General features: G+C 34.9%; 4 protein-coding genes across 5 annotated transcripts; 1 reads left to right on the top strand and 3 right to left on the bottom strand.

Moving 5' to 3' along the window:
• Positions 1-13,674: 13,674 nt before the first annotated feature.
• On the bottom strand, positions 13,675-14,601 carry LOC119825428 (olfactory receptor 5K3-like). The gene has a single exon (XM_038346279.1). It carries the CDS (start codon positions 14,599-14,601, stop codon positions 13,675-13,677), a length of 927 nt encoding a protein of 308 aa, XP_038202207.1.
• Positions 14,602-22,258: 7,657 nt separating this feature from the next.
• On the bottom strand, positions 22,259-23,185 carry LOC119825426 (olfactory receptor 5K3-like). The gene has a single exon (XM_038346275.1). The coding sequence runs from the start codon at positions 23,183-23,185 to the stop codon at positions 22,259-22,261; it is 927 nt and encodes a 308-aa protein (XP_038202203.1).
• A 12,087-nt stretch (positions 23,186-35,272) lies between these two features.
• On the bottom strand, positions 35,273-41,035 carry LOC119825192 (olfactory receptor 187-like). Of its 2 annotated transcripts, XM_038345910.1 has the most exons (2): positions 41,018-41,035; positions 35,273-36,190 (listed from the first exon to the last, which is right to left on the bottom strand). In XM_038345910.1, exons 1-2 carry the CDS (start codon positions 41,033-41,035, stop codon positions 35,273-35,275), a joined length of 936 nt encoding a protein of 311 aa, XP_038201838.1. The 2 variants fall into 2 exon arrangements, with proteins under 2 accessions (XP_038201838.1, XP_038201839.1); XM_038345911.1 differs by lacking the exon at positions 41,018-41,035 and having other exon boundaries at positions 35,273-36,202.
• Positions 41,036-58,681: 17,646 nt separating this feature from the next.
• On the top strand, positions 58,682-59,608 carry LOC119825359 (olfactory receptor 5K3-like). Its single transcript, XM_038346194.1, has one exon. It carries the CDS (start codon positions 58,682-58,684, stop codon positions 59,606-59,608), a length of 927 nt encoding a protein of 308 aa, XP_038202122.1.
• Positions 59,609-72,089: the final 12,481 nt, after the last annotated feature.

Here is a 72,089-nt window from a genome sequence, read left to right on the forward strand (position 1 = left end):
TGTCCCTTGAAGTGCAAATTAAAAGTTTCTGTCAAACCCTGAGAGGATTTCCCACTCTGACCTCAATATTTTTTCTGTGGAGAATTTAAGTCCTAACAAATTACTAATTTTGGGGATCCTAGTCTATTTGGATGCATACTTTCCTAAGCCTGGATGGAGGGGCAAGAGCCTTGGACTTCCCACAGAGCAGGGTGCCCTGCCCTCTCTTAGGAATGGAGGGGGAGGGGGTAGGGTCAGTGGGGGAGAAGGAAGGGAGTGTGAGAAGGGGAGGACGTGGAAATTTTGATTCCTATTATTTATAAAGTAATAAAAATATCAGAGAAAAAAATAAAAAACTATGCAACTATGAAGAAAACAAATATGAACTATTTAAAACTAATTAAAACTTCACACTGAAAACATGGTCTTTACTAAATTAAGCCTGAAGATTTTCTTGCTAGTTTGAGTTTAGCTGACCTAACCCTTCACTTTTGTGCATGCATTCTAAAACAAATAGAAAATAGTTCTGAGTGACTTAGATACTTTAATGGAGGATGTTAAATTAAAACGAGTTATGAGAATAATTAGCACTTCACAGATTAGATGGCTCTCTATCTTCATCAGCATCAGGATCTGAGTTCAAATCTCCACAGTTCACATTAAAAGGGTGGGTATGCTGTCATGCACTTGTAATCCTAGTGTTCAGGTGAGCCTTGGAGACAACAGGATTGCTAGAGCTTGCTGTCCATCAGCATAGTTACAGATTTACTGAAAGACTTTTTCTAAAGCATAGAAGATGGATAGTTATAGAACAGAACATCCAATGTCCTTCTCTGTCATCTGCCGTATGTGTGCTTACATACTCCCATATACTTATGTATATAAACTCAAAACACATATACTACATACATACAATCATGCTACTCTTTTATTTTAAGATACAATAAAAAAAATTGCCTGAGTATTTGAATTTTTTACTTTTCCTATGTATGTGTGCAGTGACATTTAATTGCCTCAAAAATACAGTTTCTGATTATTAAGGTATGATATATGATGTTTTTCTCTCTATATCTCTCTACCTATCCATCTATCCATCTATCAGTCTATCTACCTATCTATCATCTATCATCTATCTATCTATCTATCTATCTATCTATCTATCTATCTATCTATCTATCATCTATCTATCATCTATCTATCATCTATCTATCATCTATCTATCTATCTATCTATCTATCTATCTATCTATCTATCTATCTATCTATCATCTATCATCTATCTATCTATCTATCATCTATCTATCTATCTATCTATCATCTATCTATCTATCTATCATCTATCTATCTATCATCTATCTATATATCTATATGACAGCATGACTGAAGTTTCCCCTCCACCCTCTCCTCCCAGGGTATATCCTCTACCACCTGTCAGCCTCCTTTCCTATGTCCTCTCCTCTTTCCTTTGTAATCAGCAAAGGGCAGGCTTCACATAAATATTGGCAAACTTGGCTTTTGTGTTTCTCATCACTGCAATTCTCTATAAAATAGTTGTAAGTCAGGAGTGAGTCATTTGCTATTTGGTGGCTCTTTGCAGGAAAGTGAGCAAAGTCCTTGAAATATATGCACTGACTCTATAACTGAAGTAGAATCAGGGTACTGGGAAGTGTAGGGCCCGGGTCTGCCCTTATTCCTGGGGCTCATCTTGAGGACAGTTTTTGGTCAGATGACTAAGCATTCTGTTTGTTCCTGTGCTCCCTCTGCCCTGCCTGGTGATTTGCTGTAGGGCATTGTTGACTCTATTGTTGGCATGGTAATTTCCCACCTGCCTAGGTGGAAGTCCTTGTGCAGCAGTTAGATATGGTAATTTCCCACCTGCCTGGGTGGAATTCCTTGGGCAGGAGTGGGGTATATAAGATTTTCCCCAAGGCTAAATAAACGGCATTCGGCTGATCTCCTTCCGAATGACCCAGGTCTCTTTGTGTGTTCTTTCAATCTCCTGGCCCTTGTCCGACTTGTGTAAGGTACAGGCACGCGAACTGTACCGAGGGGGTAACACAGAATCGGGTGTTACAATTGGAGGCACCGCTGGGATCATCAACTACAGTCGGAAACCCATCTGCAAGATTGGGAAGTAGGGATTCCTGAGAGGTCGCCCTCGGAAGTCTGGCCAGCATGTAAGAAATTGAGTGTTGAGAGTGTATTGGTTATGGGTGCAAGTAATTCTGTTTCAGTGTTAAGGGGCTGGTTAACAGGCCAGTTGTTAAGTCTTTTGGAGAAACAAGACACCGGTATTTAAGTTGAGACAGCACAAGAGATCGTTAAGACGGTTTTAGAGTTTAGTCCCTGGTTTCTACATGCAGGGGGTTTTAATATTACTGATTGGGAGCAGGTAAAGGCTGACCTTCAAAATGCTCTAAAAGAGCGAGGGCCAGAAGAATTCCCCATAGAAATATTTTCGCTATGGCGCTTAGTCAGAGATGCTCTTCTCAGTGATGATGTTAAAGTAAAAGAGCAATTAGAGAATTTGAACAAAACCCTTGAGGAGATTCAGGAAGAAGAATCTGTGAGTTCTATTAAGAGTTTTGAGGAACAGGAAGTTAAGAGTATTAGAAGGGATATAGAACAGGAAGAAGAAATTTTAGAAAAGGAGATCTCACTGATAAAAAAGAAGTTAGAAAAAGAGGAAAGAAAGGAAGCAAATAGAGATGTCTCCATGAGACCTCCGCCGCAAAATACATTTCTTGACACTTCAAATCCTTATACCAATGCTTCCGCCCCTATAGACTTAGAGGCAGATATCCGAGAGATCCAAAACAGATTAAATAATCTAAGTAGAGAGAGGCAGATTTATCCTGTTGTGGAAATTATTGATCCGCAAGGACAGAAGGTCAGGCAGCATAACCCCCTGGCCTTTAAGGATATTAAGCAGTTAAAAGAAGCAGTTATGGACTATGGAGCTCATGCTCCTTTCACTATAGCTTTTTTGGAATCCTTTGCAGAACTCAACCTTATACCCAATGACTGGATGCAGCTTTGCAGGGCTTGTCTTTCAGGGGGAGATTATTTGTTATGGAGAGGTGAAATGCAGGAAAATTGCAAAAAGACAGCACGGAAAAATGCCAAGGCGGGTTTCCCCCAGCATAACCTTGACAAGTTAACTGGTGAAGGACAGTATGCTGGTTTAGCAGCACAGATTGCATATGATCCTTGTCTTATGATTTTTGTCAAGAGGTTTTACACCTCCATAGAAATGGAAATTTAAATGTCTTTATCTGGTTATGCAGGGACATTTATGGCACTCAAGTGATGGGTAGGGTAATTGTTTCTGCCCTTAAGGAAGGTCAAGGTGGAGCCAGGTTAAGGAATTGTTATCAATATGGAAGGTCAGGACACAGCAAAAGGAACTGCCCTGCTGGTAAAGGGATGGTTAATCAGCCCAGGAAAAAAGCCAGGTGTAATGGCATGAGCCTTTAATCCCAGCAACTAGACCCAGCAACTAGAGACAGAGACCGGTGGAACTCTATGAGTTTAAGACCAGCCTGGTCTACAGAGTGAGTTCCTAGAACAGCTAGAGGCAGGATGCATAGTGACATCCACTTCTCCCTGGAATACTCTTATCTTTGTTAGTAAGAAAAAGTCTAGTAAATGGAGGTTTCTGTAAGATCTTAGAGCAAGAAATGATTATGGACATTCTGCAGGGAAATCCAGACTCAACCTCCTTTCGTGAGTTAACACCTCAGGCAAGGAAATGTATTACTTTAATTGAGAAAAAGCTTGCCTCTGCTCATACTCATTATATTGACTATAGTCAGCCGTTGCTATTGATAATTTTTCCCTCTCAGCATAGTCCTACTGGAGTTTTTTGGCAGCGAGGACCCATCCTATGGGTACATGAATGCGTGTCACCTGTAAAAATTGTTATCTCGTACCCATCAGCTGTGCTACGTGTTATTCAGAAAGGGTATAAACTTAGTTTGCAAACCTTTGGAATGTTACCTGATAAGGCTATTACGCCTGAGATGTAGACACATAACAGTTCTGCTTATTCTGCTCATGTTGATCTCTGCCAGAGTCCACACTAATAACCAGATAAAGTTGTTTTACTACTCCTTTTAGAAACATTGACCATCAATCCCAAGCAGGTATAACTACCATTTCCTTTTGTTACATATTAGACTCTCAGCATGTGTGTCTGTGTCCTTGAGTCTGAATTCAAGCCTCAGTTTTCTGACTCCACAGGGACCATTGCTTAGCCAGTAATGAGGCTAAACACTTGTTTAGAATTACCTCACGATTATTTACATTATTTGAGGCTATTATGGTGTTATTTACCTAATTTATTTCTTAGTCCATTTTTCTTCTGTTTATAAGAGGGATTCTGATTTTATATGCAGTGAATCTTTTATCTAGTCATTTTCCTAAAAGTGTTGATAAGCTATAGGTTTTCCCTAGTGGATTTTTAGGATCTCTCTCTCTCTCTCTCTCTCTCTCTCTCTCTCTCTCTCTCTCTCTCTCTCTCTCTCACACACACACACACACACACACACACACAAAATCTTATCATCCATAGCTATCAATAACTTTATTTTTTTTCCATTTTGAATCCCCTTATTCTCCTGTAATTGTCTTATTGTTCTATCTGGAATGTCAAGGACTATATTGAATATATACAATCTTGTCTTGCTCCTAATTTTAGGAGAATTGCTTTGAGTTTCACACAATTTAATTTGAATTAGACTGTTGACTTGCTGTAAATTTATTATGCTCAGGTATGTCCCTTGTATCCCTAATAGTTCCAGAAAAATTATCATGGAGGTATCTGGATTTTGTCAAAAATGTTTTTGTTATTAATTATTTTTGACATCTGATGAAATAATCATGTAGTTTGTTTCTTTCAGTTTAATTTTATGGCTATTACATTTGCTGATTTTTCATATGTTAAACATCCTGTTGCATCTCTGGAATGAAGACTACAGGATCATGGTGGATGAACATTTTTATGCGTTCTCAGTTTCGGTTTGCAAGTAATTTGCATATATGTTCATAAGGGAATTATATTTTAATGATCTTTCTTTGTTGAGTCTTTATGTTGTTTTGGCATCAGGGTAATTGTGGCCTTAAAAATAAATTTTGAAATGTTTTCTTTGTTTTTATTTTGTGGAATAATTTGAAAAATATTGGTGTTAACAGTTCTTTGAAAGACTTGTAGAATTCTTCACTAAAACCAATTGACCCTTGGACTTTTTTGTTTTTGAGACTTTTAATGACTGTTTCAATTTCACAATAGGTAGGTGATAGGTCTATTTATATTTTTATCTGTTCTTGATTTAACTAGCAAGTGGTACCTATGGAGAAAATTAAGGGTTTTTTTGGATTTTCCAGTTTTATGGGAGTACAGGCTTTCAAAGTATGTCCTTATGATTCAGTGGACTTTTTGCATGTTTGTTTTTAGTCTCCCTTTATGTTTCTGATTTATTTGTCCATCTTATTATTTTTCAAAGAACCGACTCCTTGTTTCACTTATTCCTTATATCATTTTCTTTGTTCCTATTTTATTAATTTCAACTCCAAGATTTATTATTTGTTACCATTTACTCTTCTTAGGTGTGTTTTTTTTTCACTAGAAATTTCAGGTGTACTGCTAATCTGCTAGTACAGGATTTCACCATTTTATATGTAGGCACATAGTACTGTGAACTTTCCTCTTAGAGCCTCTTTCATTGAATCTTATAAGTGTATGATATGCACTTATTTTCATTTTATTCTAGAATGCTTTAATTTTTATTTCTGTATTGACATATTTTTATTCAGTAGAAGATTGTTCAGTTCCATGAGCTTTTAAGAATTCTGTTGTATCTGCTGTTCAAATCCAGGCTCAGTTCATGGTGGTCTGATAAGATGCAGGAAATTATTTCAATTTCCTTGTATCTATTGAGACTTTCTTTGTGTCCTAGTATGTGGTCAGTTATGGAGGAATTTATGTGTGGTGCTAAAAATAACATACATTTTTCTGTGTTTGGGCGAAGTGTTCTGCTGATATTTGTTAGGTTCACATTTGGTTTGTAATGTCAATTAACTCCGTGATTTTTCTGTTCAGTTTTTGTTTGAATGACCCATTCATTGGTGAGAGTAGAGTATTGGAGTTTCCCACTATCAGTGCGTGAGGATCAACATGTGATTCAAGCTGTAGTAGTGTTTCTTTTACAAAAATGGGTGTCTTTGCATTTGGGGTGTAGATGTTAAGAATTGAAATGTCATCCTTGTGGATTTTTCCTCTGATAAAAATGTAGTGTTCTTCCCCATCTCTTTTGATTAATTTTTATTTTAAGTCTCTTATTTGGATATTTACCATGGAAATTTCTTCAGCCAAAGTCTTTAATACCAACCTACTTGGGCATGATCCCTTGTACTATAAATACGGACAAAAATATTGCATGGTCTCTCTCTCTCTCTTGACTGCTGGATTCGGTTCTTGTTCCCCACTTCTACAGAGGACTGTGATATGTGAATCTATCCTTAAATGAAAAACCCTTTACTATACTCAATTCTGAGTTATGTGGGACTACTTTATAACATCCATATACATATATTAAATTGACTAAATCAGCTTGCTTCTTATGTAAATTTTTGTCAAATATCTTTTAACAACCCTTTTCACTGAGGTAATATCTATTCTTAATATTGAGACATTTTGTTGTTGTTGAGGTGTCTTTCTTGTATGTTGTAGAAAGATGGACCCATTTTTTTTTACATCTCTTTATTGAGGAGTTGAGACCATTGATATTAAGAGATATCAATGACCAGTGATTGCTAATTCCTACAATTTTGAGGGTTTTTTTGTTACTGTGTTGGGATGTGTATGTGATTGTGTCTCCCTTATTTCAGTTTTGCTTGTGTGAGATTTTTCATTTTCTGTTTTCATGGGTTAGTTAAGCTCCTGTGCTGGAGTTTTTCTTCAAGCTCCTTTCTGACTGGAGCTGTCACTGGGTATTGTTTAAATTTGCCTTCAGGATAAAATATCTCATTTCTCAGTCAGTGGTGGTTGAAAACTTTGCTAGGTATCATAATATGGGCTGGCATCTCTTGTCACGTGAAGTTTACAGTACAACTTTCTATCTCTTCTGACTTTTAGTCTCCATTTAGAAATCCATTGTAATTCTTTTTTTTTTTTTTTTTTTTTTTTTTTTTTTTTTTTTTGGTTTTTTCGAGACAGGGTTTCTCTGTAGCTTTGGAGCCTTTCCTGGAACTAGCTCTTGTAGACCAGGCTGGTCTCGAACTCACAGAGATCCGCCTGCCTCTGCCTCCCGAGTGCTGGGATTAAAGGCGTGCCCCACCACCGCCCGGCCCCCATTGTAATTCTAATAGGTCTGACTTTATATGTTACTTGCTCGTTTTCCCTTACAGCTTTTAATATTCTTTATTTCTTCTGAATGTTTAGTGTTTTGATTATTATGTTTTGAGAGGACTTGATTTTTCTACTCCAATCTATTTGGAGGTATCTCTGTCTTCAGGTTATGAAAATTTCTTCCTATGATTTTGTTTAAAATATTTTCAGGGATGTTATTCTGGGATTCATCTCTAGTCTCTATTTGTTTTTTCTTAGGTTTGATATTCTCAGAGTGTCCCAGATTTTGTATTTGTTTTTGTGCCAGAAACTTTAGATTTAACATTTTCTCTGACTGATATATCCATATCTTCTATCATATCCTGAATGCCTGAGATTCTTTCTACCATCTCTTGCATTCTGTTCTTGAAACTTTCCTCTGTAGTTCCTGTTTGCATACAGAAATTTATTTTTTATTTCTAGAAGTCAGTATTAGGGCTTGAACAGTTTTATTTCCTTCAACTCTTTATTTTCTTGTTGACCTTCTTTTTAGGGATATATTCATTTCCTCTAACTGTTGTGTCTTCCAGGCTTTCTTTGAGGGATTTACTAATTTCTTTCAGTTTATTTCCCTCTTTCTGGATTTCACTAAGAGACTTATCAATTTCCTCTTTAAGGACCTCTATCATCTTCATATAGTTTGTTTGAAGGTCTTTTTCTTGTGTTTCAGCTGAGTTGTGGTATTCAGAGCTGGTATTGGAAGTATTGCTCTACTCTGATGGAGATATACTGCCCTGACTCTTATTGATATGTTTTTTGATGGTATCCAGGCATCAGGCTTTGGGGTGATTGGAGATTTAGCTGTTGATTTCTTGGATTTTCTTTGGCAGGTGGGAGTTTGCTTCATGATTTGTGTTTCCTCTGAAGATTTTCAGAGAGTGGGTTGGTTGTGAGTTTCCTGTTTTAGTGGCCTGTGTGTATCTGTGAGGAAAGTTTGCTGGTGTTGGAGGCCAGGGAGAGGGCAGGCCAGCAGAAGATGTTCTGATGTAGAGCCATGAGTGACTCTGACATTTAGGACTGGGACAACAAAGAGAGGGAAGAATGTCCTTGGTCAACTTACCTGGTCATCTAGTACACATGTCCTGTGGTTACGCAAGGCATGTCTGCCTGAGTAAGAGTTGGGACACAGTGGCAAGTGGGACAGGGGAGGCTGGGAGGGTAATCTGTGTTGTCTACAAGAGGTAAGGGCAGGGAGAAGTGAGGATGCAGCTAGTGTTCTGTTGCAGCACTAGGGGTTCTGGGAGGGAACAGAACGTGTCAAGAAGGACACTCTACCTTGTATTTTGACTAGTGTGACCTAAATATACAATCAATTTCATGCATTATTTTTGATGGCCTCAACAATGTTATCATATTTCCCTCTTCCAAAACATTAAAACATTGTTTATTGTTCTTAGATCATACCTAAACATGCATATTCTTTTTTGACCCACAATTCTTTTACTTTATAAAGTCCAAGTATGCTTTCTGTCCCTTGCAATGTACAGTTCACTGGTTTTTATACAGATTATCTCAAACAAGTATTCATAAATTTCACCTGAATTTTCTAACAAAAGTATACACAATACTACCAGGATTCTTTTCCTTTTCCTTAGGCAGTGAATTGAGAGAGACCATGTAGGTAGGAATGAATGGTTTCTCACTTTAAATATTTTTGAAAGCAATCAAAGCATCATACACACAAATTCATATTTTCTTTATTAATCTATTTTTTGTATATTGACTGTGACCAAATATCAGACAGGCTACTTATTTGTTAATATCAAAGGATAATGTGCACATGTTTAAACAAATGTTGTTGTTGTTTGAATTTGGAGAGCAATGTTCATAGGATTAAAGAAGAAACTAAAATTCTTAAGAGACACCCTCATAACCACAAGAAAGGAATGAATGAATCTTCTGGCATATGTCGCTAGTTTGCTGATTTTCACTGTTCCATTTTCTGCCTTTTGAGCAAGTGATTTCTTTTTTTCTTTTTTTTATTTTTTCTTTCCATCTTTTTTTTAATTCTTTATTTTTTTATTAAAAATTTCCATCTCCTCCACTCCTCCTCCCCCTTCCCTCCCCTCCCTTCCACCCATACCCCCACTCCCTCCCTCTCCAAGCCAAAGAGCAATCAGGGTTCCCTTCACTATGTTAAGTCCAAGGTCCTCCCAGCTCCCCCTAAGTCCAGGAAGGTGAGCAACCAAACTGACAAGGCATATCACCATAGAACCTTCACCTGGCCTTGGATGGAGAAAATGACAGAGCCCCACATAGGAGCACCAGACTGAGCTCCCAAGGTCCTGATGAGGAGCAAAAGGAGGGAGATCATGAGCAAGGAAGTCAGGACCATGAGAAGTGCGTTTACCCATTGAGACGGTGGGACAGATCTAACGGGAGACCACCAAGTCCAGTTGGAATGGGACTGATGGAACAGGGGACCAAACCGGACTCTCTGAATGTAGCAAGTGATTTCTTGACAACTGTTGAGACATTTGACTTATTCATTTATTGTTATGACTTTAATCATTGGTCCTATAAATAAAGATAAGGAGTATATTTCTGTCACAGAAAGGCTTATTGCCTATCTCTATTTTTGAATTAATAAATTAGATACAAATGCTATTCATAAAGGATTCTTTATGATACTCTGGTTGATACGGTATGGAAACATTAACCTAGTTGAAATTTTCCATGTGCAAAATTAAAGCACCACATAAGAATATTTTTTAAAAACTGAAAATAGTATTTACTATTGAGGTATATAAGTTATTAGCATGGATATATATATATATATATATATATATATATATAATTGATAATTGCTCTTTGTATGAGTATGCAAATAAATAATTCATTGTTAGACTCAAAAAAGTTATAAGCTGCATTGATAATATTTACTGTTGATATATAGGGAACAATTGTAATTTACTCCTTGGTGTTCCAACACCCAAGCTTTCATGTAATAATTAGAAAAATATACTTTACAAATATATGTCCATTTCTTAGAGAAATTTACAATACCACCAAAATATTTTCATGGTGTGAATGTTTACTCACCCTCAAAAGTCCACCTGTTGAAGACTTGGTTATAATTTTGGTGATGTGGTTCCACTACTGAACATTTTTTGAGGTCCAGTGGGAGGAAGTAACATCATTGCATGTGGCCTTGAAAAGGATACTGAGATTCCTGGCCTCCTCTGCTCTCTCTCTCTCTGTTCCCTGGCTTCCATATAAGATGCTTTCTTAAATTATATATTTTATCCATGATGCATTGAATCATTACTACACTAAAGAAAATGGGTTAGCTGGCTATGGATGGGAAACAAAATAACTTTGTTTTTCTTTGGTGTGCTTGTCATTTTTAAAATTTATTTTTAATTGTGTGGACATGTGTGTTTTTCTGTAGGTATGTACACATGTGGGTATGTACATCCCAGGGGGGGGGAAAGAAGGTTTGAGAAACCATGAAACCAAATTTATAGATAGTCTTCTAACATGTGTGTAGGGAATTTAACTCAAGTCCTTTGGAGGAGCCATAGGGGTTCTTAACCACTGAGCAATCTCTTAAGCCTCGTTGTGACTTGTCTGTTTTAGGGTATTTGTCTGAGTTATAGAAACATAACTATCTTGGTAAGAGATATCTGATAACTAATTTCTCTCAAGAGGAACCAAAATGAAAAGCACTGGGAACCACAGAAATCACAGTTTCAAGGCATCACCTTGTAGACTAGATTTTTGTCAGAAATATGAATATCCAATGAACAGAGTTTTAAAAAAAGATTTTAAAATAACCAAGCATTTCCTCTAACAAAATGAAAAGAACTTATGAGTTGTTAGATAAACAAATGGAACAAAGCATTCCTAGCATTATAGAAAAATTAACTTTATCAAACCATGAGGAAATGATGTGGGATGTCCTTCTGTATATGTGTTGATTTGTTGGTTGATAAATAAAGTTTTTGATCCAATGGCTTAGAAGAGTAAAGTCAGGTGAGAAATCAGAACATAGGTTGAGAGAAAGAAAATTGGTGGAGTCAATGAGACACCATGTAGCTGCCAAAGAGACAGACACTGTAAACTTTACCCTGTAAGCCACAGCCTTGTGGAAATATATGTTAATAGAAATGGGTTAATTTCAGATGTAAGCGTAAGTTAATAAGAAGCCTAAGCCACTGACCAAGTAGTATTTTAATTAGTATAGTTTCTGTGTTGTTATTTGGGTCTGGGCAGCTGGGAAATTAATGGACAGTTCCTGCCTATACTAGAAGCTCTACCAAATTGCACATGTTATGGCTGTTGCCCTTGATTGTTCTCCAGAACTTCATAGTTGCTGAATAGAGGAAAACCACACTGGAAGTTTTTTTTTCCCCAGCTGTCTAACTTTGATAGTGCCAGATTTTGATATACACACAGCTGGTAATTAAAAATTAGCAAAAATAGTCTTTCTGAGCTTTGAACATTTCATGGTCATAATACCAAATTGACAAACAAGATATATTACTGGTACAATAGTGGCAGGGCTATGATTAGAGCAGCTAACGGGTTTTGATTGGGTCTGAGACTTGCTTTGTTAGAAGGAATCATGCCTAATACTGTGGATCTGATCAAAGACCCATGGGTGTTCACAGACACTATGGATGGACCCATTATTTTTGTTTTGATAAAAGGTTATGCCGTCAAACTGCATACTGAATACTTAATTAAATTTTATATCCATTTAATTTAGGTCCTCAGCATTTGTCAAAGAATTTTCTCTTTTTAATATTTGATGCACTCAGACTCACTATTTATCATTGTTCAGTGAGATTACTCTCCTCAAATGGAAGGAAATATCAAAAATATGAGTGATATTCAGGTGTTTGACTTAAGAGTCATGCAAACAAACACTTCTCCTTATTACCCAAACAAGCAAAACATGAGGTGTCATTTACCTTTAACTAAAACAAAAACATATACAGGGAGGGAGTATACCTTAATATATAATATAACCTGCTTAGTCAATTTATTGTTATATATAAGAACTTGTACTAATATATAAAACAATGTGCATGCACATACACACACACACACACACACACACACACACACACAAACGCACATATATACATATGATTCATTGCTAACCATTTAGTGCTGGATAACCAACTGGTGTCTTCTTCCTTGGAAGAGACTATTTCTCCTATACTCAGTATTCCTTATTTGCCTGTAGTTTTTTCAGAATGGTTGAATCATTTAAAGATAATCTCCATTTTAACAGGTTTCAAGGATTTAAAGAATAGGCAATATTATTTCAAACTCTTTTCAGAATCACACTGTGAATGGGAAAAGTACTGAATAAATATTTAAGATATTTTTATTCAATGAAAAGATAAAATGTCTGATTAATCGCTAGGAGATAAATATTAAAAGTTTCAGACAATAAATAGTATATTTTTGGACAATTCTTTTTTATAGTGAATAGCTATTTCTTTTAAGATATTTAGAGTTTCCAATAGTTTTCTGCTGTTAGACTTGAGTGACTTCTCATTATTTTAAAATTAATGAAAATATTGATGGTTTTCATTTGAATTGGTGAATTGTTGCTACTCCTAACAACCAACAAACAATGATAATGCCATTGAGCAGAATAAATTTCATCTACATCTAATAGATCCATTTTGGAACTGCATTGTCATATATTATGGGCAAATAATCAAATTAATTTAAAAATTAAAACACATCTGAATTTCATTGTAAAAAATGGTATCATTTTGAAGCACAGATTGATAAGTCTTAGATACATTTTGTAGTTCACAAAATGTGAAAAATAAATTACTAATAAAATAAGAATATACTTTTGTTAGAAAATAAATATTTTGGATGAGTACACATTAAAATAGAATCACTTGAATGAAAAAGTACCAAGTTGAAAAGCATTGATCAAAAGTAAATTTGCACCATTGATGGAATTGCTTATGATAAGATGATAAATAAAGCTTATAATTTGGTAATTTGAAATTGATAACTTTCCTAATAATATTAATAAATGTTACCATTAAGCTACTAACCTTTACTCCTAAAACTGATTATATGTGTTGAAAATTGAGAATAGACACATCCAATACTTTACCAGATCTTTAATTATTTCCTGAGAATTTTAAATATATTTTAAAAAATTTCATTATTATGAACTAATTTTTTTCAAATATTCTTATGCTTTCACAAAGTAATAAAATTAATTTTTTCATATTATCACTTTCTTTTATATGTAGATTTAGATAAGGGCATTTTCATCTTTAGATAGTGATCCAATGGATCTTGTATTTATTGACAAATGTTGCAGAATCATCTCTTCTTCATGGTTCTTTTCATCACATTTATTACTTCTTTATTTCTCAGACTGTAAATGAAAGGGTTTAATAAAGGAATTACTAGGGTATAGAAAATAGCTACAGGTATATCATTATCTCCTTCATTGACTGAATGTGGATGGGCATACATGTAGAGAAGAGAACCATAGAATATGGATACAGACAGAAAGTGGGAAGCACAAGTTGATAAGGCTTTCCCTCTACCCTCATTAGATTTCATTGTGAATAAAGTAAAAAGGATATAGAAATATGATATCAGGACTACAGTAATGCTAAAAGTTTGAATTGAACTAGACAAGATGAGCATCACCAGTTCATTGATATAAGGGTCAGCACATGAGAGTCTATATAATGGAAAGACATCACAATAAAAATGTTTGATTACATTAGACTTACAGAAAGTTAACCTAAACAACAACCCCACATGAATGATTGAATGCAGGTTTCCTGCTATGTAGGTTCCTGTGATCATCTGAAGGCATATTTTCTTGGACATCATAGTATGGTACTGTAGTGGATTGCATATGGCCACATAGCGGTCATAGGCCATTGTTGCCAGAAAAAAGCAATCTGCAGTTTCAGCAAGACTAAAAAAATAGAACTGTACCATGCATTCATAAAGAGAGATCTTTCTGTCCACAGAAAAGAAGTTCTGTAGCATCTTGGGCGTGATGGCACAGGAGCAGCAGGAATCCATGAGAGCCAGGTTGCCCAAAAAGATGTACATGGGTGTGTGAAGACGGCGTTCTATATAGATCAAGACCACCAGCCCAAGATTCCCCACCATGGTGATCAAATAGATGGCAAAGAACACCAGGAACAAGAGGGTCTTCAGGATTTGTTGATCTGTGAATCCCACCAGGATGAACTCTATTATTAAAGAATTGTTGTTTTCCCTCATCTCAACTTGATTATTTCCACTGTAATTACAAAGACATAAAATTAAAATGGTGAGAATATAATCTTCTCCTTATGTTTTCTTTGTTTAAGAAGGAATTTTTTTCTTTATGCACCTGCTATTGTCTCTGGAATGTAGCTAACTATGATTCTTGAGAGTATGTTATCCTATGTAATGTTGGCATGTATGATCTCCAAATTTAACTCACAATTTACAGGGATACTTTTATTATTACAAGAAACAGATATTTTATTTTAACTATAAAACATTTTCTTTATGTATTTATGTAATTATAGCATGAAAATTTAGGGCACACCTATTTGAATTACTATTCCAAAAATAATTTTGATGCCAGGTTTCTTAATGATCATCAAAATAAATTTAAAATAAAGTTTTGTATATAAATGTGTTTTTATTTAACTGAAATGTTTTAATGTATATATCAGGAAGAGAAAATTATTTTTTTATAAATACATTGTCAATATATTAAATTTACTTTTGTGAATTGCAGAAAGATTATAAAGGACTAATCTATAATTAGAATTACCCAGAAAATTAAAGAAATAATGGTCTTCACGTCCTTCATCCCCATTCATACACATTTTCATAAAATCTCTGTGTGTGTCATTATTCCCAATGAGTTTTTCAAATACTTAAACCCCTGCTCAGCTTTGTAAGCCTAGTTTACACAGAATGATAATTACAGTTTTGTATATTTTGTTACCACTGATCTTTGCTTCTAGTCCTTCATTTTGAAGAAATAACTTTAAATTGTGAGACCATCCATTGTTATACATTCTTTACCTAAAAACTCTCCGAAGCACAGAAAAACTTTCAATTTTTAATGCTCATGCCTTAGTCTACCAAATAACATGTCACTGACCTGTACTTCATTGCCTACCTAAAATATACAGGGTTTTGTATATATTTAATGGATTTTTCTATATGTATTTGAACACTTTTGCTATATGTAAAGCTTTTTGAGATGAGATAGGATTATTTATACTCTCGGCTTCATCCTGATGACCCAGGGTGGGTGACTTTCCACTTAATATCCTGATGAACTTTTTAAGTTTTTTGTTTCTGAATATTTTTAATGTGAGGACATATCTACAAAACATTTCCTAATACCATTATCTTTTAAAAAGTTATCTTATAAAACATTTTAACTTGTCTTTTCTAATTTTCTGTTTCCTTGGAAATTTATGCTCTCTAAACTATGTTTTTGCACATTATAGTCTTAAAATAAAATCTCATATTATAGAATTTATTTTTAAGATATGTAAAAAAAATTAAAAACAGCAAAAGCAGAATATAGGGGACAAACACAGAAAATTTATTATGTCTATTCAGGTTAAAAAGGGAGTGAAGTAACTGTATCTTTCTTTTCTTTTGGGCTTTCTTTATTTTTTTTTTTTGTTTGGCTGGTTGTTTTAGATAGAGATTTGAGATGGCACTCTGTTCTACTAAAAATTTAGATTTATAGTGGAACCAGAAATTAATAAGCCCATGCCACTCTTTTCCCAACACTTTGAAAGTTGTGTCTCTGATGACAAAAGGCAGGACAACTGACAACCAGGGAATGCTACAGCCCAGGACCACTACCAACAGCAAACATCGGTTGTGTTTGCTACTAGGATAACTGGCAGGCACTGGGCTTGGCAGCCAGAGAACCAAAATGGTAGTTTAGTTTTTGCCCATGCTAGCAAGCATAGGTCGCTTCCCATTCCTTGCTGTGGTGAGCTAATTCCCATCCTTCAAATTCAGTCCAGAGTTTGGGGCTCAGGAGCCAAGTGTGAGAACCTACCCTGTTCTCAACATTTTGCCCCATCCCCCAGTCTTATGCTGGTACTACCCAAGAAATTCATCCACTTTATAGCTGGGTCAACAATTGGATTGGAAAGAGGATCTAATAGGAGGGTGTAACTGTGATACAAAATGTCTTGGTTGTACCTCTTTAGAGCTTAGCTTTGTATTTAAAAAGGAAACAAACAGGAAAGAAGTTTGAAACCTATTTTTCATAATTAAAATAAAGAATTGATATATTAAAAATTATCTAGATTTTTTTTATAAAGATTTATTTATTATTCATACAATGTTCTGTTAACATATATACACCAGAAGAGGTACCAGATCTCATTATAGATGGTTGTGAGCCACCATGTGGTTGCTGGGAATTGAACTCAGGATCACTGGAAGAGCAGCTAGTGCTCTTAACCTCTGAGCCATCTCTCCAGCCCCTTATCTTGATTTTTTTGAATTTTGGTTTTCTTAGAAAATTATGCTCTACGAGATATGCCATGGTGGGATAGAGACATATGAAGATGGATTAAGTGTTTTATTTCAAAACCCTAGAGATAAATGCATAAATTTTGGAATGCTGAATCCAAATTTTATTTTACTTTGGAATGGTATTATCTCTCAATACATACTGATTCATTGAGACACATTGACTTACATATTTTATTATATTACCTTATGGCCAAAATGCTTTTGTTTTCCAGTAATCGAAACATTGAGAGGAAGTAATAGAAATTCATTTGTTAAAAAATTAATTATATGACACGTGTGAATCATTTTTGGAAATTACTTTAATGTATGTCTGAAGTACTTAAGTGGTTCATTTGCCATCTTACCTTTATATATGTGGATTCTACAGTCATAAATTACAACCATAAAGATAGATTGATTACACTAATGTACTTCAAACTTGTTCCACATATCTTTGAATTTTGAAATGGGCTACATAGTCAAGAGAGGAGTCAATATTTAGGAGAAATTAACATTTATTTAATAGTTAAAAAAGCAAACATTGTTTGTTTTTTTAAGGTAAAAATACAGAATGGTTCTCTTACCTGGATTGCGCTGAGAAGCACTTTCTGAATGTGTGTATTTGCTTTATAGTCAAGGTCTCAGAAGTTAAAAATGCCTATGTACCTTGATTTCACAACCATGGAGATGGAAAAATGAAGATCACAGGCTACCCACAGGCAGTGACAGCTATGGACCTTGTGCGGGAAATTCAAAGCCTCTGACAAATCCTGAGAGGATTTCTCAAAACTGACATCATTGCTTTCCTGTAGAGGAATTAAGTCCGAACAAATATGAACCCTTGGAAATTAATTAAGACTTCCCAATGAGATTATGTTCTTCACTACAGTAAGTCTGAAAAATTATCTTACTACTTTTAGTGTCTAACCCAACTTTAAATTCTCCTTAGCAATCTAAAACATATAGAACATAGTCTTAAGTAAGTTTGATACTTTAATTGAGGAGGCAAAATTAACATGAGTTATGAAAATAATTAGAACTGGGCCATATAGATGACTTAGCATCAAATGTTCTGCCCAAGTATGAGGATCTGTTTTAATATTCCCACAATCCTCATTAAAAATGTGGATGTGCCCTCATGCACTTGTTTTTCTAGTAATTATGAGAGGAGTGAAGACAGGAGGATTGCTAGAGCTCGCTGCCCATCAGCATAGCTCTAGGTTCAGTGAAAGACTTTGTCTAAAGAATGAGAGTTAGAGAAAAGAACAGCCAATGTGTTCCTCTGCCTCTGTGTGCATGTGTGTGTTCAAATACTTTCATACTCCTCTGTATATATACACAGCACACACACATAATCCTGCTACTCTTTGATTATAAGATGTACTCTACCATTAAAAAAACAACTTAACTGAGTATTTGATCTATTTTTCCTTTTCTTGTGTACAGTGACATTTATTTGTCTCTAAAACTGAATTTCTACTTAACAAAGAATGGCTTTCTTGTCTCATAGCGCTACAATTCTGTATTCCATCACTGTAAGTCAGGGGTGAGTCTTTGCTTCTGTGAGGGATCTTTGCAGGGAAGTGAGATAATGCTGAAAATACATGCATAGTCTTAATAAAACCAGATATAGTTGGTTCACACATGAGGAGTATTCATGACCGCAGGTATAAAACTAGTTTTGTGGGATTTCTGCGGTCTGTGGTGGTTTTAAGAATGGGTAAGGAAAGGGAAGACATTTTCTATTTTCTATTACTTCTCTGTAAACCATATGCCAGTAGCCAAAACATTAATTTTTGAGTAACTAAGGAGAATTAGTCACTGTTGCATAAGTATACCTACTTGCAAGATATTGTCTTGTATTATAAACACAAAAGTTGACGATGCAGGTTAAAAAAATTAAGCATGTAGTCAAGGTCTTAACATAAAAAACACAGTGAAAAAGAGTACAAAGCATCCAAAATACCAGAAAGACTTTTATAAACAGCATGAAAAAGACTATATTTAACAACATAATAGTAACTAAAACACACATTTTTAAAAATTTTCATGAAATAATGTTTGAAGTCTCAACAAAATTTGCAATCACAGTATTTAATTCACCTACAACAAAATTTTTAGTTTTGTTTGAGGCAAGAAACCTGACACTGTCACTTATGCAAAATATGTAGCTATATAATAATTCAAATTGTGATAATAAATGGTTCTGTAGAAATGTAGCAAATAAAGTATTTAGGCAAATATTTTAATGCCTAGCCATTATAACTAGTTAAACAGACAACAAAGTACTATATAAAAATATAAAAAAGTAAATAATGAAAGTCAAATATTCTTACATATGTAAATGTAAAGAGTTCAAGTTTATACTACAAATTTTAACAAAAGTTGAATGTGACCATTGGGATAATATAGAAGAGAGAAAAAGTTGAGGTTGCATGTCTGATTGTGTAATTACCTGTTCTGTGTGCATGTTCATGCCATAGTTGGTTTGTGTGTATAGGACAGAAGAGCTGTGGTAGTAAGTTGTCTCTTTCTCTCCATCTTGTGGCCCTCCTGGATCACACTTAAGTCGAGGTATACACCAGATAAAACATTTCAGTGCCATGAATGTGACAGTTTTATGCAGTTTTTTCCAAATAAGCACATATACTGTACAATGAAAATGAATAAAAATTGTCACATGGATAAAGTCTTTGGCAAATTTCTAGTTCTTGTTCTTTGGAAAGAATTATAAAGTTTGAGAGCCAGGATTTCATGATGGAGAACTAGTAATGTGTCAGAAGCTGTTGAGATAAAACAGAGTGACTCTGTAACAGCCTTGGAGTTTTCCAGTTCGCACTAGCAGAAGAATAAGTGATTACTTAAACTGAGAAATGTGTTAATTTATGGAATTTTAGTGAATATTTTCAAAATGTTAATGATGCCCAGACATATTAATAGAATCAATTTATTCTAAAAGTTGAAGGAAAACTTGGTATACTCTATTTTTCTGTGTGGGCTGTATGTATTTTACACCTGCAAGACTTTCCTCATTGAGTAAGTAGAGGTTTAAATATTCAAAGAGAAAGGAGAAAGGGAAGAAAGGAAGAAGGGAAAGAGTAAGAAAGGAATGGAGGGACAGATGAGAGTGAAAAAGTAAAAGGGGAAGAGAAGGGAGAAGCAAAGGGAAGACAAGAGAGGGATAGAGGGGAGAGGGGAGTGGGAAGAGAAGCAGGAGACTAGGAAAAGTGGGGACAGGGAAGGAAAGGGAAGGATAAGATGAAAACAAAGAGAAAGGAAGAGGGGGAAAGAGGGCAATAAAGGGAGGGGAAGAAAGAAGAAAGAAAATAGTAGAGAAAGGGAGAATATGGAGTAGAGTGAGAGTAGAGAGGGTAGAGAAGAGAAAGGAAGATAGAGGAGGGAGGATAAGATGGTAATGGAGGGGAGGACGGGAAGAGCAGGAGAGAAGAAACAGGAGTAATTGAAAGGAGGGGCAATTAAAGAGGCAAAAATATAAGAGGAAGAATGAATTTATCAAAATACATAAAATAGGTTAAAATATAAAATAAATTTACTCTGTGTTTCTTAGGCACAGCCTAAGAGAAATTCCTGACCATCTTCAAAGAGATGTGTACCAAAATGAAGACCATTGCTAAATGGAAAGATGATTTGCAACTTTACAAGTGAGACTGTCTTCTAAATAGTTTTCAGCTGCATCTGTTCTGTCCCAATGCCCATCCAATCCACAGGCCCTATTCTCACTGATGCACTCATTGTCTCAAAGACTGAGTCAAATGTGCATTTTATGACAGATGTTACCTAATAACTAAACCCCTTTTAAAATATTTTTGAGATTATATTATTAGATCATTTCCTCTTTCCTTTCCTCCATCCAAAACCTCTCATGTACTTCAAAAGGCTATCTTTCAATTTCTGATCCTGTTTTCTCATCAGTATCTGTCATATTATTTGCTGTCTGTCTGTCTCTGTCTATCTATCTATCATTCTATTTATCTAGCTATCTTGCTAGCTACCTATCAACTATCTATCCATACATATATCCATTTAACATCTATCCATCTATCATCTACCTATCATTCACCAATTAATGGGTCTATTGAACGATCATCTATCTCTACATACATGTGTTGAAAACTGTGACCATATATATATATATATGTATATGTATATGTATGTATATATTATATACATGTATACCATATATAATATATACATATGTATACACACATAACTGTGTGTGTATTCATATAATATTTTTCAGGGCTGACCATTTGGTACTGGATAACCAATTGGTGTCTTCTTCTGTGGGGAAGACTATCCTGTTCTCACCTTTCCTTAGTTGCCTATAGTTCTTTGAAACATTAAAAGATAATTTTACTTTTTCCAGATTCCAAGCATTTAGAGATAAGTCAATTTTGATTGAAACTTTTTAATGTTAAGTTAGTCAGAAAGTTTATTATGTCAAAAGTTTATTACAATCTCTAGTATATTTATGTAATTCCTTTTTTTTTCTAGCAAATAAGTATTTTTGTTTAGATATTTAGAGTTTTAATTTGTTTTCTGCTCTGTCAGGCTTGAATGTTTTTAAAATTATAAATATATTATGTTTTCATTTGAGTTGGTGAAGGTGTTTATATTCCTAAAAAACAAAAAAGTAATAATATCATGGAGAAGTAAAAACTTGATTTAGTGGAAACATTTTGGAGTTGCACTACCATTTATAATGGACAAATAATCAAATGAGGAAAAAAATCAAGAAACATAGAAATTTCAGAGTAATAGAATCATTTTGAGGTATGAACTGAGAAGCCTTATTATCAATAATTGCTATGGTATAATACTGATGTTCAGAAAATGTAAGATGAAAAATGACTAATAATCAATATAAAAATATTCTTGTTAAAGAATATTTTTGACGAGTGCACACTGAAATATAATCTCTCAGAAAAACCAAATGTAAAATAGAAAATCAAGTTCTTCAATGAAAATTTCCTTACATCGATGGAACTGCTTATTAAAAATAAGTTTGAAATTTGCTTGAAATTTTAAGATCTGAAATTGAAAAACTTGATAATGATTAAATAAATGTGACAATTAGTATAACAACTTTATTCCTAAAATTCATTAGATATATTGAAAATTTTACCTAGACACATTCCAATACTTCAGCAGTTCTTTAATTTTTTTTTCTGAGAATTTCAAGCATAATTTAACAGAATTTAATTATTATGAGCTAATTTCATTCAAATGTTCTTAGTTTTCAATAAATTGATCAATTTTTTGTTTACATTTGATCACTTTCATATTATGGGTGCATTTAGAAAAGGGCATGTTCAACTTTAAATCAGCTGTCCAATGGATTTGGTCCTTTATTTCTCATGTCGCAGAATCATCTATTCTCCATGGTTCTTTTCATCACATTTATTACTTCTTTGTTTCTCAGACTGTAAATGAAAGGGTTTAATAAAGGAATTACTAGGGTATAGAAAATAGCTACGGGTATATCTTTATCTCCTTCAGTGACTGAGTGTGGTTGAGCATACATGAATAGAAGGGAACCATAGAAAATTGATACAGACAGAAAGTGGGATGCACAAGTGGATAAGGCTTTCCCCCTTCCCTCTTTAGATTTCATTGTGAATATAGTGAAAAGTATATAAAAATAAGACACGAGAACTATGGTGATAGTAAAGATTTGAATGGAACCTGCCAAAATAAATAATATCAGCTCATTGATATGTGTATCATTACAAGAGATTCTATATAACGGAAGGACATCACAAAAAAAGTGCTTGATTACATGAGACCTACAGAACTTTAACCTCAACAGTAGCCCCACTTCAATCATAGGATGCATGTTTCCTGCTATGTAGGCTCCTATGGTCATCTGAAGGCAGAGCTTCATGGACATCATAGTGTGGTACTGCAGTGGGTTGCATATGGCCACATAGCGGTCATAGGCCATTGCTGCCAGAAGAAAACAGTCTGTAGTCTCAGCAAGACAGAGAAAATAGAACTGTACCATACATTCATAGAGAGACATCTTTCTGTCCACAGAAAAGAAGTTCTGTAGCATCTTGGGAGTGATGGCACAGGAGCAGCAGGAATCCATGAGAGCCAGGTTTCCCAGAAAGATGTACATGGGTGTGTGAAGACGGCGTTCCATGTAGATCAAGACCACCAGCCCGAGATTTCCAAACATGGTGACCAGATAGATGATAGAGAACACCAGGAACAGGAGGATCTTCAGGTCTGGGTGATCTGAGAATCCCACCAGGATGAATTCTGTTGTTACGGAGTAGTTGTTCTCAGCCATCTCTGCAATTGCAAAGATATAAATTGCAATGCTGAGAATACAATGTTTCCTCTTTATAAGAGGGAAATTTCTTCTTTTGCACCTGCTATTGTCTCTGAAATACAGCTAATCTTGCTTTTTGAGATTATTTATTCCCATACATTGCTGGCATGTATGATCTCCAAATTTAACTCACATTTTACAGGAATACTTCTGCTAATACAAAACCAAACTATTTAAATTAGAAAAGATTCTTCTTTATGCACTTATGTAATGATATCACAAAAATTTAGGGCATATATGTTTGGCTTGTTATCCCAAAATAATTTTAATGCATGATTTGCTAAAGATCATTTAAAAAAATTCAGTACAAAATTTTCTGTAAATGTGTTTTTGTTCAACTGAAAAATTTTAATATATACAACATAAAAAGGAAATTTTTTTGAAAATATTTGTTAAAATAATACATTTATGTTTATGAATTGCACAAAGATTAGTATGGACTAATGAATTATAGTATATGTAAATAAAATTACCCAAAAGGTAAAGAAACGACCTTTTTTTTTTTTTTTGTTTTTGTTTTTGTTTTTTTTTTTGTTTTTCGAGACAGGGTTTCTCTGTAGCTTTGGAGCCTGTCCTGGAACTAGCTCTTGTAGACCAGGCTAGTCTCGAACTCACAAAGATCCGCCTGCCTCTGCCTCCCGAGTGCTGGGATTAAAGGCGTGCGCCACCACAGCCCGGCAGAAACGACCTTTTTTAAAATAAACACTGAATCTGTCTGTGCCTTTATTCAGATTGAGTTTTTGAAATATTTAAATCTCTCCTCTGATTTTTCAAGCTAGTTTACATATATTGTTGATTGCAGTTCTGTTTGGGTGTCTTTTCTTACAACTGTGCTGTTTTCCCTGTGTTTTATTTTTTAAAAAGAACTTTGAATTTTGAGACGACCTTGTGGAGTATCAAGGTGGGCAGTCAGACTAGAACAGGACCAAGGAAAAGTAGTGTTCATTTGCTCTAGCAGGAAGGATTCCTGAAACTGTGTTCATTCTTTATAGAAATGTCAGTGTTGAATTTATTTTAAAAATAATTATAAAAGAACATATTTAAAAAATAAAAATGGAAAAACTCCTACAGAAAACTACATATCTCTACATATCTACATTCACCTTTCTCTCTCTCTCTCTCTCTCTCTCTCTCTCTCTCTCTCTCTCTCTCTCTCTCTCTCTCTTTGTGTGTGTTTTGATGAGTTGAATGACTGTTTTAGTTCTAGGGTTGTATATTTTTTATCTTCTTGGAGTTGCTGGCTGGTTTGTATAGAGATTTGAGATGATACTCTAATCAAAAGTAAGGTTTTAGAGTGGGACCAGAAATTACTAGTTCATTTCCATCCACAGAAAACCTGATTCAGCTATGTGAAATAGTTCTCTACCTAATAACAAGGCAGAACCCTGGCATGCTCTGAAGATGTTACAGTCCAGGACCCTTACTAGCATCAGAAGTGTTTGGCATTAGGGTCTCTGGCAGCATGAAAGGCTGAGCAGCCAGCAAACCTGGATGATAGTTAATTTTTTGCCTGTGATAGTAAGAGTAGGTAGCTTCCTTCCTCAGTGTGAAGGATTAATTCTCATCCTTTGACTTCAGTTTAGTGGCTGGTGCTCATCAGCCAGGAATGGACCTACTCTTGTCCCCAAAGCTTTTTCCCATTCCTCAGCCTCTTGCTTGTGCTACCTAAGAAAGTCATCCCCTTGCTAGTCCAGTGGTCAGACTTCTTGAAGTATACAAAGGAGGTTGTAACTCTGAGACAATATGTCCTGGTTATAGCTGTTTGTGGCTTAGAAATATTTCCATAGCAAACAAAAAGTGAAATAACAACTGTGAAACTTATATGTCATCAAAAAATAGCAAAAAGTTAAAATACTAAAATATTATTATTTCTGATTTTCTGTTTCTTTATAAAATTATGCACTCTATAGTGAGCCATGGCATGTTAGAGCCTCATGAAGATGGATTAATTTCTTATGTTTTTAAAAATTATAAACAAAAATCTAATTTTTTTAAATTTTCAATCTCAATTTCATTTTGCTTTTGAAGCTACTAGTTCTCAATACTTACTGATTCATTGGTACATGTTGACTGACAGATTGAACTATGAAATTCTATAGCTAAAATGACTTTGTTTTCCAATAATCAAACCATTGAGAAAAAGCAATAGAAATTCACTTTGCTCAAGAATAATTTATATAATACATTTGAATCATTATTAAAACTACTTTAACATATGCCTGAACTTTTTAAGTGATTCATTTACACTCTTACCTGTGTATTTGGGATTCTACCTTATAATTATAAAGTAAGGTAGGTTACAGTAGTGTACTTCAACTTGGTTCCATTTATCTTGAATTTTGAGATGGCCTACACAGTCAAGAAAGGAGTCAATATTTAAGGGAATTGAACATTTATTTAATAATTAGAAAAAATATTGATTTTTAAGGTAAAAAGATAGAATGTTTCTCTTACCTGAATTGCTGAGGGGCACTTCTGAAAGTATTTACTTGCTTTATAGTGAAGATCTTGGAAATTAAGATTACCTATGGACCTTGATCTCACAACCATGGAGATGGGAGAAGCAAAGATCACAGGCTACCCATAGGTAATAATAGATATTTACCCTGTACTGGAAACTTAAAGTCTTCTGTCAAATCCTGAGAGAATTTCCCAGCACTGACATCAGTATTTTCTACAGACAATTTGAGTCCTTACAAATATAAATTATTCTAAACTAATTAAAACTTTCCAATGAGAGCATGGTTTTTATTAAAATAAAGTGGAAGATTACCTTGGTAGTTTGAGGGTAACTGACCTAACTCTTTAAAGTCCCCTCCACATTTGTGCATACAATCTAAAACAGATAGAAAATAGACTGCAGTGACTTTAATATGATAATGAGAGATATTGAATTAATCAGAGTTTGAGAACAATTAGCACTGGAGAGAATAGATGGCTCAACATCCTCATAAGTATGAGGACCTGATTTCAAATACCTAGAACTCATATAAAAATTGTGGGCATGTTCTCATGTGCTTGTAGGCCTAGTATGCGGGTGAAGTTTGGGAGACAAGAGGATTTTTATAGCTTCCTGGCAATCAGCATAGGTCCAGGTTTAGTGAAAGACTTTGTCTACAGCATGGAAGATGGATGGTAATAGAACAGAACATCCAATGTCCTTCTCTATCCTCTGTGTTCATGTTTGTGTTCACATACTCCCATATACTTATGTATATAAACTCAAAACACATATGCCATACACAAACAAATCTGCAACTCTTTGATTTTAAGATCTACTATACTAAAAAGATTGTCTGAGTATTTGTACTTTTCCCCTCCTTTTTTGTGTTCGTATGTAGTGGCATTTAATTGTTTCTAAAATACAATTTCTACTTATTAAGGTATGGATTTTTTTCTTTTTCTTTATTTCTTTATTCATGACCCTCCCCTCCCAGGGTCTTTCCTTTACCTCACAGTCTTCTCTCCGATGTCCACTTCTCCTTCATTTTTTATTCAGAAAACTGCAGGCATGGCATGGATATTGACAAAAAACTTCACATTTTATTCTTCTCAGCACTGCAATTTTGTATCAAATAGCTGTTAGTCAAGAATGAGTCATTAGCTTCTTGGGAGCTCATTTCATAAAAGTGAGCTAAATCCTTAAAATATATGTACTGTCTCAATAACTAAAATAGATACAGGGTACTGGACAGGAGTAGTAATGGCATGGGAATAAACCTGTTGGAGTTAAGAGCTTGGATTGTAGAAATAATTTTAGATAAGAAGCTCATAATGCAGTCGGGGTAAAGATGTATAAAATGCTAACACCAGTATGATTCAGGTTGTGATGTAAAGCAGAAAAAACATCTTATTTAGAGGTAGTTGTGGGGATGGAGACACAGATAAACACAGGAATAAGGATTGGAGTAAGGATAGGAATAATGATGGGGAAATAGATGTGGTTAGTGATACAGTTGGAGCTCAAGAGAGATAGAGACAGCTATTGCATATGGAGTTATGATGTAGAGAGTATAGATAGTCTAGCCTACTCGCTGAGCTCCAGGATAGTAACAGATTTTATGCCACTGATAAAGATGTAGAGGTTCTTTAGGAATGACACTTGAGGTTGTGTACTGTCCTTTGCGCACGCACTCACATACACAGACACACACACACACACACACACACACACACACACACACACACACACACAGAAGCACATCCACATTCACCCATACAGACAGACACATCTATATACACATACGTACAATAAGAAGTGTTGATAATACTAAGAAAAAAAGAAGAAAATTGATGGGGAAGCTCAGCCAATCACCTTGTCTGTGAGGTGTGTCCCCCCTCCAGGCCACAAATAGTCTATAAAAGGAGAGGAGAGAATATGGGATGAAGTAATTAAAACAACAGGGAAAATGTAAACACAAATACAAAATTTAAAGTATTTAATCAAAAAATAAGCTTAGCTAACTCTAGTGAGTGATGCCATAGAACTTAGAGACAAACCTACCATTGCAATTTGCATAAACACATATAATTTTAACTACATTCTAAATGCTAATCCTTTTTCCACAGATAAGTGTAAATCCCACCCATTATCAAAACGCTCATTTTAAATCTCCTCTTTGCTGCAGATAGAATTACAGAAAGCCAGAGTGACCAAAATGCAGAAATCAAAACTGACCAAGGTATGCCCATACCTAATTAATCCATTTGCAATAAAATCCCTACATCTTATACTAATGGAACATCAGAAGAAATGGGATGATTGTAAGAGTCAACGAACCACAAGTTAGTATCTTCTGTAGGAACAATGAATAGCAAGAGAACATAAAGTTGGAAGGAATAAAAAGAGAGCAGATATGGGAGAAATGAGGGGCAGAAGTGTCATGCATGTGATCAAAATAATTTGAATAAAATTATAAAAAAATTTAAAATATGGTTTAATTGAACAATGGTATTGAAAATAACTCAAATGAAAAAAATCTTGCCAAAGAAATATGAAGATTTGCGCTCAGATGCCCACATCCATTTAAAGAGCTGTATGGGACAGAGCATGCCTGTAATTAATACCAATGCTAAAGAGGCAGCTATAGAAGGATCTTTGAGCTTGCTCTCTAGCTTGTCTAGCCAATCTGTGAGCACCAGCTACAATGAAAGATCCTAACACAAAAATAAGGTGGAGAAGTATTGAAGAAGGCAATTAACTTCCAGGTATTTGTGTGCAGAAGTGTAAACTCAACCTCCACCCACAAAACACAGATGTGATATCAAGCACACTAATATTTCCTTCTTAGTAAAGGAATGAAAATAAAAACATTTTGCTTTTTTTCATAAGTGTCTCACTTTGAAACCCAATAGAACAGGAATTTAGGTTGCTGACCTACTTTTCTTTCTCACAATCATACATTAACATGTGTAGGTTTCTATATGAACCAAGCCTGTCATGCCTTGCTTTTTGACACATGATTTCTACTGTCGTGATGGATTTCTACCAGTGATCTCTACTTCCCTATCACCAAATATTAGATACTTCCTCTGAAAGTGTATGAATGGGTGTGTGGGCTCCTTGAGGAGCAGCTCTTCCATTCTAACTAATGTCTCTGTCATTCTTCAAATTGGGTGATCTATCCAAAACAACCTTCAGAATACATGGGAAACATGGGAACAGAGTAGTCCTGTTCTCGTCATGTTGATCTCTACCAGACCCTACAATCATGACCAGATACAGCTGGTCTCCCACTCCATTAAGAAACACTGGCCACTGATTCCAAACAGTCATAACTCCCATTTCCTTATGTAATATAGTCAAACTCTTCACCATATGCATCTGTGTCCTTAAGTCTGAATTCAAGTCTGAAACAATTTTCTGAGTCCATGGTGACTATTTGTGATCTCTTGCTCAGCACATAATGAGGCTAAGCACTTGTTTTTTTAGACTTGCTTCAAGGTATTTTATATTATTTGAAGCTATTATGTTGTTTTATATTCTCTGATTTCTTTTTAAGTCCATTTATCATCTGTATATAGGAAGAATTGTGATTTTATATTCAGTGAATGTTGTGTTCAATCATCCTGCTGAAATTGTTAATAAGATGTGGGTTTTCCCATTGAATTTTTAGGGTCACTTATATATACTATGTTATCATCTGTAGATATCAATATTTAGATTTTTTTATAATTTGTATCCTCCTGAACTCTTACAGCTGTCTTACTGTTGCAGCTAAAATTTCAAGTACTATACTGAGCAGATACAAAGAGAGTACACAACCTTGTCTTGCACCTAATTTTAGTGAAATTTCTTTGAGTTTCACTCCATTTATTTTGATGATGGCTATTGCCTTGCCTTAAATTTATTATGGTAACTGATGAAGGTGGGGAAATTGTTATTATTTGGGAATTTATTATGGTAAGCTGCCTTTGTCTCAGTGCATGAAACCATATTCATGCACAGACAAGGAGCAATGTATGGAATTAATGGCTTATTTTTGAAATTAAAGCAAAAAATTGAGGACATGAAATTGGAAGGGAGATGTTTTGGGAAGTGTAGAGACAGAATGGGGTGAATATAAATAAAATGATGTTTATTTTTGCAACAAAGAAAGTAAACTCCATGTGCAGTTTCTTTGATGCAAGTTATCTTCTCTGAAATAGATTGATGATACCAGGAGCAGATATGTCTCATTGTCATAAAAAGAAAACCCTAGATTATTACAATAAATGCCATATTCTGTACATCTCTGAAATGTTTGTAGATGACCTGTCTATCTAAAATATATGTTTGAGCCGGGCGGTGGTGGCGCACGCCTTTAATCCCAGCACTCGGGAGGCAGAGGCAGGCGGATCTCTGAGTTCGAGGCCAGCCTGGTCTACAAGAGCTAGCTCCAGGACAGGCTCTAGAAACTACAGGGAAACCCTGTCTCGAAAAACAAAAAACAAAAACAAAGATAAAATATATGTTTGTTTGACTTTGAAAATCTACCTTATGTGACTACAAGTTTGATTATAGTTGGTGATTAACCACTAGCCTGCATTTCCTTATCATTCTAAACAGTTGATAATAATAATTTTCAAGGACTGAAAATTTGCATTAAATTGCTAAATGAGCTGTATAGGTACGATACCTTGAACAAGATGAGAAACGTGCAATATGTTTTAACAAAAATTTTCCCAAATTTGCATCAATATACAAAACTTGTGTATAACATATAAAAGTCCAATCCAATATAAAACATTTAAAACTAATAGTTGCTTTTTAAAAGTAGATTCAGTAGTTTACCTTTTTATCTATCATATCTTTATCCTCCCTTTTGTCTTTTCAGAGTAGGTTCAATAATTTACCCTTTTATTCTATCATGTCTTCCCTTTTTTTCTTTTTAACAAAAACCTTGCTATTTTTATTTTGTTTATCTTTTTTCCTGATCATTACCAATAATAACTTGTAACCACCCCCCTAAACATTCTACCCACACAGCCTCTTGGGAATGTGTGCATAATTTTCTGGCTTACATCTTGCTGATTGGTGGCACATATAATCTTATGGGAATCCAAAGAAAATTGACAGTTATGGTCATATCCTGAATGGAATATTTTGTGAGACTGGATCATTCATTTCAGCCAATAGTCTCAAAGCTGTTATGGATGTAGAAATCAGAGGAAACCACAACAGAAGTGCTCTAATATGTTGATTATCTGGCCATACACTCTCATGGTTAAGATCCTGCTACTGACTGGTACATGCCTTTAATACCAACACTCAAGAAGCAGAGGCAGGCAAATCTCTGTGAATTCCAGGACAGCTAGAGCTATAACACAAAGAAACCATTTATTACTTGCAAGTCTAAGTAATAAAAAAGATTCTACTGCTGAATACACCAGATATTTGAATATGAACATGGAGAAATCAAACTGTTACTCTTCTGCAAGTTTTATCTCTGCTAGATTGCTTTCACAGTGCTGGGAAGTGTGACATATGATACTGTAGTAAAAATGTAATCATGAGTCTTGATCAATTAACCTTTGGAGTTACAATTATAACAAAGTGAGTAAAATGTACACACTTGTGCAATGGTGGTATGAATTACATTTCTATTATACGTAAGGCACAGTCAATATTTTGAGACTCATTATTATATAATTATATAATAATAATGAGTACCTATGTATAAACATATGGTAGACCCTATGGGGATAATCTACCACTTTTACAGTCCTAAATATGCATAATGCTAAACTAATAATTTATCATTATACCTGTAGATTAGTGAACTTCCCAATCCTCAACACAGAAACTTATTTTTGTAGTATCAGGTAACTGAAACAGATCTACAACTGTGTAAGGTGAAAATAATAAGACACTACAGATTTTCCATCTTAATGTGGTACCTACAACATACGCTGTCTTCCCAGTTCTCAAGAATCACTGCAGGAGGTGGGGTGGAAAAATTAAAGAGCTAGAGGTAGTGGATTACATCTAGGTAAGAGTACTTTCTGAACACAAGGAAGTTGCATATATGAACTCATAGCAGTTTGGAACATTCTTACCTGGGGTTCTGAAGGTTCTGTTAAGGATTACAAGACCTGTGTTTTTGTTGGATGTTTTACTACTTTTTATTCTTTCCCTCTTTGGGGGCCTTGTCACCCAGGTCACAAATAAATCACAAGAGTCTTATTTTTTTTATAAATGCCTGGCCATAGCTTTACTTGTTGCTATTCAGCATTTATAAGCATAAGGTATGCCATCTACCTTTGCCTCTGGTGATTTCTGAACACAAGGAAGTCACACATATGAATTCATAGAAGTTTGGATGTTGCTTTACTGAGCCTATGAGGTTCTATTTCCTATCTTTGGGGATTACAGGACCTGCTCTAATATGTCAGCCTGATTTACAAATTTAAGACAATATGATATTTGCTGAAATATGGTTTTTATTATATAATATTCACAACTGAATATATTTTGAAATAATCTACATACAACAATTCATATCTAATTTTGAGAGGAACATCATTTATCAGTTTAAGCTGCTTTTGAAAGCTATGCAGACTAAAGATGAGTTGACTGGAAATATCTACTCTAAGTCAATAGTCTTTCTGAATTCATTATATGATTAACAGGAGCAATAACTCCTTACTTCATTCTGTATATTTTTTTCATAAAGATTCATTTTAATTGCACAAATATTTCTTTAAAGTTTCTTGTGTACAGATCACCATGTTTCTATTTCAAAAGACAATGTGGAATAAAACATTAAACTGTGATGTAAACAAATTTGTAGCCAAAATGAAGTATTATGAAAGGATAATGTGATTCAAGAATAATAAATATGCCTATAGAGAATGTAGCTTGCTATTGTTCTCTCAGATTATACTAGCAGCTATAAATTCATCAAATTGGTTATTTCTTTTACAATTCTCCAATTTCAGTTGTAAATTAGTCTCTACTTTCCACAGGTGTTAAAACAAAAAGCGTAGGTAAAGCAACTAATAACGAGAAAGGCTTAGTGTAGCTCACAATTTAGAGGTTTTATTGCTTTACCAGTTGACCCTTTCATTCACGGCTTGGTGTCAAGTTCAATTACACTGTAGAATACAAATTTTCATTTCAGGTCTAAAGAACTAAAAGAGAAAAGATGATTGGGACAGATTCTGACAATACTTTTCAAAGAATGCCTCTATTGACCAAATCTCCCACATAACCTGTATGTTAAAGTTTTTCCAACCTGCAAATACCCCCAAATGGCAGAATCAACTTTTATGATTTATGAAAGAACCTGGAATAATGCCAGGATGAAAAATATGGGATGTAGGAAAATGAATATGTTTAAATATGTCCACAGATATAACCACATACACAAATGAGATCACATCACTATTAGTTCACACAAATACACAGAAATACATATGCATATCTTTACATTTCTGTATATATATATATATATATATATATATATGACACTAACAATAAATTTCCAATAACATTTATCCAAAAAGTTATAATACCAAAATCATATGGGAAAATGTTTTGGAAGGAAAGAGAATACCAACATCAACAGAAGGTAAAAAGAAGTGTTGCAGTGATTGCACATGAGTAGAGTAGTGTCTGGAGTGGCATTCCCTTGGTCAATATTAGTGTATGGTGTAGTGATGTGCTGCGGGCAGGCCTGCTTTTCATCCTGCCCGGCTCCCGGCCACCTGCTAGCTTATGCCCCGAAATAACAACACACAAATTGTATTCTTTTAAATACTGCCTGGCCCATTATTTTCAGCCTCTTATTCACATCTTGACTGACCCATATCTAATAATATATGTAACACCATGAGCGGTGTCTTACTGGGAAGTTTCTAGCGTACGTCCATCTTGGGCTGGAGTTTCATCGTGTCTCTCTCTCTCAGGAGAGGCATGGCAGTCTGTCTAACTTAGGAGAGGTGTGGCATCTGACTGAGCCTTCTACCTCACTTCCTTCTTCCTGTTCTGTCTACTCTGCCCACCTAAGGGCTGGCCAATCAAATGGGCCAGACAGTTTCTTTATTAGCCAATGGGAGTCCTCCATCAGTATGGAGAAGAAACACCTGTGAATCTGAAGATGCCTCACTCATTCTGTATTCACCCTACGCATGAAGTCTGTAACCAAGGTCTCCCCATATATAAAGCACACAATATTTGCACTCTTTCATATCTATCTGTCTCAGAAAACCACCAGGGACTAGGACATCATTTGTATTGAATATCAGTCTTATTACTATTTGAGCTTAGGTTATATATATATATATATATATATATATATATATACATATAAAACACAGTTTCTTAAACTACATACTCAAAAATTTGAGATACCATATTTAAGCCCTAATTAGCTCACTTTTATAAAATCTGGACTATTAATACTCTTCTCCTATCTTTTCCTGTACATTTCCTCAATAAAATCTTCAGCTATTTATTGCATAAAACTATTAATGTCTTGATTTAGTGACATATTTTGTATGGTAAGAAAACACAAAACAAAGATACAAAAAAGCTCCAATTCAGCCTAGATGGTGAGTGTAATGGGCCTCTCCTTGCTCTCATAATCACACTGACTTCAGAGCATCCTTTGACAGTCTGCCCACTGTCTTCAACTTGTACTTGTACTTATATATCTTTTTCGCTCCCTGTGAAGAAAGTAAGTTGAATTGTTGTTAAAATCATTATTTCACACAAATGAATTTAACTAAAGGCCTATAGTTCCAAAAATTTCCAAGCTTTGTATCTACTTACAGAAATATAACACCATCTCATCCAAACAGGTAAATATTCTAAGAATATCCAAGCTGACAATGACATCATATTCACTTTCATTAATAGGAACTACATCATTACAACAGTTAATGTATTTACAAATGACATAATGAATTACATACAAACCCATTAAAGTATTTTACCTTGCTTTCTGATGTATTAGTTCTATTGTACTGAAAATATTACAAGTAATTTTATAATTTAAAATTCATTTTAAATATTTTAAGGAAATGGGTGCATAGACAAAAGTCCATTTCAATGCTAGCTCGAAGGAACAGGGATATAATCAGTGTGTAAGAACAGTTGTTGCAAAACAATGAATAACTGTATTTCCCATGCCAGCAACACAGTATACAAATGACAGTAGGAAAGCATTTCAAATTTTACTGTTGAATAGATCATGGCCCCAAACAAGCTTGTAAGAATAGTGATGTGGGGGGTATATAAAAAGGATTCTTGAGAGTAACAGGTAAAAATTCTAGCTCCATGTTCAGTGAAATAAACTCTTTCAAGAAGATAACTTGAAAAGTGAATAAGCAGGACACTTGACATCCTCTGGCCAATGTACAAGTTTTCATGACTAAATAGAACTAGTTATATATTTATATTTATGTACATGCATAACAAACATAACCTCCAAAACAACAGCAACAGCAAAATTCTGGGTTATGTTCATCTTCAAAATATTTTGAACAGTGTAAGAATACTTCCAAATTAAGTCTGCACAGATTTTGATATTTAAATAAGAATACCATAGAAAATATTGAGATCTAAGCATTTCTTTTTAAGAATTTTGCCAATGATTTTTTTACTTGCTTATTTCTCAAACTGTAGATAATTGGATTCAGTACAGGAATTAATACAGTGTAAAATACAGAATCTATCATGTCATCGTCATCTGCTTGTGGAGATGCAGGGCGCACATACATGAAAAGAAGAGGGCCATAGTATAAAGACACAGACAGGAGATGGGCTCCACACGTGGAGAAGGCTTTCTTTATGCCTTTGATAGATTTCTGATTTAAGATTGAAAACAGAATAATAGTGTAAGAGATAAGGATAGTTGAAATAGTGAATACTTGAATTGAGCCAGAGAAAATAAAAAGCATTAGGTAATTGAGAGAAGGGTCAGTACAGGAAATCTTTAACAGTGGCATAACATCACAATAAAAATGATGTATTATGTTGGAATTACAGAATGTTAATCTTAGCAAAAAACCTTCATGAATTAAAGCATGAATAAATCCACCTATAAAGGATAATATTAACAAATATATACAGAGTTTATTTGTCATAACCACTGTATAGAGTAATGGCTTGCATATGGCTATGTAACGATCATAGGCCATTGCTGCCAAAAGAAAACATTCTGTGGTTGCACTGATTACAAATGAGAAAAACTGTATCATGCATTCTGAAAGAGAAATCAGTTTACTCTTGGCAAAAATGTCTAGTAGCATCTTTGGTGTCACAGTAGATGATAACCAAGTATCCACAAATGCTAAATTCCCAAGAAACAGGTACATGGGAATGTGAAGGCCAGGGTCATTCCATATGAGAGTGATCAGACCAAGGTTCCCCACAATGGTGATGAGATAGATCACCAAGAACAGCAGGAAGAGGGGGATTTTCCACTGTGGCAGATGAGTGAGTCCTGTGAGAACAAACTGTGTCAGCACTGTTGAATTCTCTGTTCCCATGTTCTCTCTGTTTGTCCCTGAGAATGAGAAATGAATGATGGATATCAGAATTCATAATATCAGAATTCATAAAAATCAGTGAAGTAAAATTTTGGGTAGTAGAATTTAAAATACAATTATATACATCAGAATGGCCATAATACCATAATATTTCAATTAATATCACTATATAAGATGACAACTTTTCTTCAGAGTGAAGAAATTGTTTCAATTCTTTTTTTCTAATAAAAATATGAGTATATTAACATATTCAAGTAAAAGATATCTTTCAATTGTGTGAAAGTGTGGATTTACAAATTGGTTTGGTGTGAAATATCTTTGTGTTACATATTCATAACTCAAGCAAAAGATGTTTTTTTAAATATTTATTTATTTATTTATTATGTATACAATATTCTGTCTGTGTGTATGCCTGAAGGCCAAAAGAGGGCACCAAACCTCATTACAGATGGTTGTGAGCCACCATGTGGTTGCTGGGAATTGAACTCAGGACCTTTAGAAGAGCAGGCAATGCTCTTAACTGCTGAGCCATCTCTCCAGCCCCCAAAAGATGTTTTAAGTGCCTAGATTATACAGAGAATTCAACTGAAGGGTCCTCATCAGTACAAATATTCTAATTTAATAAAGTGAAGTCCTACAATATATAATGACCTGGGAATTTTTTCAAACATTATTGTTCAGAAGTAGATAAAATCAATTTCTAGTAGGGATAAACAGGAATTAGTAATATAAAAAATGTCTTAATGATTCAGAGGCTCCTGTGTACAACAGAATTTTCTAGGAACATTTATTCAAATTGTAGATCATAAGAATTAGTTATAAGTTGACATAGAAGCTTATAAACGAGAATCTAATGGCAAACTTTATAAAAGAATTACTTCTGATAATATTCAATGAAAATAAAGTTATTTATTCATGTGTGACTGGACATTGTCAATACTAAAAATCTAGGAAGACAGATATAAATTGGAAAGTATTTGTAATATTGAGCAACTATGATGCAGTGACACACTATAGGTGAACATAGAATTTATTGGAATTAAAACATTTGTTGACTATGGATATGGTATTTTCAAATGGTTTTCTGAAATTAAGATACACAAGTCTGCTGGTCATTATCACAGAACATGAAAAGCACATACTTGTATTGGTGTACTGTAGGCTTAACCTTAATGACCAAGTATGATCACTTAGATCTCTTCTGTAATGCCCGTTTTTCCAACTAATTATTCTCATATTCCCAAAATTTCTATGTTAAATCCAATCACTTCTAGATTCCACTTTACTTCAAAGTATATCAAAGGAAAGACAAGTAAGGAAACATATAGTTTTAGAAAGTAAGATAAAAGATCTTTGTGAGTAAATAGCAAGAGTTACCTGAGTGCTGAAATTGAGAAAATTTAATGACCCGGAGAAAATAGTTTTCTTCATATTACCAAAAAGTAGCTGAAAATTATGGGAAGAAAATGGCCACATAGTAATGTTGTTTGTTTTTCTGAGAAATATGGGGGATGTTTGATATTCATTTTGTGGTCCTAGGCTACTATAGTCTTAGGCATGTAGACTACATAAGGATAAGACAGTTTGAAAAGTGAGAGAAGAAGAAAACACTAAAAATAGAAAAGTTACAATCATCATTGAATGAGTGTATAAGAAGTAATAAAAGGGAGGAAGCAAGACTGGCAGTGCTTAGGAAAGATACATGGATTTAAGAAGAAAAAGAAATAAAAAGAATAGAGAAGAGTCAGCTGAACACTCTGCAAAATCTAGAATGCCTTTTTCCCTTTAGTATTTGTTACATAAATCCTCAATTCACAAGACAGTTTGGAGAAACGAAAGGAAGATGAAATTACTTAAATATAACACCACCAAATAAAAATTAATCTGTAAATAAAAGCTTTTCTAAATTTATACTTGAAATATGTAGAAAGAAGTTTCTCACATTTGGTTTTCGATATTTGTCTTAACTTTCTGGTTTATTATCTATTGTTGATTTTGAAAAATTATTTTGATTTTGTAAAAATTAAAATGTAGTTTACTATAGAATATGCATTTCTTAAAACAGACATATTAAATTCGATTTCATTAATTTCTGTGGTTGATATATTTAAGCATATATAATCAGTGCCTACATTTATACTGTATTTCTATGATGCATATTTGATGTCAAAAATTAGGAAATATTTAATGCAAATCATAGTATTTTGATTTGAGCACACATATTCACATATCTCTCTAACAATTTTCTAGATTCCATTACATTTTGTTTTACATTTGTAGATGCATATCAATTTTGTATACAGGTGATATACACCATGCCAATATTTAATTTTGAAGGCAAAATTTAATAGGAATAGTTTTTCTTCTATACAGCCCCTAACATACCAAGAAATGCAAATTCTTAAATCACTAGAGATGTGGAGATATAACAAATCACTAACAGTAAAGAGTAGTGGGACATATCTTTGACATATCTTAATATGTGTTTATTTTTATGTATTTAAAAACATATCTATATTTACATCAAGGTATAATACCCAATGAAGTAATATATACAAGCAGCCTATTCTACATACATTTATAAATAATGTAAATTATGAAGATATAAAGAAACAATATAAGAATTATTTTAAAAGTAGAAACATAATTTAAATCTTCTGCTTCTAAGTAACTAATCTTAAAATTCTTATGAAGGAACATGACTAAAGAATAGTCTTTTATTGTCATCAGCAGAAGAATTGCATGTATGAGGATCATTATGGTTTCATATTGAATTTCGAGTTAACACTTTGGTTCAGGAGAACTTAGAAGGTATTATAATCAGGATTGAAAATATATTCCAGCTGTTAAATGCTAGACTCAGAACTAAAATCATTTTTGTAAAACAAAAAGATTGCATAAAGTGTGACCCACTGTAGTTCTTGATGCCAGTAAGATGAATAAAGATGTGTTAGAGAGGTGGGAAAGACCAAAAAGCAAAGAGGGTTTTTTCTAAGTTTGGTTGGTTGGTTTGGTTTAATTTAGTTTTAAATATTTTGTGGTTTTGCTAAATTTTCTTTTAGGAGGTATGCTGCAAGGGTGAATGACAGCTATGGGGGGGCGACTGGAGAATGATTAGAATTGGAGGGCATGATATGACACTCTCAGAAAATCAATAAATAAAATACATTTAAAACAATTCTTAAAGATAGCAATTCTAGATATTTTGCTCATTTATATTTAATCATGAATTAAAATATAAAAGCAATTATTTGTTGTTGCTATTTTCTTTATACCCATCAGATGTGTAAAATTATTATTAAATAAGATGCTTTCTAAATTTCTGTGGAAAATATAGTGGATACTAGGAACTCATATGTATCTTACCTATATCAAGAAAAAGTTGCAGAGATCCTTAAAAAGCATCAGTGATTTAAATTATAACAAGTACAGCATTACTGGTTAGCAGGACCATGCATGATGATTACAACTTTTTTATAGTAAGTTGTTTGGAAGTTTCATGTCTAAGCACAGCACACTTTGTTTATATGACCTTTCCTTCAATTCAAGAGCCTTTATACCCTGGCCTACCTTTCCACTGGAGGAAGGGTTGAAGTACTGGAATTCCCACAAAGATTCAGGGTTCACTGGAGGTTAAGAAGAGTTTCTCTACTGGACAGTAGTCTAAATTGGTTCCATGGGGGCATTGCAAACTTCAAAACCATAAATATTCACTTGCTGTTAGATACTCTGATTTTCTCCATAGAGATTATAATACCATACTACTTCCCATCACACTTTGGCCAAACTAATATACAATTTTATACTTTCAGGGCCCTTAATAGTATACTTTTTCTGAACTCATTAAACATGAATTATTAATGTTGATGATAGATAAAGTCTCATTTTCTTAAACTGTGAGTTGTGATTCCCCTCTGACTTTGGAACATATTTATAGTTGAGAATAATTTTCTAAATATATAAAAACCTTAAAATTCATTGAGAATAAAACGTGGTCAATCTGAGGTGGTTCTGGCAGTCCTTAATCCTCTTGCCCTTTGCCTTCATTGAAGTTTTGGTGAACACACAAATGCAGTTTGCACGACAAATGCCATTGTTTTAAGCACATAAAACACTGTTTCACACATCTGATTCACAATCCAGGTTCCTGTAGGTTATGAATTGCATTTTTTTTTAACTGTACACAAAGTGCTTTGTTTCATTTTGACTTAGGTTTCTCTTTTGCTTGTATATAAGCAAACTGGTTTAATTACATAAAACTGAAGACGATAAAATTTTTCTTGTTTTTTTTCTTTGTAGATGAGATTTTATTTTTTATTTATTTATTTATTTTTCCATTAAAAATTACACTTCCTCTCCTCCTCCCATTTCCCTCTTGCTCCCCCACTTCCCCTCCTTTCTCTCCCTCCCTCCTTAACAGAGGGCAGAGAAACCTGCCCTGTGGGAAGTTCAAGGCCCTCCCCCCTACATCTAGGCCTAGGAGGGTGTGCATCCAAATAGACTAGTGTCCCAAAAAGCCAGTACATGCAGTAGAAACAAGTCCCAGTGCCTTTTTCAATAGCTTCTCAGGTAGCCCCCATTGTCAGCCACATTCAGAGAGTCCAGTTTGATCACATGCTCATTCAATGCCGGTCCAGCTGGATTTGGTGAGCTCCTATTAGAACAGGCACACTGTCTCAGCAACCCCTCACTAATCTGTATTTTGATAGTATTCTTTTTAAATGAATTTTTTATTTTAAAAATTTTGTCACTAACTTGACTTTCCTGAAAACTAATAAATGAACCTTTGCTTGCAATTATGATAGAATTCCCAGCCCCTTCTGTAATGGCCATAAACATACCTTTACCATTTTTGGAATACATGGCTTTGCAAAATGACATTCTCAGCATTGAAGTTGACACAATCAAAATAGTAATCAACTCAAAAGTGTTGAAGGTGATGTACATTTTACAGTAGCAAATAGTTAGCTATGGCTTGATAAATATAAAAACAAGCAAATAGAACCATCTTACTATTAGTGAAATTTGCTTTCCTCTTTAATAATTAATAAATTTACAACAAAGATATGTTTAAAATAAATCCAGTTATGGTTCATTTGTAATTTGATGAGAAAACTGGCAGTTAAAGGAAGAAACAAAAATATAAGTACAGGATTGCAGTACAGAGAAGAGTGTATCCAAAGATCCTAAGCATCAAAGACTGACATCTAAATTCCCTACAGAACTTGTTAAAATGCAGATGCTGCTTAAGTAGTTATGGGTGGGCTAAGACACTTGTGGTCTGCCCACAGGCCATCAATGAAAAAGAAAAAATATCAGAGAAACAAAATGTGTAAATGTGAATTTCTTGCAGTGAAAGAAACAGAGAGGAGGAAAATGTAGTCAATTGAGGCAGTGTATTTGATATAACACAGAACATGAAGGATGGGTCACAGAATGTATAGTTTCCTAGTTTAGATGTCTACTCTGGAGGAGGATTAAATGAATAGTAACACATTCTGATACTCTTTTTTTCTTTAAATATATTATACTAGTTCTTTGAAAATTTCTTGCAACAGGTTTTAATGATAGTTCTTCCCCCAAATCCTCTCAGATCCTTGCTCCATTTCTTTTCACTGAACTTTGTCCAATTTTGTGTCCTTTTTTGTTTGATTTGCATCCTTCAATTCCAATAAGTGCCATCCAAATATGTATTCCTGGATATGTGATTCTGATCATCAGATGCCTGTGGTGATGAAGGAAGGCTTTGCAGATAGTAAGGGTAATGGAATATGGGTGAGAGTATCATGTGCAAATGCAGACACTATCTCATATACTCAGCATCTCTATGGATTCTGCTCCTCCTTGAAATGAGAAAAACTGTCCAAGTTTACATTGCTACAAGCTATGAATAAGTGTTTCTCTTTCCTTGCGTCCTCACCAGCATGTACTGTCATTTGTCATATCAGTCTTAGCCATTTTGACTGGTATAAGATAAAAATTTCAAAAGTAGTTTTAATTGGCATTTTGTTATTTCTCTGATCGCTAAAGATTTGAACTTTGAAGTGTTCCTTGGGTATTTGTGTTACATCTTTTGAGAATTCTCTGTTTAATTGTGTACTCCATTTTTAAATTGAGTTACTTTTTTTTGGTGATTCAGGTGTTTCTTTTATTCTTTAATTTATTTATTAAAAATTTCCACCTCCTCCCATCCTCCCATTACCCTCTCATTACCCCCACTCCCCCCTCCATCTCCAGATAGGTGATAGGTGAATCTTAGATAGTCAAGGCCCTGAGAGCCTCAGCCCCAGAATATCTCTTGCTACTGGTGTGTCTTTACATGTTTGCTGCTGCTATTTTTTCCCTGGTATCTGACAGAATGAATGAGTATGTTGTATGTTATAATTATGCCATTGAAATATTCTATTCTATTGGGCATTTTTACCAGTGAATTATTAAAAATTATTTCCTTCTAAGTTATACTGTTTAACTTAAGCAATGATTTTATACAATAATAGTGTTAGTGTTGTGTCTGAGTCCTAGGACCACCAAGAAGACCACCAAAACCCACAAGGTTTTGTTTATTAAGGACAGACTAGCATGGGTCCTCTGCCTCAATGTCTGACACAGTAGATGAAAGGAGAAGTACCCCATATATTTTTGTAAAGCATTTATAAAAACAACTTCCAAAGCAGTCACAAGATTATAGTCTCAAAATACAAAATTACTTTTCCTATATCACAATTGGCTAAAGATGAGGTAAAGCTCAGCTGTTAGTTTATGATAGGCTACTAGTATTTAAGGCAGATAGCAACATCCCCTCTGGTGACATCCTCCAGATATCTGCTCACCCTTTGCTAACATATGATCTCCCTGGAGTCTTATCTTATTGGTCCATTGTTACTCAACCGATAGGAGAAGTTAGGTGGTCAGCATCTTTTCAGAAGTTTTGTATAGCTTGGGTTTTTCCCATTAGTTAATATTTCACCTAAAAGGAAGTTAATGACCCCCAGCTTTCCTTAGGGTGTTGATGAAGTTTGAAGTCCCACAAGGCCCCAGAATAAAAGTGGAATCTTTTCCAGTCTACATTAGCTTATATAAATTTTGGTTATTGAGGGTCTTTAATAAATATATAGAGAGATTGTAATAGAGGTTAGCTTAATGAAAAACTAATATAAATAAAAGCAAGATTGGTGTAGGAGGTTCTTCTGTTCATGTGTTGCTTTCATTGGTTAATGAATAAAGAAACTGCTTTGGGCCTGATAGGGCAGAACTTATGTAGGCAGAAAAGACAGAACTGGGAATTCTGGGAGGAAGAAAGCAGAGTCAGAGGGAGAGCCACCATGGAGCCACCAGAGTCAGACATGCTAAATCTTTCCCAGAAAGCTACTGGCATGTAGTAATACAAAGATTAATAGAAATGGGTTAAATTAAGATGTAAGAATTAGCCAATAAGAAACTAGAGCTAATGGGCCAAGCAGTGTTTTAATGAATACAGTTTCTGTGTGGTTATTTTGGATATAAGCTATCCAGGCTGACAGGACAAAGAAGGGACCCTCCTCTTGTAACAATTGGCACTTCAACGTGGTCAACTAACTCAATGTAAAACCTCAAAGGACTTGAAAAGGAATCCTAGACACAAATACAGAATTTAGCACAGCTTTTTGCTGTTTGCTGGTGGTGTGCCACAGAGATATTTTTCTGACACAGCAGCCACAAGAGGAAAAAAATTGGTGGTTTTAAAATACCAGCTTTTTGTACTGTGCCACCAGCACAACCTCTGACTCTTTTGGGAAATGGAGCATTTGGATGGGATTTATAAGCAGATTGCTCCAGTTTGGTTGATGGACTAGCTGTGTGCCTGGAAGTTGGTCAGTGTGCACGGCTCAGACACACAAGCAACTCTCCCATGTTGACCATGCAGAGCTAACAGGAATTATTGTATTTACCATAATAATAATGCAGCTTAAGTTTTAGACTGGGCAGGCAAACCAGTTACCATGTTGCCCCTACTAATGAGGCAACTTGAGTTTTTAAGAAGTGCTTAGCATTTTAAAAAGTGCTCCTGGGAGCCAGGCAAGAGGCTCTGTTCCTTGCTGAGCAGATCCAGACAGCAGGTTGTTACCAGGCTGATGGCTTTCTTTAGCACATTCTAGCCTGCCCCAAAGCACCTCTTTACATCTGTGGGATCCTTGGATCCCCCAACTCAGCCTGATCTGGGGCTGAGAGGTTGGGAACCCAGTGGAGATATCCCTGTCACTGGGGCTTCCTTGCATGACCCCACTCTGCATCCCAAGCCTGCCTTTTTGTCTGATAGGTCCTTGGAGCCCAGCAAGAGTCCCTGCCCCTGTGCTGAGAGGATCCAGAGAGGTGAGTGGCCGTGCTGCATGATAAATCTAGGGAACTGAGTACAGGCTCCTTCCAACTCCCTAAGCTTTTCTGGCCATCCAGCATGGTGTTTCTCAGATGCTGACTTTCTTTAGCACATTCTAGCCTGTCCCAAGCACTTTTCATCTGCAATGTCCTTGGATCCCCCAACTCAGCCTGCTGTGGGGCTGAGAGGTTGGGAGCCAGTGGGAGTGTCCCTGCCACTGGGAATTCTTTGTACTGCCCCACCTTTCATTCCAAGCTTACAGAACACCAAATAGATTGCATCAAAAAAAATCCCCTTGCTATATAATAATCAAAAACATGCAGAATAAAGAAAGATTATTAAGAGCAGCAAAGGAAAAAGGTCAAGTAGCATATAAAGGTAAACCTATCAGAATAATGCCTGACTTCTCAATGGAAGCCATGAAACAGAGAAGGTCTTGGATAGATGTGCTGCAGACACTAAGAGACCATGGATGCACACCCAGATTACTGTACCCATCAAAGCTTTCATTCAACATTGATAGAGAAAACAAGATATTCAATGACAAAAACAGATTAAGCAATACATATCCACAAACCCAGCCTTATAGAAAGTACTAGAAGGAAGCCACAACCCAAGGAAGCTAACTGTACCCACAATAACATAGGCATCTGATAACACCCCAGCAGCATAACCCAAAGAAGGGAAACACACAAACACTACTACCAAAAGATAACTGGAGCTAACAACCACTAATTAATATCACTTAATATCATTAATATCACTTAATATCAATGGTCTCAATTCATCTATAAGAAGATACAGGCTAAGAGAATGGATATGTAAATAGGATCCTAATACCAAGAAAGTTGAAAATGATTATTTTATAGTAAAATATCTTCCTTTTGAAAAACTAATATGCACAATGAACAGTAGGTACTAGCCTTATATCTTCTGTCCATAAATTTATACCCACTTACTGTTTATGCTCGTATCAGATTCAGACAGAAGATTCTCACGTCTAGAGCAATACTAGTATGACACATCACCCAATCCTTCCATTCTTGTTTGAAATCCCGGTGGCTTAGTGTGTGAGGCAGTGTGTTACTTACTTGAAAAATGACAGATTCTCATGCCTAAATTAATACTAACATACTACATCACCCAATACTTTTATTATTGTTTGAAAGTCAGGGAGGTTCAGTGTGTGATGTAGTGTGTTACTTACTTGATAAATGACAGATTGCATTATTTCCACAAATGTGAGAGGGACTTGGTCAATTGGAGCCATTCTATTTAATCCAGATGTGCTTTCATCTGAGGTCCTAGGCAGCACAAACTGTATGAAGTGGTAATATGGTTGAATAACTAGGTATGCAATGAGCCAGAAAATTCTAGGTATACTTAAAAAGTGAAAGAGAGACTTACAAGGATAACAAAGATAAGAAATCTGTGCTAAGAAAGAGGAGATGGGAAGACAAGTAATCAATTATTCTTCTTTCCATTTTTTCTGCCTGCTTAAAAAATTTAGATAGGTATGAATTCAGAGGGTGGATGACCCCATGAAAACAGCATCTTCCAGACACATCAGGGTCAATGCACATGTCAACTCACAGAAAATATGACTGCATGTGCTGGAATTTGCCTAGGTTAAAAATAGAAAAATATCCCTAAACTGAGAATGGAAAGTGAACACAAAGCTCCACTCCTAAACAAGAATCTATTTGCAATTAATACCTGCTGTGCTGAAAAAAAAAAAACAGTGAAGTCCATTTTTACATTACACATACTGTTTGATATTTTATGCATACATTTGTGTAATGAATTATGAAAATTAGGCCAGTTAATTACAAGTCTGCAAGATTATTTTTGAACAAACTTGGTCAAAAGTCATTTGCTTTAACACCACTGACTCACAGGATATTGGTGAGTACAATCAAGTGGTTTAAATGGGTTAAGGGTTAATAACTCAATGGAATGGTCTGCAATACAAGGAAATTCTTTTTTTGAATTATATTAACCTCACTGTGGAGTGGACACAAGTAACACTGATCAAAGATTATCTCTGATATTCACATTCTGAGATACAAAAATATACTTATATATTCAGAAATTCTGAGCTCTCCATTATAAAGTAAATGCATCACTATGAAAAATTCCTTTGTAAACTCAAGGTAAGAAAGGTGTTATAACTTTTTTACTGTTTTTTTAATTAAAAACAGATTTACTTCTCAGAAATTTTATCATTTTCATGTTATAGATTTTAACTCTTTCATAATATTTTTAGCTCTTCTCATACCTGGATGGAATCTGAAAAAAGTATAAATCATATAACAGTAATTAATGTATTAATTAATTAATTAATTAATTCAGTAGAAAAGCTTCAGCCTATACAGGAAAGATCACAAATTATTCTATTAAAACATAGGTAAATACTTTGAAAATTATTTTTGTTTCACTTAACTATACAGATTTCTTTCAGTTATTACAGGAATAAAATTTCTACTGACTCCATCTGTATGCTTTGAATATGGAAAAACAAACCCATTTTGACCGTCAAGTTAATATGATTAGTCAATATGCTCTATAGCAACATTAATCACAACTAACAGAATTGTTAAAAAATAAAGTTTACTTTCTTAATTCTCTAGAATTTATGCTTTTCTAAATACTAAAAACTTAATTTTAGTAATAAGTTTATTTTGTTAGCTTACATGCTAGAAAAATTACATTAATTATGTGAAGAGCAAGGAAGAAATATAATTAAAGATGCCTATTTCTTATTAGATCAATTTGTAAACTTTCCTTGTAGACTTTTCTTAAGGTAATGATTACATTTGCAGAGCAGAATTCACTCAATATCATGTCAAGGAAACATAAGCAAGTTCTCTAATCTCAGGCTATGGATCTAGGATTGGAATTAGCTCTACTTTTCTCCTACTTCCTGCTTTCAAAAGGCCTGTAACAACGAGGCCCCAGGATGTATGTAATGTAGTCAGAAAAACTTTCAGATATACAGATATCTGATATTTTGTAATATATTACAAAATTAGAGCAGTAAAAATGAGTCTGCAGATTTTGGGGATTTTGTCACACAGAGATGATATGTGACATAATACAGAAAATGAGATCAGTTAGGTATGAAAAACTAAATTACACTTTTCATGAATACCTTTGCTTTAAAAGTGTCCTTTAAAAAAAAAAGAAACCAAAATGATTTATACAACTGGGAAAAACTCAATGGGAATAATTCCACAGGCAGAGTTATTTAAAGGAAACAAGAATGATAATCTAGGAATATCAATTTCTTTATTCTATGGTGGCTGTTTTGAAGATAAATTGCTACACAGCCCTGAGTCTCTTGTGATATTTCTGACACCATCTCTAATATATGTTAATTTAACACTGATTTATTACTAATGACTGCATATTTTATTATTTACTTATTTTGACCCATACAAAGTTTCACTCATTCCAGGCTAGCCTGCACTCACTACCAGGCTAAGGATGATGTTAAGTTTCTGATTCACTGCCTTCAGCACACAAGTGCTACAATGATAAATAGCCCTCATCATGACTTCTTTGTGAAGCACTGAGGGTGGAATCCAAAGTTTCATGCATGATAAGACTGTTTGAATCAAGTTATTTTGAAAAGAAATATTATGGTAAAATATACTTACAGCCTAGGAACTTGGACCAATTTAAAGTATTATTCATGAATACATTAATTTTACATATCCAAAAAACAAAAAGAAGCAAATTCAGTATATGTAAGAATCTTGATCCCAAAGTATAATCTGCACTGAGAATTTCTCAGGAAAATTATTAGTTTTCAAATATGATGGTTTTTCATCTGATTTTAGCCATTTAAGATACTATGCATGAACATTAATTCTTGGAAAGTGTTTGGTCTCTCATTAAGATCATTTCACATTTGGCATGCACAAATTTACTCTTTATTAAATAGATTATTTGTATTCTGGAGACTTGGTAGCATGTTGTTTGAAATGATATTTTTTGATGAAATTCCTAAGGGCATGATATTTCATGTAATTCTGTATTTGTTTATCAATGTGGTATTCCATATATTAAATATAATCAATGACAAAAATTTTGTAGAGTGATGACTGATTGTTCTTATTCATGTGATTAAGAAAACAAAGAACTGGAAGGAAATATTGGTATGTTTATAACTTTAGTTCAAGATAGTGATGACATGTTCAAGAAATTCTTAAGGTAAAAATTTAGTGGTTTAATTGAAATCACAGTATTTAGTCATCAATTTAGCAAATGTAAAACAAAGTTAACTTACTGTAAGTATCATATTTGCCAGAAACTATATGAGACTTTTCATTTAAATTACAGATCAAGTAATTAGGAATTTTTAGTGTTATTCTTAAATAAAGAATCCCATACTTGGAAATATTGAATAGCTTGTTCAAGCTCATACCAGCAAGCATAGTACATATGTGATGTAAGTAGTGCCCTTTCCCCATGTGTTTGTATTTCAAGTGGAGGTTTTCTTAACTCTAATGGTTGGTTTATGAATAACATCAGAATTAAACTGTACTTTAAAGAAGAAAGGAGAATATATTTGCAATGAAACAGTAGAATCTATGTTTGTGGAAATGAGTGTGCAAGTAGCATGGTCCCAGGTGGAGGCCCCAACCCTGAGAATCCACACAGCCTTCAATGGTAACAGGAGCCATGTTCATTGATACAGACCCTGGCTATGGTACAGCAATGGATGCAGACATGACCCTCATCTACAGCAAGGGTTGGATCTATATATGTTTTTCTTAAGATTCACCTTATTACTTAGATTCTCTAGGCTCTTAAACTATAGAACGATATCCTTTGTTTATAGCTAGTACCCACTTATTAGTGAGCACATATGAAAGACTCAACCAAGAAAGAAAATTTCAAACCAATCTCAGTCATGAACATGGATGAAAAAATAGTCAATAAAATACTGACAAAATAAATCCAAGAATACATCAAAAAATCATCCACCATGATCAAGTCAGATTCATCTCAGAGATACAGGGATGGTTCAACATACAAAAATCTATCAATGTAATCCATTAGATAAATATACTGAAAGAAAGAACATATGATCATTTTACTAGATGCTAAAGAAGCATTCGACAAAATTCAAAACCCCTTCATAATAAAGGTCTTGGAGAGATTAGGGATAGAAGGAACATATCTAAATATAATAAAAGCAATATACAGCAAGCAGACAACCAACAACAAATTAAATGGAGTGAAACTCTAAGTGATTCCACTAAAATAAGGAACAACACGAGGCTGCCCACTCTTTCCTTATCTCTTTTAAAAAGTTCTTGAATTTCTGGCTATAGCAATAAGACAATGAAAGGAGATCAAGAAAATTCAAACTGGAAAGGAAGAAGTCCAACTTTCATTATATGCAGGTGATAAAATAGTATATATAAGTGACTCCAAAAATTCTACCAGACAACTTTTACAGCTGATAAGTACTTTCAGTGATATGGCAGGACACAAGATCAACTCAAAAAATTCAGTATCCCTCCTATATACAAATGATAAAAAAAACCTCGAGATGGAAATCAGAGAAACATCATCTTTCACAATAGACACAAATAATATAAAATACCTTGAGGTAATACTAGCCAAAGAAGTGAAAGACCTATTTGACAAAAACTTTAAGTCTTTGAAGAAAAAACTGAAGAAGATACTGGAAAATAGAAAGATCTTCCATGCCTTGGATAGGTAGGACAAACATAGTAAAAAGGACAATCCTACCAAAAGCAATCTATAGATTCAATGCAATCCCCATCAAAATCCCAACACAATTCTGTACAGACCTTGAAAGAACAATAATCAACTTCATATGGAAAAACAAAAAACCCAGGATAGCCAAAAACAATCTTGTACAATAAAGGGACTTCTGGAAAGATCACCATCCCTGCCATTAAGCTCTATTACAGAGCTACAGTAATAAAAACAGCTTGATACTAAAATAAAAACAGGGACATTGACCAAAAGAATCGAATCAAAGACCAGATATTAATTCACACAGCTATGAGCACATGATTTTTGACAATGAAGCTAAAATTATACAATGTAATAAAGAAAGTATTTTCAACAAAAGGTTTTGGCATAATAGGATGTAGTGAGAGCGGCGGGCTGCATTCCAGCCACCCTAGCTCCCGGCCACCTGGCTAGCTTATGCCCAGAAATAACAACACACAAACTGCATTCATTCAAACACTGCCTGGCCCATTAGTTCTAGCCTCTTACTCACATCTTGATTAACCCATATCTAATAATCTGTGTAGCACCACCAAGTGGTGCCTTACCAGGAAGTTTCTAGCGTAAGTCCATCTTGGGCTGGAGCTTCATCGCTTCTGTCCCAGAGAGGAGAGGCATGGCATCTGACTAACTTCCCAGCATTCTGTTCTGTCTACTCCACCCACCTAAGGGCCAGCCTATCAAATGAGCCAGACAGTTTCTTTGTTAACCAATGAAATGAACTCAAACAGAAGACCCTCCCACATCAATAGGATGTCAACATGTAGAAGAATGAAAATAGATCCATATCTATCCCCATGCACAAAACTCAAGTCCACATAAATTAAATACCTCAACATAAGTCTGATACATTGAACCTAATAGAATAGAAAGTAGGAAGTAGTCTTCAAAGCATGGACACACACACAAAAAAACACTTCCTAAATACAACCCCAGTAGTACAGACACTGAGAGCAACAATAAATAAATGGGACCTCCAGAAACTGAGAAGCTTCTGTAAAGCAAAGGGAACAGTAAATAAGACAAAAAGGCAGCCTAGAGAAAAGTTCTTCACCAACCCCATATCAGGAAAATGACTGATCTCCAAAATATATAAAGAACTCAAGAAATTAGATATCAAAATGTTAAATAAACCAATTAAAAATGGAGTTCAGAACAAAACGGAGAATTCTCAACAGAAGAATCTCAAATGGTCAAAAGATACTTAAGGAAATGTTGAACATATTTAGACATTGTGGAAATGCAAATTAAAACAACTTTAGATACCTGTCAGAATGTCTAAGTTCAAAAATACCAATGATAGCTTATGCTGGAGAGGATGTGAAAAAAGAGGGACACACATCCACTAATGGTGGGAATGCAAACTTGTACAACTTTGGAAATCAGTATGGTGCTTTCTCAGAAAATTGGGAATCAACCTACCTCAGAATCCAGCAATACCTCTCTTGGGCATGTACCTAAAAGCTGCTCAATCATACTACAAAGGCATTTGTTCAACTATGTTCATAGCAGCATTATTTGTAATAGTCGTAACCTGGAAACAACCTAGATGTCCCTCAGTTGAAGAATGGACAAAGAAAATGTGGCATATTTATACATTAGAGTACTACTCAGCGCCGGTAAAGAAAAATGACATCTTGAATTTTACATGCATATGGTGAAATTAGAAAACACTATCCTGAATGAGGTAACCCAGACCCAAAAAGATGAATATGGTATGTACTTACCAGGATGTTTTTATTATTCCTATTTTTAATATGTTTTAAAATAAGCAATAATGAATTTGTCGACATTAGTCTTCATCTTTAAAAATGTAATATTCTAACCCACTGTGAAGTTTATTATCAGCTTGTCCATTTCTAGAAAAAAATGAATTTTTCTATAGAAATTATACCACCTTTTGTATAAGATTGGGACATGCTCTCATTTTAACAATATTTCATCATGTAACCTTTTGTGCATACAGTATCTTTCTATTTATATTTTTCAGTTCCTTTCAATGATGTATTTTTGTCTTCAGTAAAATATGTACTTCTGTTAACTTTAATCCTACATGTCTTCTTCTACATCATCATTCTTTTGATGATGAGAAAATGGATTTAGCCTCCTTCACTTCATTTTCTGAATGACCATCACAGAGGTGTTTAAAACACTTGATTGAAATATATCAGTTTACTTTATTGGCATGTACTGGTCTTTATTTCTTCAACGTTGAAAAAAATATACTTTGGCAATAATACACATATTGCCAAAATATGTGTATTATTTAAATGTTGTTTAATTCTTTGTTTCTTTCTTTGTTTCTTTCTTTCTTTGTTTCTTTCTTTGTTTCTTTCTTTCTTTGTTTCTTTCTTTCTTTCTTTCTTACTAAAAATTTACACCTCTTCCCCTCCTCCCATTTCCCTCTCACTTCCCCCCCCCCAGTTCAAAGAGCAGTCAGGTTTCCCTGCCCTGTGGGAAGTCCAAGGTCCTCCCCCCTCCATCCAGGTCTAGGAAGGTGAGCATCCAAACAGACTAGTCTCCCACAAAGCCAGTACATGCAGTAGGATCAAAACCCAGTGCCATTGTCCTTGGCTTCTCAGTCCGCCCTCATTGTCCGGCACATTCAGAAAGTCCAGTTTGATCACATGCTCTATCAGTCCCAGTCCAGCTGGCCTTGGTGAGCTCTCATTAGATCAGCCCCACCGTCTCAGTGGGTGTGCGCACCCCTTGCGGTCCTGACTTCCTTGCTCATGCTCTCCTTCCTTCTGCTCCTCATTTGGACCTTGGTAGCTCAGTCCAGTGCTCCAATGTGGACCTCTGTCTCTATCTTTTCTTTATATAAGATCATATTCCTAGTTATAAAAAACTTTCTCATTCTGCTATGATCTAGATGTTTCTTACTCCCTTACCCTGACTAGATCTTTCAGCAAAAATTTGATGGAACTTGTAATAAAACAGTAATTTAGTCCCTGGCTTTTCTATGCCTCCATTTCTGGTACACCTCTGATACATGCATGGCCTCAGTCACTTTCCTTAGATTCCATAACCCCCCTTTTTTTCTCTATTCTTGACTCTAAAACCAGAACTGTATGGACAAAACTGCCAAATACTGCTGCTTACTGGTGCTGGAACATTGACCCTGGTTCAGTAACATCTTCAGCATCTTTCTATTTTCCATGGTTTTCTTCACTGTTAATATGGCTATCCTAAAACTGTATCTGCAGAACAGACTTCCCTCAGACTCAGAGATCTACCTATGTCTTCTTCTAGAGATCTGGGATTAAAGACCTGCACCACCATACCTTTCTTTAAACTTATCTTTAATTCCTTCTCACAAGTTGTAAATTTACCTGGACAGAATCTTTCACTGAGGTCAACACCCCACACCCTATATTCCATTTCATATGGTGTTTATCTCCTTGAATACAGGACTTAGCACAACAACAATGCTACAACTCCTAATAGTGCCTCTCCCTATGTGCTTATGAAAGCCAATTACATTCAAACTACCACAAATTCCAGCATCCACTTCCTCGCAAATGACATCATTCATTATTTTCTCTGATCGAATAAAAATTTATTGTATCTGCATACTGAATAACACTCTGTTTTGTATATGAACAATAATTACCTTAATTGCTCTTGTCATCTGCTTATGAACACCTACAAGTGTCATGGCAGGCAGGGATACAAAACTCAAAGACTTAAGAATAGAAACATGGTTCATTCTGATGTAGTCTGACTTGATAAAGTTTCTGGAGAGTCTGATGACATTTGGATTATTGTAAGCATATACAAATACAGTAAAATTTGGGAAAGCCATTGCAATGCCAAACACAATAAAGCTTATGGCATAACTAAACAGATATTCCTTTGAAAAGTACATGTGACTATGAAGATATGTTCCATAATTTAAGGGACTAGGATGTGTTGTGGTCTCTGACTGAGACAGCACAGAAGTCAGCAGGTTACCTACCCTAAGGATGGAACCTAATAACTGGAAGCTAAAGAATAATGTCCAGGGAGGGATAATCTGGAATATTCATTCTGAGTGATTTTGAGTGAAGTCTGCCATTATAGGTAGAAAAGGTAACAACGTCATTAACAGTACCAACTCCCAGCTTTCTGGTTCGAGAGCCAATATTTTATTTCCTCCATTAAGGAGACAACCCTGCAGGCTTGTGTTTAACATTCCAGACTTCCCTAGCATTTCTTTATGAATAAAAACACCTCTGAGTCTCCAAAAGACACCTAGGCTGCTTATATATTTTGTCTCCATCTCTGAATCTATCTCTATATACAATGTTTATCTCCTTTTATATCACATCCTGAATTTTAGTGGATATAGCTTTTATGCATCTTTCCTCCTGATTCCATGGTGAAACCATTTCTGTTACAAAGAAGTTATTATTATCAAGATGTTGGTTCCAAGAATCCCTTCTGTTCAACATCTTTTCCAGTATCCTAGTATCTATTTTACTTACTGAGACAATGAATACATTTTCAGGGTTTAGCTCACTTACCTGCAGAAAGCTTTCAAAGAATTAAGTACTCAGCTTGACTTAGAGATATTTAATTCAGAATTACAGTACTGAAAGCCATACATACTAAGTTGAAATTATCTTTTATAGGCATGTAAATAACCACTGCACACAAGAAATGGAGAAAAAGTTCAAATGCTAAGGAAAATTTTCTTTGCCTGGTAGAGTACATCTTAGAGTCAAAGAGGTATAGCATTATGTGTGTGTTTGTGTACATGTACATAACTGTATGGGAGTACGTGAACATATACATGCACACAGAGAAGAGAGGAGCACTTTTAGTGTCTTACTCTGTCATTCACAAACTGATGTGCTTTGGACAAAGTCTTTCACTGAACCTGTAGCTATGCCCGTGGCCAGCAAGCTTTAGAAATCCTCCTGTCTCCAGTCTACACCCAAGTACTAGCATTACAAGTGCATGAGGACACAGCAAAAATTTTTATGTGGGTTTTGGGGATTTGAACTCAAATTCTCATACTTGGGAAGCACATTTTGTACTGAGCCATCTATTCTTTCCAGTGCTAAATATTTTCATTATTCTCATTTATTTTAAATCCACCATTAAAGTATCTAATTCACTCCAGAATGTTTTCTATGTTTTAGATTATATGCACAAATGCTGAAGAATTTTAAGAGTTGGGTCAGTTACTCACAAAGTAGCAAAATAATCTTCAAACTTACTTTATTAAAGACCATGTTTTCATTGGGAAGTTGTTGTTAGATTCAAAAAGTTTATATTTGTTAGGACATAAATTCTCTACAGATAAACACTGATGTCAGTGCTGGGAAATCCTCTCAGGATTTGAAAGAAGACTTAAGTTTCAGTACAAGGTCCATATCTATTATTATGGGTAGCCTCTGATCTCTGTTTCAACTATTTCCATTGTTGTGAGATCATGGTACATATCTATTCTTAACTTCTGAAACCTTGACTATAAGGCAAATATGCACTTTCAGAAAATGCTCCTCAGCAAAATCCAGGTAAGAGAAGTATTCTAACTTTTTATGTTAAACAACCAACACATGTTTGTTTTTCTAATTACTAAATAAATGTCTCCTAAATATTGAGTCCTTTCTTGACTACATAGCTTATGTCAAAATTCAAAGATGATGTGGAACCGATTTGAAGCACAGTACTATAATCTATTTCCCTTTGTGATTATAAGGTAGAATTCCCAAAATACAAGTAAGATGGACTATGAATCAGTTAAATAAGGCAAACATATGTTAAAAATAATTTTGAATGATTCATACATGCCATATTGTTAATATTCTGAAACAAATGAATTTATATTGCCTTCTCTAAATGTTTTGTTTCCTGGAAAATAAAACCATTTGGGCTATAGATTTGTATACTTAAATTTGTCTGTCAGTGTATCCCAATTAATCACTAAATATTGAGAGGTGGTAGCATTCTGAAGCAAAATTAAATTCTGGTTCAAAGTTTTAGAATTTAAGCATTTTCATCTTTAAAGTTTTAAAACTTATGAATGTAATCCATTTTTATTATGGTCTATCATGACATGGCACAATATAGAGAACATAATTTTCTTAGGAAGCAGAAAATCAGAATATTCAAGTTAATTTTAGTAATATTTTAGTTTTTGCTGTATTTTTGATGAAAAATAACTTTCAAGTTTATTTCATGTTTGTTTGCAATTTAAATACAAAGCTAAGCCTCAAGTAGGTACAACCAAGACATTTTGTCTCACAGTTATACATTTATACAGATTGTCCTGTTGGATTCTCCTCCAAATCTGATCATTGACCCAACCAACAAGGTGAAGAATTTATTAGGTAGCACCAGCAAGAGGCTGAGGGATGGGGAATAGTGTTGGGGCCAAGATTAGGTTATCATACCTGACTTCTTAGCTCTAGACCCTGGACTGAAGGTGAAGAGTGAGAATTAGTCCTCACCAGGGAAGAAACACAGAAGTCAGCTACTCTTGCTATCACAGGCAAAATCTTAAGTGTTATCCTGTTTCTCAGGATGCTAAGCCTCGGTGGATGTCAGGTACCTTAGAGCCAAACATATCTGAAGACTGATGTTGACAGGGATTCTGAGCTGAAGAATCTTCACTGGATGATAATGGCCCTGTGTTTTAAGCAAGTAGAGAATTTTCAAGTCAGCAGAATTGGAATTTGGGGAGGTGGTGGTGTGGGTTTACTGATTTCTGCCCCTACTATAAAACATTACTTTGATTAGAGTATTATCTTAAATCGCTGCACAAACCAGTCAGCTAAGACAAAAAGAAGAAAATAAGAGATCTACAAAAGAAGTCATGCACTCCATTAAAATCACGTGTACATATAAGCTGTTTTCTATATTTTCTCATATTTTTTGATTTTTTGACAATTTTTACCTATTTCTCAAAATTAATTTTAGAATATAAGCTTTTTGATTTTTAAGGTTTAAAACATACAAAGCAAATCTACATTAATGTAGCTCTAATATGCCATAGCATACTTTGAAGAGCATAAATTTGTAAGAAAAGATTAAGAAAAATCAAGTTAAAATATTTTAAGATAACTTTTAAAAAAGATAATGGCATCAGGATTTGCTTTGTAGAAATGTTCTCACGTTAGAAATATTCAGAAACAAAAAATGATAAAATGTTCATAAGGATAGTAAACGTAAAGTCACCCATTTTGGATCATCAAGATGAAGTTAGGAGAAAACATATAATCCTACCTCTCCTTAAAGGGTTTTTAATTTACCAAAAATTCCAATATAACAAAAGTATATACATATATATGGAATATATATAGGGAACATATATGGAATATATATATATTCCCTTCCTGTTGAATACAGTATACAAATACACACACACACACACACACACACACACACACACACACACACACATATATATATATATATATATGTATATGATACAAAAAACTATGCTTTGCAGTGCAGGTCAGTAATCCATGCTACTTGGTAGACTAAGGCATGAGCATTAGTTTTCAAGGAAAGAATGAATAACAATGAGATTGTCTCGAAGTATAAATTCTTTCTTAAAAATAAGGGACTGGGAGAACAGATCAGTAGTAGACAAGACAGTACAACTGTATTTAGCATTCTATGTAAACCTGACTTAAAAAGCTGAGTGAGGATTTAAATATTTGAAAAACTCACTGGGAATAGTAGCACAGACAGATTCAATGTTTGTCTACAAGAGCTAGCTCCAGGACAGGCTCTAGAAACTACAGGGAAACCCTGTCTCGAAAAACAACAACAACAACAACAAAAATGTGTTTGAATGGGAATGAAGAAAGTGAAGACTATTATATCTTTAAATTTTGGGTACACTAGTTACATATTAGTCTGTGGTAATCTTTTTTGCAATTCACAAATGTAAATTTGATATATTGACAATATATTTTTAAAAATATTTTCCCTTCCTGTTTAATACAATAAATTTTTTCAGTTAAATAAAAAGCACACTTATATAAAAAACTTTATTCTAAATTATTTTGATGATCATTAACAAACCTAGCATTGAAATTGTTTTGGAACAGTAATTCAAATAGGCTTGCCTTAAATTTTTATAAAAAAAAATACATATAAACATAAAGAAAACTTCTAATAAAAAACCCAATTCTTTTATATTATGTAAAGGTATACATGTAAATCGTGAATTACATTTGGATTTCATAAATGCCAACAATGTATGAAAGAAGCATAGTTAGTCTCATTCTAGAGACAATGGCAAGTATACAATGAAGAATTTTCCTCTCATACAAAGAAAACATAAAAAGAATTTTATTCTCACCATAATGATTTTCTATACTTATAATTACAGTAGCAAGACAAAACATGGCATGGCTGCGAACAATAATTCAATGACAAATGCATTCATCTTGGTGGGATTCACAGAACAACCAAACATGAAGATTCTCCTATTCCTGGTGTTCTTTGCTGTCTATCTGGTCACCACGGTGGGGAACCTCGGGCTGGTGGTCTTGATCTACATGGAGCACAGTCTTCACACACCCATGTACATCTTACTAGGCAACCTGGCTCTTATGGATTCCTTCTGTTCATCTGCCATCACTCCCAAGATGCTAGAAAACTTCTTTTCTTTGGACAGAAAGATGTCTCTCTATGAATGCATGGTACAGTTTTATTTTTTCTGTCTTGCTGAAACTACAGACTGCTTCCTCCTGGCAGCAATGGCCTATGATCGCTATGTTGCGATATGTAACCCTCTGCAGTACCACACCATGATGTCCAAGAAGCTCTGCCTTCAGATGACCACAGGAGCCTACATAGCAGGAAACCTGCATTCAATAATTCACATAGGGTTCTTGTTTAGGTTAACTTTCTGTAGGTCTCATGTAATCAAACACTTTTATTGTGATGTCTTTCCATTATATAGACTCTCATGTGTTGACCCTTATATCAATGAATTGATGATGCTCATCTTGGCTGGTTCAATTTTAACTTTTACCATTACTATAGTCCTGATATCTTATTTCTGTATCCTTTTTACTATATTCACAATGAAATCTAATGAGGGTAGAAGCAAAGCCTTATCAACTTGTGCTTCCCATTTTCTGTCTGTGTCAATATTCTATGGTTCTCTTCTCTACATGTATGCCCATCCACATTCAGTCAATGATGGAGATAAAGAGATACCTGTAGCTATTTTTTATGCTCTAGTAATTCCTTTATTAAACCCTTTCATTTACAGTCTGAGAAATAAGAAGGTAATAAATGTGATGAAAAAAAACATGAAAAAGAAATGATTCTACAACATTTGTGGGAACCTAGTCAGTTTGGATCCTCACCTTCCTAGACCTGGATGGATGGGGGAAGAACTTGGACTTCCCACAATGACCAGATCATTTAGACAACTAATTTAAAGTTTAAAATGACCTTTTCTAAACACACACGTAATAAGAAAGTAGTATAATGAAAAAAAAATAATTTGATCAATTTATAAAAGCCTAAAAATATTTTATACAATTAGTTCATAACAAAATAATTCAGTTAAAATAATCTTGAAACTGTCAGGAATAAATTAAAGAACTGTTACAGTATTGGAATGTATCTAGTTTCAATTTCCAAAATGTCTAATGAATTTGAGGATTAAACTTAGTATCTCTAATGATTGCATCCATTTAATATTATTAGCCATTCTCTCAATTTCAGATCTTAATATATCAAGCATATTACAAGCTTTTATTTATAACCTTATCATAAGCAAATCCACCAATGCAATACATTTCTTTTTGATATATGATTTTCAACTTGATACTTGTTTTTTCAAGTGATTATATTTTAATGTGTACTCAACCAAAATATGGATTCTCTAAAAAGAATATTTTCAGTTTGAATGCTAGTCATTTTCACTCTCAAATTTTCTGAACAGCAATCTATGTGTCTTATCAATTTCTGTGTCAAATCAATGCTAGAACAATGAAATTTCTATACGTTTTAATTTTTCTTTTATTTGATTATTTTTCCATTATAAATTAAATTCCTACTCTGAAATATATCCCTTAAATCGAAGTTATTTATCCTGCATGGTATTATCATTGCTTGTTGGTTGGTAGGATTAAAAAAACCTTTACCAATTCAAATGAAAATCATCAGTATGTTCATTATTTTTAAAACAGTAAGAAGTCATTCAAGCATCACAGAAAAGAAAATTATTGAAGACTGTAAATATATAAACAAAAATAACTATTCACTATAAAAGAGATAAGCTCCAAAATTAAATATTTATTTTGCTTAGCTTTTAATATTTATATCCTCGTGAGTAGTTAGTCATTATTTTATGTTTTCATGGAATAAAAATTCAAACTGAAATACTCAGAAGTTTTTTGCATTCTCATTCTTAGTCTGAAAGAGTTTGAAATAATACTGTGTTTTCCCTAAATGCTTGAAAACTGGGAAAATGGAGACTGTCTTTAAATGCTTAAACAATATAGACAGAACTACAGGCAACTAAGGAATGCTGAGAACAGGAGAAATAGTATTCCCCACAGAAGAAGACATCAACTGATTACTCAGTATTAAATGGTCAGTCAGTCATACACACACACACACACACACACACACACACACACACACGTTAAAAAGGTTATATTGTGTTTTAAAGTATATTCTCTCACTGTACTTGTAGTTGCTTAAGTTAAGTGTAAATTATGGTTGATCTCTCAGTGTGAGCCTCACAGCAAGAATGGGACTTAGAAGGATATGAGGGTGAAAATGAACTCTCTACTAAGTGCACTATGCATCATTTTCTTTATTCTTCTCTTGTTCTCTCTCCTGTTTCCTAACATATCCAGTTTATATACACACATAAAACCAAGGCAATTATCTGAGCTTGGATATCCCTTCATCTTTGAAGGTCCCAAATGTGATCAATATGAAAGACCCCTTTCCTGACTGTATGTCCTGCTAAATGAAAGGTAGCTGCAAGGAGGTGGCTTCTAATGTATCTCAGGGAACAGAATGGGCATATGACTGTGGGAACCTATGTTTCTGGCTATGTGACTAAATTCTTTGACTGGACTTATGTTCCATCAGTCCCATTCCAAGTGGTCTTGGTGATCTCCCATTAGTTCTGTCCCACCGTCTCCATGGGTGAATGCACCCCTCACGGTCCTGACTTTCTTTCTCATGTTCTCCCTCCTTCTGCTCCTCATCAGGACCTTGGGAGCTCAGTCTGGTGCTCCAATGTGGGGCTCAGTCATTTTCTTCATCTATTGCCAGGTGGAGGTTCTATGGTGATATGCAAGAAATTCATCAGTATGGCTATAGGAACTGGCCTTTTCAGGCTCCCTCTCCTCAGCTGTCCAAAGAACTAGCTGGGGGGCGTCTCCCTGGAAACCCGGGAACCCCTCTAAAGTCAAGTCTCTTGACAACCCTCAGATGGCTCCCTTAATTAAGATATATGCTTCCCTGCTCCCATATCCACCCTTCCTGTATACCAAGCATCCCATTCCTCCGAGCTCCCCCCATTCTCCCCTTCACACTTTTCTCTCCCCATCTTCCCTTGGCCCCGACTCGCCCCACCCTCAAGTTCCCAATTTTTGCCCGGCGATCTCTGAATGTGGCCGATGGTGGAGGCTGACTGAGAAGCTAAGGACAATGGCGCTGGGCTTTGATTCTTCTGCATGGATGGGCTCTGTGGGAGCCTTCACAGCTTGGTTGATCACCTTCCTGGACTTGGGGGGAGTTGGGAGGACCTTGGTCTTAACATAGAGTAGGGAACCCCGATGGCTCCTTGGCCTGGAGAGGGAGGGAGGGGGGATATGGGTGGAGGGGAGGGGAAGGAAGGGGGAGGAGGAGGGGAGGAGATGGAAATTTTTAAATATAAAAAAAAACCATAAAAAATATAAAAAAATTCTTTGACTCGAAATCTCATGGGGTTGAAGAAGTCATTCAGTAAGCAAGAGAAGAAGGCAGGCTTTTAATTCCACAGTCCTTGTGGGACAAAAGATGAAGCTATGAAGCAAATTCCAGGATATATTTTATATATAAGAATATTATAGCTAAATGAAAAGTCATCTAATTTACCACCAAAAGATATATGTGCCCATATGTATGAGATGCAATCATGAGATTATGTATACACATCAATGAGATTACACACTACAATATTGGTAGAGAAGACACAAAACTCCTTCAGCAAAAGTGAGCAACAGCTTTCAGAGTCAATGGTCTTGTAGCCCTAGTCTTGACAGGATTAATTCTCCATCAGATAACCATGTCTCTGGTGGGTTGACATCTGCCTTCCTTGCTTTGTTAATAGTGAGAAGTTCTTGTTTGCAGTTTTTTCCCTTTACCAAATATGGCTTTATTTTTTATTAAATTATGCAATTTTTACAAATTTTCACCTCCTCCCATTTCCCTTTCCCTCCCTCCACTTCCCCTCCCCCTCCCTGTCCAGTCCAAGGAGCAGTCAGGGTTCCCTGCCCTGTGGGAAGTCCAAGGTCCTCCCCTCTCCATACAGGTCTAGGAAGGTGAGCATCCAAACAGACTAGGTTCCCACAAAGCCAGTACATGCAGTAAAATCAAAACCCAGTGCCATTGTCCTTTGCTTTTCAGTCAGCCCTCATTGTCTGCCACGATCAGAGAGTCCAGTTTGATCACATGCTCCATCAGTCCCAGTCCAGTTGGCTTTTGTGAGCTCCCATTAGATCAGTTCCATTGTCTCAGTGAGTGGACACACCCCTCGCAGTCCTAATTTCCTTGGTCATGTTCAAATTCAAACACCTAAAGAATCATTCATATTTATGTTATTTCCTTCCATTTATGAAGAGTGATCTCAATGAACTAGATAAGTCAATAATGGGTCTATGTGTACCAACTTTTGCAAAAATAGAAATTTCAGATCAAAGCTGAGAACATAAATTAAATGGATACAAAATTGAAATATTTAGTAGGCAGTTTGACCATATAACCTTTTAACAAAGCTAAAGTAGTGGATTTACCCATAGTGTCTATGACTGCCTGTGAGCCTTTGACCAGATTCACAGTAATAGACATGAAATCCTCTAACAGAACGAGCCTCAAACCCAATCAGAAAGCAGCTAGCTGCCCGCAACACATCCCTCCCACTATATACCAATAAAATCATCTTGTTTGGCAAGTGGTATTAAAGCATGAAAGGCCCAAAAGCTCAGACAAACTAACTATTTTTGTTAATTTTTAGCCCCCTAATACCTGTAGTTCAAATTCTCTCAATATGAAATCTAGAGAGCTAGGAAAAATATTTCAAGCATGGTTTCCCTGTGCTTTGCAACTAGGTGCCTATATCTATACAGTTCTGGAGAACAATCAAGAGCAACAGTCATCACCTGAATAGCTTGGTAGAGTCTCTAGAGCTAATTTAGGAGTGCATTTTCTCAACAAATAACTATCCATCAACTATACTATGATTCATTGAATCACAGGCATTGAAATGATTATTAGGTAAATCAGTAAGTTGCAATGAATTAATGTGTTTCTTCATATTGCTTTTATTTTCTGAACATGAATACTTTAACATTTTGCAGATCAGGAGTTTTCTGAAATTTATTTTTGTGATTCTGAGATGTACTTGATTAAGAAATGCTGAATTAAAATTGACTAAGATCATTTTTCAGTTAAGATTTTTAATATCTATTTGTTGTATTTGTTAAGATTCCTAAGCTAAATGACATACTTTTAATGCAATCTATTTCTACATGTAATCTTATAAATACATACCATATATACATATATTTTATATAGCTTGTAATATATTTTATTATATGTATTTTCTGATGTTTCCTCACAACTTAATTTTTTGGTAAAGCTAAAACATTGTCTTCCATTTGTATTATTAGATATTTATTAGATTTATTCATTATTAGTGACAATGATGTTTTTAATCTTTCTTAAGGTATTGTTCATTGGCTGTTCATATTCTAAAGTGACTTGTATTCTTTTCCAGCTAAGCAAAATATAGTCTACAGTAAGATGTATTTAAGCTATATAAATTCTCTAGTTTCCAATGCTTGTCATCTGTGGAGAAAATATTTAAAACGTTGTTTGTAATAGATATAAAATTTGGAAGTGGAAAGTTGTCATTGTATTCCAAATTACCTGACATCATTCTAAAAAGAACTTTAACTCAAACCCTGTGTTTCAAAATAAGTTAAAATCCCATAGAGAATTCTTATATACTATAAGAATTCTTCCATGCTATTAATACATTACTATTCACACTACCATATATATGCTATCACAAGACAGTGTTACATTCTGAAATATGTTCATGTGACTTTGAATAGTTTGTGTAGTATATTCTCTTCCCTCATGATCTCATCTTTGACACAACTTTAAATATCATCTCATTATACTTCCCCTTTACAACAACGAGTTATCAGACATCCCTTATTAATGCAGTTAAGCTTCTATTGATGACAAAAATACCTACAAACAAAAAACAAAATGATTAATGAAGGGGTTTAAGAGATTGTTCAATGATTAAGAAAACTTATAGCTCTCCCAGAAGACCTGAGTTAAGTTCCCAGCACCCATGTCAGAAAGTTGACAACTATCTAAAATTCTAGTTCCAGGATTCCTCAACCTTCTGTCCTCCATGGGAACCTGCACTCATGTGCACATACCCACACACAGACACATGTGCGGACAATTAAAAATAAATCTTGAAAATAAAAAGCAGACCCCAAAACGAGGTTAATTTGTTTCCACTACTTAGCAATGTAACACAGTTTGCTTTAGTGTAGTATGATATAATGAATTGTGGATAAGTTATGTAATTTAAGAAAGCTTATATGACAGCCAGGGAACAGAGAGAGAAGGGGTGATGCCAGAAGTGTCTATATACCTTTCAAGGTCATATGCAATGACCTTATTTCCTCTCACTGTGCCTCTTAAATGTCCTGCACTCTCAGCAAGTCAGCAGATACACAAAACCCTAGTTTTCAGCAGGTGGCTTTTGAGGAACAGTAAATATCCACATTATAAAAATATTTTTGTGGTCTTGCAAATTTTTATAAGAAATGAGCATACATTCATCAAGGGTATTTTTCTGATTATTATTATATTACAGGTTTGGGAAAATCTGTACAGGTTATGGGAACACCGTAGAGTAAATTATTATTTTAATCACTATAAATCAACAGTAAATACTATCAATGTGACTAATAACTCTTAATAGTGACCAATATCAATTAGCTACAATAATGTTTACAGTTTTCTACATCATAATGTACTTTTTTTCTACTTTTCTTCTATAATTATGAGTGAAGTATTTACCAGATCACAGTTAAGGAATCATATTTTTCTGAAACACCAGATTACAGATTGCACAATTAGATACGCCAGGTAACTTAAGTCATTATTTAACCAGTTCTCAGGAAGTGTCACTGATCCCACTGAATTTTCCTCCTAAATGCCTCTCATGGTCTTTAACCTTTACCAGTGAAATCTTAAAATATTCCTATATTCCTTGGAAAAATGAGAAGTTTGATTTAAATTATATAATTGTTTATTCCCCTCTCAAAAGTTCCTTTTTTGGAAATTCATCTCTACATTGCTTACAGGTATTGATATCACATCATGCAGACTTAAAGATCCGGAGTGATGAACAACACTCAGGATTACAGCATAAGACACAGCAGCCCTGCTGAAGCCTGATTGTCTGTCCTCTGTTTTCTCTTCCCTGGTTGCAGGGCCTCTCCTTAAAGAGGAAACTCTTCTCTCCTCCTGTTTCTGATGATCCTTCCCTTCTGTTGCTTAGGGATTGTGTTTTTTAAGTATATTTTGTATATCTCTAGTTTTCAATTTTAGCTTTTGAATGTTGTCCAGTGTCTAGGACACTGATTTCCTGGAGAGGAATTGATGATTCGGTGATGAGAAAACTGTTTCTCTTTGTTGTTCTGTCTCATTGACTTCTAGAGTTCCAGATAATCTTGAGTTCTTTGACTTTCTCCTCATAGAATGTATCTATGCCAAGGTTAGTCAAATTTTAGAGATTACATGTAGCTAAATATTACAGAATATTCTGTTTCAATCACAAAGTTATAAACTTCCATTGTAGACTTTCTGGGATTTTCTGTGTATGTTGTAGGGAAGAGGAGAGATCCTATTTTTAAAAGACTCAGCATTTTGCATTTAACAATTAACCTTTTGTTTTCACAAATTTTGGGTGTATAACCAAACAATGTCTGATTTGCCTTAGGCACTACTCAAAGTGGCATAATTCATATCCAACAAAACTTGGGTGGCCAAGAACCAGAGAAAAGACAACCCAGCGGTCTATAAATTCAACGCCATCCCCATCAAAATCCCAACAAAATTCTTCACAGATCTTGAGAGAACAATAATCAACATTATATGGATAAACAAAAGACCCAGGATAGCACAAACAATCCTATACATAAATGAACTTTCAGAGGCATTACCATCCCTGACTTCAAACTCTATTACAGAGCTACAGTAATGAAAACAGCTTGGTATTGGCATAAAAAAGAGAGACATTGACAAATGGAATCAAATTGAAGACCCGGATATTAACCCACAAAACTAAGAACACCTGATTTTCAACAAAGGAGCTAAAATTATACAATGGAAGAAAGAAAGCATCTTCAACAAATGGTGCTGGCATAACTGGATGTCAACCTGTAGAAGAATGAAAATAGATCCATATCTATCACCATGCACAAAACTCAAGTCCAAATGGATTAAACACCTCAATATAAATCTGAACACACTGAACCTGATAGAAGAGAAAGTGGGATGTAGACTGCCACACTTGGGCACAGGAGACCACTTCCTACATATAACCCCAGTAGCACAGACAATGAAAGGAACAATGAATAAATGGGACCTCCTGAAACTGAGAAGCTTCTGTAATGCAAAGGACACTGTCATTAAGTCAAAAAGGCATCCTATTGAGTGGGAAAAGATTTTCACCAACCCCACATCAGACAAAGGTCTGATCTCCAAAATATATAAGGAACTCAAGATATTAGACATTAAAATTCTAATTAACCCAATTAAAAAATGGGGTAGAGAACTAAACAGAGAATTCTCAACAGAAGAAGTTCAAATGGCCAAAAGATACTTAAGGTCATGTTCAACTTCCTTAACAATTAGTGAAATGCAAATCAAAACAACTTTGAGATACCATCTTACACCTGTCAGAATGGTTAAAATAAAAAACACCAATGATAGCCTATGCAGGAGAGGATGTGGAGTAAGGGGAACACTCATCCATTGCTGATGAGAATGCAAACTTGTGCAACCACTTTGGAAATCAGTGTGGTGGTTTCTCAGAAAATTGGGAATCAACCTACCTAAGGATCCAGCGATACCACTCTTGGAAATGTACCCAAGAGATGTCTAATCATACTAAAGAAGCATTGGTTCAACTATGTTCATAACAGCATTATTTGTAATAGCCAGAACCTGGAAACAACCTAGATGCCCCTCAATGGAAGAATGGAAAAAGAAAGTGTGGAATATATACGCATTAAAGTACTACTCAGCGGTAAAAAAACAATGACATCTTGAATTTTGCATGCAAATGGATGGAAATAAAAACACTATACTGAGTGAGGTAACTCAGACCCAAAAAGAAGAATATGGTATGTCCTCACTCATTAGTGGACTCTAGCCATAAACAAAGGTTATTGAGCCTATAGTTCACAAGCCTAGAGAAGCCAAATAACAAGGTGAACCCAAAGAAAAACAAATATTGATCCTCCTGGAAATTGGAAGCAAACAAGATCACAGGCCAAAAGTTGGGACAATGGGGGTGGGGGTAGGGACGGGGGTGGTTATGGGGGAAGGGGCGAGGGGGAGCAAGAATGGAGAAGGGAAAGACTGGGGAGAGTTTGGGGGAGTGGAAGGGTGGATATGGAGGAAGGGTGGATATAGGAGCAGGGAAGATGATATCTACATTAAGGGAGCCATTTTAGGGTTGGCAAGAGACTTGGCTCTAGAGGGGATTCCAGGTGTTCACAGGGATGTCCCCAGCAAGGGCTTCGAGCAGCATAGCAGAGGGTGCCTGAACTGGCCTTGCCCCACTATGACACTGATGATTATCTTGAATATCACCATAGAATCTTCGACCGGTGATGGATGGAGATAGAGACCCTCATCAGAGCAATGGACTGAGCTCCCAAGGTCTAGTTGAAGAGCAGAGGGAGGGAGAAGATGACCAAGGAAATCAGGACCTTTAGGGGTTGGTCCACCCACTGAGACTGTGCCTGATCTAATGGGAGCTCACCAAATCCAGCTGGACCAGGACTGAACAAGCTTGTGATCAAACCAGACTCTCTGAATGTGGCTGCCAGTGGGGAGCAGACTGAGAAGCCATCGATAATGGCACTAGGACCTGTTTCTACTTTATGTGCTGGCTTTTGGGGACCCTAGTGTATTTGGATGCACACCTTCCTAGGCCTGGATGGAGGGGGGAGGGCCTTGGACTTCCTATGGGGTAGGGTACCCTGCCCTCTCTGAAGGTAGGGAAGGTGAGAGAGGAGGGGAAATGGGGGAATGGGAGGGGAATGGGAGGAGGGAAAGAAGTTTAAATTTTTGAATGGAAAAATAAAAAAAGATAGCCAAGAGACATAGTATAAAGCCAAATACTACATATCAAAACATAACAGTAACAATAATAAAATAATTCTTAAATATATTATGCTGTACTTGTATTATTCAGTCTTCATAAGAAAAGCTTTCTCCTGCAGGAGATAGGAACACATACAGAGATCAACTGCCAAACATAACACAGAGAGAATGACGTGGAGCACCCAATCTTAAATGGGACATCTCCATCAAATCCCTCCCCTTGGAGATCAGGGAACATCATAGAAGAGGAGGTAGAATGATTTTAAGACCCAGAGGGGATGGAGGATACCAGGAAAAAAAGGATTTCCGAATCAATTGAGCAAGATACATATGACCTCATAGAGACTGAAGCAACAAGCACTGGACCAACACAGTTCTGAAGCATGTCCTCTGCTTATAAGTGTAAAGATAGCTTAAAGTTTTGTATTTTTATAAGACCTCTGTATGCGTGAAAGAATAGGTCTGTAACTCTACTGACATATATTGGGCTTTGTTTTCTTCTGTTAGTTTGTCATGTGATAGTTTTCGTTTTAGCACTACATTTTATTTTATTAAAAATGTTTCTAAAAATTAAATATTATTGAATGAAACAAAACAATGACCATTATTTTTAACACAATTTTTAACACAAATTATTTTTAACATAAATTCCTTGGAATTTCATCATTCACCTCGGTGAGTGTGTTGATGATCTCTGATCTGCTTCATCCTTGCCTCATTCTCCCTGAGAAACAGAGACATCCATGACTACATGGCTGCAGTGAGATTTTCATTCTCCTCTCTCATCCATGGAAATGGTGTCTTCCATATTTTTTCATTTCCCTTTTGGGATACTGGCTGGAGCACTTCTCAGCTCCTTATTACAGTGACCTATATGTCGCTAGGGCTCAAAATTTTTCTATATTTAAGGCTTTTTTGTTATTATCTTATTGGATTCAGTTTTACAGGGTGCTGGTGTTTTTTAAGTAGGAGTGGCATTGGACTAATCTTTTGTGCTGTCCCACTTCAGTTAAAAGCTATTTCTGGAATTGGGGTATGGCTGTCTCTCTTCTAGACCCAAGCATGCTTGTGTAAAATGTTTACTCTAAAATCTCTGTCCCACATCATGCAAGCCATCTACTATGTGACAGAAAAAGGAAAAAACAAAATAAAGCGACAGACTATTCAAATTTGGGATTGTCACTACATATCTCATATGCTTTTGATTTTGTACAAATTCTCTAAAAGTTTTGCTAAGTTATAAATCTTACCTTAAATACTGTAAGCATATGAGGTAAAGTTCCATATCAGAAAAATCTGTAACACTAGGGTTGATAGTTAAAAATCTATGCTTAGATAATCTTAAAGGAACCTTGTGCTGTGATACCATTTTGGGAAAAACCAACTAAACAAGAAATAACTCATAATAGTTATGAATACCAAACCAATGATTCCTCTACTATTTTTGATCACCCTAGCAAGCTTCCCCCATCAGCCCCAAATTGCAGTCGCTTCTCTCTATGTTCTCTGATTTCCTTTTCCATCTATAGTGACAGGCTGCCCACCCAGTCAGAGCTGAGTATATAGTTCCCAACTGACAGCATACCTTTCCTTCTGAACTGCAAGGCTTAAACCTATGAGTTTATTGAAACGAACTATGTTCAAGCTACTAAAATTTCCAACATCCATTTTCCTGCAAATGACATCATTTCACCTTTTTTTCTCTGGCTGAATACTCCATTGTATAAGCATTATGAGTAATAATCTGTTGTGTATATATATACCTGAATTTCTTTATTCATCTGCTTATGAGCACCTGCAAGTGTCATGGCAGGAAGGAAAATAAAACTCAAAGATATAAGAATTAAAACTTGGTTCAGCCTGCCTTAGTCAGTCTAGCTAGATCAAGCTTCTAGAGATTCTGATGCCAATTAGTTTATTGTACTCATATTTAAACAAAGTAGAATTTGGGGAAAAATTACTATCCAACAATCATTCCAATTCCAAGCAAAATAAACCTTATAGTGTGATTACACAAACACTTTTTTTCAAAGGACATATGACTATGAAGATTGTTTCTACAGCTTAAGGATCTAGGATCTGTTGCGGTCTCTGAGATATTATAGGCTATCTCCCCTAAGGACAAGACCTACTAACTAAGGGCTAGAGAATGAGGTCTATGGAGTGAGAGTCTCGGATTATGGGAGATTTGAGTGAGGTCTGCCAAAATAGAAAAGAAAGATCACCAGGTCATTAACAACAACCACTCACAACTTTCTGGGTAGAAAGCAGGTGTTTTATTTATTCCATTGAGGACAAAATCCTGCATGTTTGTGTTTAACCTTCCTGGTTAAACCTTTCCCTATCGCTTATCTGTGAAAAGAAACTCTTTTGTTTCCACAACAAGCATCTAGGTTGATTCTATACCTTGACTACTGTATATAATGTCAAAATGAATATAGCTGTTCAAATATTGAATAGAAAGCAAAATCATATAATAGTTATTGGGGATACAGTATTGGAAATTATTGGTAATAAAAATCTGGAAATTTTATGCAAATGAGCCATACAATTTTTCCCTCTTTGCTTCACTAATTGTCTACTGAACTTGCTGCATCTGCTTTGTCAGTACACATCCTGATTGGCAAGTCTACATAGTATCAAAATCACTCATCTTTGTAGAATATTAATACAACCTCTATTCTCTGAGTTGCTTTGATTGACTTGTTTTACTAACCTACTGAAATTATTTTCTTTAAAATATCAGTAAGAACAGTTATTGAAAGCGGAATTTATACAATTATTATGTAAAATGGTAAGCTGATAAATAAAAAAATTCAAACTAACAGCTCAGAGATTGGTTACACCCCCACTGGTCTTCCCTTCCCAACTCCATTTACCTAACAAAGATAACAAACCATCCATAGGCTTTGATAGAAGACTATCTTCCAGGTGACTCTTGATGTCATCAAGATTACAATTGAAATTAGTCATAATTAAAAGAAACCATGAAAAAATATGTAAATCTGTGGAGATTAAAGAACTTATTCTTGAATGAAAAAATGGAAAAAAGAGAAAATAAAGAAAAATTTCCAGGATTGAATAAAATTAAAGTTCAACTGTATTAGTTTCTTTCCATATCACTATGAAAAATATTCTAACAAGAAA

This window comes from Arvicola amphibius, chromosome 10 (assembly GCF_903992535.2).
Source record: "Arvicola amphibius chromosome 10, mArvAmp1.2, whole genome shotgun sequence".
Classification (NCBI taxonomy): domain Eukaryota; kingdom Metazoa; phylum Chordata; class Mammalia; order Rodentia; family Cricetidae; genus Arvicola; species Arvicola amphibius.

What these genes read in the sequence shown, in the direction of transcription:
- LOC119825428 (XM_038346279.1), bottom strand. Translation starts at nt 14,601, where the DNA reads ATGAGGGAAAACAACAATTCTTTAATAATAGAGTTCATCCTGGTGGGA.
- LOC119825426 (XM_038346275.1), bottom strand. Translation starts at nt 23,185, where the DNA reads ATGGCTGAGAACAACTACTCCGTAACAACAGAATTCATCCTGGTGGGA.
- LOC119825359 (XM_038346194.1), top strand. Translation starts at nt 58,682, where the DNA reads ATGGCTGCGAACAATAATTCAATGACAAATGCATTCATCTTGGTGGGA.